The sequence below is a fragment of the Mesoplodon mirus genome (genome assembly GCF_964341445.2).
Source record: "Mesoplodon mirus genome assembly, chromosome: 10".
NCBI classification, from domain to species: Eukaryota; Metazoa; Chordata; class Mammalia; order Artiodactyla; family Ziphiidae; genus Mesoplodon; species Mesoplodon mirus.
Window position 1 is genome coordinate 13,454,475 of NC_138986.1, and position 60,948 is coordinate 13,515,422.

Consider the following 60,948-nt stretch of genomic DNA (forward strand, 5'->3'; position numbering starts at 1 on the left):
TATACTTCCAGCCACTCCGGAGTCAAAGAAGCTGTTCATTGGACAGTACCTACATAGGCTTCTATTACTTTAAAGGAGGCCCAGCTCCTTCTAGCTAAGGCTGTCTCCACCTGTCCTTTATATTACAGTCCAGACTTCTCAGGAGCCGTAATCACTTCCATTTTTAAAAATAAAGATTTCCTCTCTTGACTCTATATCCGTTTGCAGCTGTTCTCTCCCATTCCTCTCCTCTTCACAACCAAACTTTTTTTTAAACAAATTTATTTATTTTATTTATTTTATTTATTTGTTTATTTTTGGCTGCATTGGGTCTTCGTTGCTGCGCATGGGCTTTCGCTAGTTGTGGCAAGCAGGGGCTACTTACTCTTCGTTGTGGTGCACGGGCTTCTCATTGTGATGGCTTCTTTGTTGCAGAGCACGGGCTCTAGGCTCGTAGGCTTCAGTAGTTGTGGCACATGGGCTCAGTAGCTGGGGCTCGTGGGCTCTAGAGCGCAGGCTCAGTAGTTGTGGCCCACGGGCTTAGTTGCTCTGCGGCATGTGGGATCTTCCTGGACCAGGGCTCAAACCCATGTCCCCTGAATTGGCAGGTGGATTCTTAACCACTGCACCACCAGGGAAGCCCACCCAAACTATAGTTGATTTACAATTTGCAGCAACATGGATGGACTTAGAGCATATTATGTTTAATGAAATAAGTCAGAGAGAGACAAAGACTGTATAATATCACTTATATGTGGAATCTGAAAAATAATACAAATGAATGTATATGCAAAACAGAAACAGACTCACAGGCATAAAAAACAAACTTGTGGTTACCAAAGGGGAAAGGCAAGGCAAGAGGGACAAATTAGGGGTATGGGATTAACACAACTGAACTTTTGAAAGAGTTGTTTAAACTGGCTGGCTGGCTTCCTTTCCTCACCTCTCGTTTGTACCTCACCCATCAGTCCAACATCCTATGACTGTATTACAACAGTCTGTCCTCTGGTTGTCATTGACCCCCACCACCACACCATGTAGCTAAATCCAATAAATTTTCTTGATTTCAGATACAGAATTCACTCTACGATAAAAGGGAAAACAAATTTGTTAAGGGCTTTTAAGTAGCTCACAGATTTCTAAGGGGGCCAGTGAGACAGGTTCTATGGGTAAATATCCAGGGGGAAGGCCCAGCTGCAGCAGCGGTAGAGAAAACACCATTGCTACATTGTTACAGTGTTGATAGAGCTTCAGGCTGGATGATAGAAGCTCTGCAACTCCCATCCTTGAATAGCCAGCCTTCCTACCACCTTGCATGACAGAAGACCAGTTCTCTCCAGTGTGGCCATCTCCTCCCTATGCTACATAAGTAGACTAGTCACTTATCCAAGTTCCAATGGTTTATCCATCACTACATTCCCACAACTCAAGACCGCACATCATAGCTGAAAGTTATGCATGAATACTGTCAATGTTCGTATTTCATGATAATAAGGTTTACAATGGTATTTTCAATATGTGTGTGTATGTGTGTGTTTAAAAAATAAACAACTGGAAAACTATATTACAGTTTTTAATATGGTAAATCTAATATTGTCTTCTCAAGACGAGCATGCCATTTTATAGTTTCCAGCATCAACAAATTCAAGTGATTTTAGCTTATAATTCAGATTTTTCTTTGTTAAAATGTAGCCCTTTGGATTAAATATTAATTCATGTTGTAGCAGTACTTACATTTCAATTCCAAGCTCTAGCCATGAACTAATATTTACTGGTTCTGTTTCTTGCTTGTTTCTCTTTCTTTCTTCCATCAATATTGTCCAAGAATTAATGAATCGTTTCCTTTAAATATTAGTACTAATGACCTTATTTCCATAGAAACAGACTCACCACTTTGCCAGCTTTTCCTTTTGCAAGCCTGCCTGTAGGAAGTGATCCATTAGTTAAAAAATTAAAAGAGATTAGAAAATGTTTGCCTCCGATAAAGCTGGCCATGGCATAGACCTTAATCTGCTTTGGCATTTTCCCAAAAGAGATTTTTTTTAAAAAAATCTGTGCTGACAGCTATAATAACTATTTTTTCATCTATTCCCTAAAAACGAATGAAGAAAACTAACTTTCTTAGTGTCATGAGGTATTCTTTGTAAATGAGACAGAATTCAGATAAACATCCAATTAGAGACACAGTCTTATCTTGGAGGAGATGGAGGCTGGAATTTTGAGGGAGAGTTCCACAGAGGAGGTAACTTTTCAGATGAAGAATTTCAGAAATCAGCAAGGGTCTTTTTAGGTCTTTGCTGGGTACCAGGCCACAGATGCTTAAGGTGACACTCCACAAAGTCAAACAAAGGAGAGAAGAATTGTAAGCTAAACAGTTCCCAGGGCTTACATCTAGGCAGGAAGCCCCTCAAGCTTTAACTAGACAGAGTAGATGGATAGTCCACATTAATCACCTGGAGCATTCAGTGTGGACCCCAGTTGGGTCAGGCCTTAGTAGTAGGGCTGAACTGCCCCTGAAGTGATAGACCTATACTAGCAAAGCTTTAAAAAGGGGCCTTGAAAGGATCATGGTGATCTGCAAGTAGCTTAATAGCCTGCAAGAATAAAGTCCAACTCCCATTAAAGGAAGAAAACAAAATGTAAGCATCCAACAATATAAAATTACCATGTTCAGTGTCCTGTAAAAACTTACTAGACATAGAAAGACACAATAAAATATGTGAGAGACCAGGAGAAATATCAGCCTATAGAAGTAGAATTTTAAAAAGGCATAGATGATGAAACTAGTAGAAAAAAATGTTAATATAACTATTATAGCTATGTTCAGGGATTAAAGGAAAATGTGAACATAATGAGGAGAAATGGAAGATAAAAAAAATAACAAAATGGAACTCTTATAGATGAAAATACAATGCCTTCAATACAATAAAATCACTGGCTGGGCTGAACAGGAGAGTAGATAGTGCAAAAAAAAAATCAGTGAAATTGAAGATATAGTAATAGAAGCTATCCAGGTTGAAACAGAAAGAGGAAAAAAATAACTAAAATAAAAAGGAACAGAGCCTCAGTGCCAAGCTGTGTATATATACATAACTGGTGTTCCAGAGTTTGGAAGGAGACAGTGCACAAAAAATATTTGAAGAAATAATAGCTAAAAGTTTTCCAAATTTGATGAATTTCTGTAAACTCATAGAAAAAAATTCAGTGAACCTCAAACAAGATAAACCACACCAATAGACATTATAATAATACAAATCTAGTAATAAATAGAAATCCTAGCAGCAGCCAGAATACACACACATACAGACACACTATGTACAGAGAAACAAAGATAAATCTGACCACAAACTTTTTTCAAGCCCTATTCAAAGCAGAAGATAACAGAATAACATCTTAAAATACTGAAACAGTCAACCTAGAGTTTTGACACACTCCAACTATCTTCCAAGATTGACATCTAAATTAAAATTCTATCTGATAATCGATAACTGAGAAAATTTGTGCCAAACAGAAGTGTACCACATGAAGTGTTAAAATTATTCAGCCAGAATAAAGAAGTGAAGTTGGCCAGAAATGGTGAACGTGTGGGTAAATATGAAATACTTTTTCATTTCCTTTAAATATTTATTGAGTGGTTAAAGCAAAAATAATAACAATGTATTATGGAGTTTATAACATATGTAAAAATAAAATGTATAACAATAATAACACAAAGAACTGAGGCATGTAAAAGGGAAGTATACTCAAGGGAGAAAAAGGAGAAAGAAGAAATGAGACAGTTAGAAAACAGAGCAATATGATAGATTTAAAACTAACCATATCAAAAATCACTTTAAATATTAACGGTCTAAACATTCCACTTAGAAACAAGATATCCTCAGGCTGCATGAAAAAGCAAGACCCAATTATATATATTGCCACAAAAAACCCTTGCTTTAAATATAAAGGTACAAGTAGATAAAGAGTAAAAGGATAAAGATATATTGTTAAATAAGTAATTATAAGAAATCTGGAGGACCTATATTAATCAGAGACCTAGACTTTGAAATAAAGAATATGATCGGGAATAAGAAGGGACATTTCATCAAGAAGAAATAACAAGGATGAATGTGTGTGTACACAATAATGAAACTTCAAAATGCCCAAAACAGAAACTAGTAGAATTGATAGGAGAAAGAGAAAAGTTGGCAATAATAATTAGAGATTTCAACATTCTTCTGTAAGCAGTTGTAGAACAAATAGAAAATCAGAGAGGATATAGAACTCGAATAACACTATCAACCAATTGAAATTTACAAGCACTGCATCCAAGTACAGCACAATACACATTCTTTTCATGTACACATGAAATATTTACAATGATAGACCACTTGCTGAGCCATAAGTAGTTATTAAGTTAAAAAATTAAAGTTAAAATTTAAAATATACACAAAATGTTTTTGGTACAAAATGGAATTAAATTAGAAATTAACAAAAGAGAGATGTCTGAAAAATATGCAAATAATCAGTAATTAACATACTTCTAAACAAACCATGGGTCAAAAAAAAACACACACACACAAGAGAATCAGAAAATGTTTTGAGCTAAATGAAAATGAAAACATATTTAATAATGCAGGGTATAGGTGAAATTTAACAGCTTTCAATACTTCTGTTAGAAAGAAAGATCTCAATTCTAAATTACCTAAAATTCCAGAATATTAAGCTTAAAAAGGAGATAACTTTTAATCCAAAATTAATAGAGGGAAGGAAATAATGAAGGTAAGAACAGAAATACTGAATACAGAAAACAGACGAATAGAAAATTGATGAAACCAAAAGCTGGTTACTTTTAATAACAATAACATTGATAAACCTCTAATGAGTCCAATCAAGAAAAAGAGAGAAGACAGGAATTAACACTGTCAGGAATGAAAAAAAAAAGGGGGGGACATCACAATAGATACTGTAGATATTAAAAGAATAAGGGAATTCTATCAATAACTTTATGCCAGTGATGGACAGTTTAGGTAAAATGCACTAATTCCTTGAAAGACATAAGAACAAGAAACAGAACATCTAAATGTTACTATAATTATTAAAGCATTAAATTCAAAATTTTAAAAACTCCCTCAAAATAAGGCCCACATAGCTGGTCAATATTCTCTCAAATATTTAAAGAAGAAATAATGCTAATCCTCATAAAGTCGTTCAGAAAATAGGAAGAAACACCTTCAACTCATTTTATGAGAGCATCACTACTCTTATATGAAAACTAAATAGATACATTAAAAGAAAACTACAGATCAGTAGCTCTCATAGATATAGATGCAAAAATTATTTAAAATACTTTAACAATTCAAGTCCAGCAATATATAAAAATGGATAATACATCCTGGCAAAATGGCTTTTGTTGCAGGAATACAAGTTTGGTTTGACATTTTAGAGTCAATTGATGGAATTTACCATATTTAATTACATTAAAAAACCCATATGATCACGAGTATATGTAAAAAAATTAGCAAAATTCAATACCCATTTGTGATAAAGACTTAGCAAAGTAGGAATAGAAGGGAATTTTCTCAATCTGACAAAGAGGATCTATGAAAAATCAATAGCTGACACCAAAATTAATGGTGAAACCTGAGTGCTTTCCCCTTAAAGTCAGGAACAAACCAAGACTGTCCATTATTACCACTTCTTTTCAATATTGTGTTAGATATTCTAGCCAGTGCAATAAGGCAAGTAAAAGAAGTACATATTGGAAAGGAAGAGGAAAAACTCTTTATGTGTAGAAGACAATTTTTGTAGAATATCCTAAAGAATTTGCACACACACATGCACAAACTACTACAACTAAGATGTGAATTCAGCAAGTCAAAATACAAAGTTAATATGCAAAACACTACTGTTTTTCTATACGCTAGCAATAAACAACTAGAAATTGAAATTAAACTTTGCCATTAATAACTGTTTAAAGCCTGAAATAGTTATAGATAAATCTTTAAAAATATACAAGGCCTAAGCCTTGAAAACCTACAATCCAGCACTGAGAGAAATTTAAGCAGACATAAATATATAAAGAGATAACATGTTCATGGATCATTAGGGTCAATATTTTTAGAATGCTAACTTCTCCCAAGTTAATTTAATTCAATCTCAATCAAAATCTTAAAAGGCTTTTGGTAGAAATTGAGACAGTGATTCTTTAAAAAGTATATAGAAATGCAAAGCATCTAGACTAGCCAAACCAATTTAGAAATAGAAATACAAAGCATAATCTAACCTGAACTCATGATCACATTTGGTTCCATTTCTCTAGTTCCTTTTCATTTAGAACAATCTTCCTACTTTTCCCCCATAGCAGTGATTTTACAAGGAGCCCAGGGAGTTGCCCTTTAGAATTTCCTGTATTTTGGATTTGCCTTATTGCTTCTTCTTAGTGTTGTTTAACTTGTTCCTCTGTCTCCTTTATTTCTGTAACTTGAACTGTACTTCATATTGAATTAGTTACAAGTCACACGATGCCAGGTGGTCTCCCATTAGTGATAATTGCTTAAAGTGTCTGAAACATCACTCCACTATGAAAGCACATCTTCTCCCTTGAAACAGTAAAGATTTTGTGATATTTTGGCCCCATACAAAGATTTTTTCCCCGTCTTTTTCATGACTCAGTAATTGACTGAGTCAATTACTTAGAGAAACATGATTTTTTAATTCTGTCATTCCTAGTACATTTGTTAGCTGTCATTCTTCTGTTAAAAAAAGGAGCCTTATGGCCAACTTTTTGGTATTACTGTGGACATGAATTTTTATTGTGTGTGAATATCAAATGCATGCATTATTTTTTAGATGCTTAAATTATTCTAACTTTGGCCAATGGGAGCCTTTTCAAACTGGCTCCTATTTCTTTTTACATGAACTCATTGGTCTTTATGCATTTCCTAACTGTCTGGCAAAAGATATCCCTGGCTCATCTTAGGCTTTTCCTATATCAGTCCTGGAATCACCATTTCTCCATGGAATTCTGGTTCCTCTTTAGAGTGAATAATATTTAGAACCCAGGATCCAGATGCTATGTATGTTTCTTGCTACTAGGATGTCATTGTTTTTGAGGCTTTTCAGTGGAAAGAGCAAGGGAATATATATTTTTTTAATCATAAGATCATGTGAATAATTCTAATTCAGTTATGATAGTAAAATTTTTCTTAACTTTTATTTTATATTTCTGTTTTCTCTTTGAAAATTTTGGTTCTTAATAATACTATTATTTTACATGAACTTATGTTTTAAATATATTTGTGTTATTACATGTGTGTATAATAATTTCATAGTGGCAATAGCAGAATCACTACTAACACAAAACCTACTGAGTGAAATTTATTTCTTTGCTTTTGTCCCACCAAGGATGTATAGCCAGAGTATGGTGTTTTAAAAAATTACTTTGGTGAATTCTTCTGTATATGGTTATATTATTAATTTAATACACTATTAAGTTTATTTGTTTATATTTGTGTTCAATTTTAGGATTTAAATTTTTTTAGGTTTTTAACATGAAAAACATAGCTCAAAAGTGAAAACTATGTAAAAAGTTATACTCTGAGAAATGAGAAATCTGACTTCTAATTGTCTCTATTCCCTTTACTTTATTTCTACCCACCCACTAATATAACCACCATCATCATCTGTTTAGTCCTCTTGTGTCTTTTTTTGATAAAAGTAAACAAGTATGTAGGTAAAAATGTATGTGTCTATGTGTATGTGAAACACAGAAATGCACATATTTCTTTTTTTTTTACACACACATTACTTTTTCTTTCCTCATTTAACACGTATGTTAAATAGGCCAGAAATTGTCCCATATTAGTTTGTAGAGATATTTCTTATTTTTTAGAGTGCATAGTTCTTCACTTTATAGATGTGCTTCCCAAGGAGGTTTCTTAGGCTCTCCTAACCATTCAGACTCATGAGACCCTCAGTCTACTTGGAAGGTTAAAGGACAGGAATCCCAACTCAGCAGAAATCCACACCACAGTCCCTGCTGGTGACAACAAGGCAGTGCAGAGCTCTTCTTCCTGAGTGACACACCCCAGGCATAAGGAAATGAGATTCACAGCAGACAGGGTGAGAGTAGGGATGGGGAAGTCCTCCTGTGGGGAGGATCTTGTCTCTCACAGGAGCCAGTATCTCTTGTAACATTTCCACAGGCATAGTTTTCAGGGTCCCCACGAGGCATAAGCCTAGTTGTAAAAGTCACCATCCTCAGTGAAGATATTCATAATTTATTTACAATAGCCCCCAATCCAGATGCAGTGTACCAGTCAGGGGTCATTTTTATCAGAGACAATAATGTTGGGATATAGTTGATGTTCTACGTTTACGCAGTTGCTAGGAGTACAGTGCTGGACAGTGAGGCAAAAATTAAATCCTCTTGTAGAAGGGAACAGGGCTTGGCTAACACTTTACCACAGACTGTATCACAGTTTATTCAGCCAGACCCCTTCTCTGTGGACATTTTGGTTGTTTCCAGTCTCGTATAACTATAAATTACATTGTATTGTCTAACCACGTGCAGGTGCTTTTTCATGTTTATACAGATGAATCTTCACAGCAGATTCTTGGAAGTGGGATTGTCAAATTCCCCACCATAAAGGTTGAGCAATTTTCTTTTCCCTTCAGTAATATATGGAAAGTAGCTCTTTCTCCACAGCTTTTCTGATAGGATGTGTTGTCAAGCTTTTGATTTATAAATCCGATATTTGAAAAATGGTGCATTAATATAATATAATTTGTATTTATTTGGTTATGTATAAGGTTAAATTTTGCTTTCTTAAGTTAAAGTGCAATTATAAATTTCTTTTCAGTGAAACATCTGTATACATCTTTTATCCATCTTTTATTAGGTTTTTGGTCATTTTCTTTTTCTTTTTTTCTGGACATGGTAGAATTCATCTTTATTATAATTGTTGTATATATATTATAGAATATTACTTTAGAACAATGTGGGCACAACAAAAGTGTATCAAATTAATAATATTTCATATGCTGAGTCCATTTTATATTTTGGTTTTAATCTAAATGTTTCTAGAATGAGTCAATGCTACTTTAAAAAAAATAAACTGCCTGTAAAGAATACAAATTATACTCATTATCATGATTTGTTTTAAAAACAGGTCATTACAGGGGCTTCCCTGGTGGCGCAGTGGTTGAGAGTCCGCCTGCCGATGCAGGGGACGCGGGTTCGTGCCCCTGTCCGGGAGGATCCCACATGCCGCGGAGCGGCTGGGCCCGTGAGCCATGGCCGCTGGGCCTGCGCGTCCAGAGCCTGTGCTCCGCAACGGGAGAGGCCACAACAGTGAGAGGCCCGCGTAATGCAAAAAAAAAAAAAACAAAAACAAAAAAACAAAAAAACAGGTCATTACACCTTAAGTAAGTTTCATCTGAAGGAAATCAACTACAATTGAAAAAACAAAAGAAAGTGTTGAGAAAACAATCTAAGTGTGATATTAGTAGTTATATTTTACTTCTGAATATAGATAAATGTCAAATGAATTATCTTTTTAAAGTATAAACTTTTATGGGATTATTTCAATTTAAAAAAACCAGCTTCAGCTGTTAGCACAAAGTCTAATAGCATTTATTGACATGCACTGAGTTGGAAAAATAAGATATTATAGTGAAATGAAAAGTGCACACATTTGATTCAATTTCAAGACAGTTGTATATTGCCCGAGCTGACCTTTGTTTTGTAGAAAGAAATAATCAGATTAACAATGAAGCCACTCCCCAATCTCAGAAAGTGAAGCAGAAAATGAAATTTAAGAAAAAGAAACTGTCTTACTTTGCAATTATCTACTTCAGCTTTAATTTTGCCTTGCAACACACAGTTTAATTTTCAAGATATACAATGCAATCTCACTTATTAATACTTGTGTTGCTATTTCTTTTGGTAGCAACTTGACATATGGGCCTACTAGCACAGTGCAGCAACAAGGATATGGGACTCAAATCCAACATATTTTTTTGCCCAGAATAATTAGTTCAGTGTTTGCCCCTGAGCCAGCAATGCATTTTACGGTGATTACTTTCCTAGGAGTCCAACAAATTTTTGTGGTAAGAATGGATCAGACAAAAGTTATATTAACTTATCTCTAATAAAGGCTTTAAATATTTGGAGAAAATGTTAATCGTTGTGTCACACATCCAAGATGATGATAAATTATTCACAATAAGTTGATTGCAGTAGGTGCCACAAAATCAAGATAATTTTCTTCCAATAAAAGCTCATCTAACAAGATTTACTTATCTTCTCAACTTTTTCTATAAAAGCATTTGATGGCCATATATTCAGACTGTGAAAAGATGCTGATTTTATGGAAAATCACAGATAATTCATTTTCGTATATTTAGCACTTACCACAGTGACTGGCCCACACTACATACTCAGTAGAAGTGCTAAACTGGCTGGAAATGTGAGTTAATTCTGTGTAACAAGAACTAAACAAAATTATGCTCTTAGGACATTATGCTGGAGTCAATGTTAAATAAAATAAGATGGGGTGGGGTGGGAATATTCTCATATATTGCATGTGTGAGTAAATATTTATACATATTTCCTCATGGCAGTTTCACAAGATTTTTAAAAAGACTTTAAAATGTGCATACACTTTGATCTAACATTCTGTTTTCTAGAAATTAATCCCAAGAAAAGTATTTAGGGTGCACACAAAGATTTACATTTTTTTTGAAGCTTAAATGTGAAGTATTGATATTTTTTAACACCTTTATTGGAGTATAATTGCTTTACAATGGTGTGTTAGTTTCTGCTTTACAACAAAGTGAATCAGCTATACATATACATATATCTCCTCCCTCTTGCGTCTCCCTCTCACCCTCCCTATCCCACCCCTCTAGGTGGTCACAAAGCACGGAGCTGATCTCCCTGTGCTATGTGGCTGCTTCCCACTAGCTATCTATTTTATATTTGGTAGTGTATATAAGTACATGCCACTCTCTCACTTTGTCCCAGCTTACCCTTCCCCCTCCTCATGTTCTCAAGTCCATTCTCTATGTCTGCATCTTTATTCCTGTCTTGCCCTAGGTTCTTCAGAATCATTTTTTTTTTTTTAGATTCCATATATATGTGTTAGCATATGGTATTTGTTTTTCTCTTTCTGACTTACTTCACTCTGTATGACAGACTCTAGGTTCATCCATCTCACTACAAATAACTCAATTTCGTTTCTTTTTATGGCTGAGTAATATTCCATTGTATATATATGCCACATCTTCTTTATCCATTCATCTGTTGATGGACACTTAGGTTGCTTCCATGTCCTGGCTATTGTAAATAGTGCTGAAATGAACATTGTTGTACATGACTCTTTTTGAATTATGTTTTTCTCAGGGTATATGCCCAGTAGTGGGATTGCTGGGTCATATGGTAGTTGTATTTTTAGCATTTTAAGGAACCTCCATACTGTTCTCCATAGTGGCTGTATCAATTTACATTCCCACCAACAGTGCAAGAGGGTTCCCTTTTCTGCACACCCTCTCCAGCATTTATTGTTTGTAGATTTGTTGAGGAAGGCCATTCTGACTGGTGTGATGTGATACGTCATTGTATTTTGATTTGCATTTCTCTAATGATTAGCAATGTTGAGCATCCTTTCATGTGTTTGTTGGCAATCTGTATATCTTCTTTGGAGAAATGTCTATTTAGGTCTTCTGCCCATTTTTGGATTGGGTTGTTTGTTTTCTGATATTGAGCTGCATGAGCTGCTTGTAAAATTTGGAGATTAATACTTTGTCATTTGCTTCATTTGCCAATATTTTCTCCCATCCTGAGGGTTGTCTTTTTGTCTTGTTTATGGTTTCCTTTGCTGTGCAAAAGATTTTAAGTTTCATTAAGTCCCATTTGTTTATTTTTGTTTTTATTTCCATTTCTCTAGGAAGTGGGTCAAAAAGGATATTCCTATTATTTATGTCATAGAGTGTTCTGCCTGTGTTTTCCTCTAAGAGTTTTACAGAGTATGGCCTTGCATTTAGGTACGTAATCCATTTTGAGTTTATTTTTGTGTATGATGTTAGGGAGTGTTCTAATTTCATTCTTTTACATGTAGCTGTCCAGTTTTCCCAGCACCACTTACTGAAGAGGCTGTCTTTTCTCCATTGTATATTCTTGCCATCTTTATCAAAAATAAGGTGACCATAGGTGTGTAGGTTTATCTCTGGGCTTTCTATCCTGTTCCATTTATCTATATTTCTGTTTTTGTGCCAGTACCATACTATCTTGATTACTGTAGCTTTGTAGTATAGTCTGAAGTCAGGGAGCCTGATTCCTCCAGCTCCGTTTCTCTTTCTCAAGATCGCTCTGGCTATCCAGGGTCTCTTGTGTTTCCATACAAACTGTGAAATTTTTTTGTTCTAATTCTGTCAAAAATGCCATTGGTACTTTGATAGGGATTGCATTGAATCTGTAGATTGCTTTGGGTAGTATAGTCATTTTCACAATATTGATTCTTCCAATCCAAGAACATGGTATATCTCTCCATCTGTTTGTATCAACTTTAATTTTTTTCATCAGTGTCTTATAGTTTTCTGCATACAGGTCTTTTGTCTCCTGAGGGAGGTTAATTCCTAGGTATTTTATTCTTTTTGTTGCAATGGCGAATGGGAGTGTTTCCTCAATTTATCTTTCAGATTTTTCATCATTAGTATGTAGGAATGCAAGAGATTTCTGTGCATTAATTTTGTATCCTGCTACTTTACCAAATTCATTCATTAGCTCTAGTAGTTTTCTGGCAGCATCTTTAGGATTCTCCATGTAGTATCATGTCATCTGCAAACAGTGACAGCTTTACTTCTTCTTTTCTGATTTGGATTCCTTTTATTTCTTTTTCTTCTCTGATTGCTGTGGCTAAAACTTCCAAAACTATGTTGAATAATAGTGGTGAGAGTGGACAACCTTGTCTTGTTCCTGATCTTAGAGGAAATGGTTTCAGTTTTTCACCACTGTGAACGATGTTGGCTGTTGGCTTGTCATATATGACCTTTATTATGTTGAGGTAAGTTCCCTCTATGTCTACTTTCTGGAGAGTTTTTATCATAAATGGGTGTTGAATTTTGTCAAAAGCTTTTTCTGCATCTATTGAGATGATCATATGTTTTTTTCTCCTTCAATTTGTTAATATGGTGTATCACATTGATTGATTTGTGTATATTGAAGAATCCTTTCATTCCTGGAGTAAACTCCACTTGATAATGTTGTATGATCCTTTTAATGTGCCGTTGGATTCTGTTTGCTAGTATTTTGTTCAGGATTTTTGCATCTATGTTCATCAGTGATATTGGCCTGTAGTTTTCTTTCTTTGTGACATCTTTGTCTGGTTTTGGTATCAGAGTGATTGTGTCCTTGTAGAGTGAGTTTGGGAGTGTTCCTCCCTCTGCTGTACTTTGGAAGATTTTGAGAAGAATATGTGTTAGCTCTTCTGTAAATGTTTGATAGAATTCCCCTGTGAAGCCATCTGGTCCTGGGCTTTTGTTTGTTGGAAGAGTTTTAATCAGAGTCTCAATTTTAGTGCTTGTGACTGGTCTGTTTATATTTTCTCTTTCTTCCTGGTTCAGTCTCAGAATTTTGTGCTTTTCTAAGAATTTGTCCATTTCTTCCAGGTTGTCCATTTTATTGGCATAGAGTTGCTTGTAGTAATCTCTCATGATCCTTTGTATTTCTGCAGTGTCAGTTGTTACTTCTCCTTTTTCATTTCTGATTCTATTGATTTGAGTCTTCTCCCTTTCTTTCTTGATGAGTCTAGCTAATGGTTTATCAATTTTGTTTACTTCTCCAAGAAGCAGCTTTTAGTTTTATTGATCTTTGCTATTTTTTCCTTTGTTTCTTTTTCATTTACTTCTGATCTGATCTTTATGATTTCTTTCCTTCTGCTAACTTTGGCGTTTTTTTTTTGTTTGTTCTTCTTTCTCTAATTGCTTTAGGTGTAAGGTTAGGTTGTTTATCTGAGCTGTTGCTTGTTTCTTGAGGTAGGATTGTATTGCTATAAACTTCCCTCTTAGAACTGCTTTTGCTGCATGCCATAGGTTTTGGGCCATTGTGTTTTCATTGTCAATTGTTTCTAGGTATTTTTTTATTTCCTCTTTGATTTCTTCAGTGAGCTCTTGGTCATTTAGTAGTGTATTGTTTAGCCTCCATGTGTTTGTATTTTTTACAGATTTTTTCTTCTAATTGATATTTAGTCTCATAGCATTGTGGTTGGAAAAGATACTTGATATGATTTCAATTTTCTTAAATTTACCAAGGCTTGATTTGTAACCCAAGGTATGATCTATCCTGGAGAATGTTCCATGAGCACTTGAGAAGAAAGTGTATTCTGTTGTTTTTGGATGGAATGTCCTATAAATATCAATTCAGTCCATCTTGTTTAATGTATCATTTAAAGCTTGTGTTTCCTTATTAATTTCATTTTGGATGATCTGTCCATTGGTGAAAGTGGGGTGTTAAAGTCCCCTACTATGATTCTGTTACTGTCGATTTCCCCTTTTATGGCTGTTAGCATTTGCCTTATGTATTGAGGTGCTCCTATGTTGGGTACAGTTGTTATATCTTCTTCTTGGATTGATCCCTTGATCATTATGTAATGTGCTTCTTTGTCTCTTGTAATAGTCTTTATTTTTAAAGTCTAATTTGTCTGAAATGAGAATTGGTACTCCAGCTTTCTTTTGATTTCCATTTGCATGGAATATCTTTTTCCATCCCGTCACTTTCAGTCTGTATGTGTCCCTAGGTCTGAAGTGGGTCTCTTGTAGACAGCATATATATGGATCTTGTTTTTGTATCCATTAATCCACTCTGTGTCTTTGGTTGGAGCATTTAATCCATTCACATTTAAGGTAATTATCAATATATATATTCTTATTACCATTTTCATAATTGTTTTGAGTTTGTTATTGTAGGTCTTTTCCTTCTCTTGTGTTTCCTGCCTAGAGAAGTTCCTTTAGCATTTGCTGTAAAGCTGGTTTGGTGTTGCTGTATTCTCTTAGCTTTTTCTGGTCTGTAAAGGTTTTAATTTCTCCATTGAATCTGAATGAGATCTCTGCTGGGTAGAGTAAACTTGGTTGTAGGTTCTTCCGTTTCATCACTTTAAATATGTCCTGCCACTCCCTCATTTTCTTCTTTTTAAAAGAGCTTTTTATTTATCTGGAAACTAATCCTTTAAGCTATAAATTAAAATATTTTCTCCCACTTTGTCATTTGTCCGTTGATTATGCTTATGATGGTGGTCTTTTTTTGTTTGTTTGTTTTGTTTTTTGGCTTTTCAAAGTCTTTTATTTTTTCTAAAGTTTGATCATGGTTTGTAAGACTTTCCCTTCTCCCATGTTATAAAGGAATTCACCTATGTTTTCTTGTAATATTTGTATATTTTCAATTTTTTCATTTATGTCTGGAATATATTTAGAGTAGATTCTGATATGTAGTTTGAAGATTTAATTCATTTTATCTCTTTCCAGATGGTGATTCATTTCTTCTAATACTATTTAAAAGAATCCTTTTCACTTTTATTCTATATTAAATTTCAATTTTTTTCTCTGTAAATGGGATGAATGTTGACTTGCTTTACCTGTGAATGCCAAATAAGAATGAACTTTTACAAAATAACAAGTCAAATTATTTTCAGTTTATTTAAAGCTAAGTTACCTAATTTGATTTATGTTAACCTTTGTAAATACAGCACAGTATAAAATGTGTGAATTTATTTATATTGTTACTTACTCATCGTTTTGTAAATTCATCTAGTTGAAATAATCAGCCCAATTTTGCTGTCTGTTCTGATCAGCATCCAGGGAGGGCTGCCTATGGTTTCATGCTGAATTGCACTAACAGGGGAGCAGATGATGATCTCTGCCTCATGAAGCTTTTTTCTTAATAGTGTATTTCAAAAGTAAATCTCAAATAATAGATTTTAGTTCCTTTCCCAACCTGAGGTTTCCATACGAAAGGCAATCAATCAGTCAATGAACAATCTATCTTTGATACAAACCATGGATGGCTGTATGTACAAAAATCCTTTTAAAAATACTACCAATGCTATTAATGATGAGACTAAAGATTGCTGACGACATCCAATTAACTAAGACTAAGGGAAATTTTCTAATAAACTGCATCCTGTTTATAACATCTATATACCTGGCAACTAGGAAGGCAGCCTTTTTCCTGACAATTACAGAATTAAGGAGACTTTTTTTTTCATTCTATTCCACAGTCATTTCAATATTGTTACTAGAGAACTTCAAATATTTCTGACATCCATTCTGCTTTAACAGGGAGTTTTATTGTGGGGAAGCCGTTGAAAATGAACAGTGTTCTTAACATATTTTATGTTACTAGTTGTAAAAAAAGGCACAGACCCAAACACAATGAAAGGGATGTATTATTAGGAGAAATGCTACTCATGTTGAATTAATTTTGTCTATGTGTTAAAACTCAGAAAAACTGACTTGGGAGCAACAGAACACTGCTGACTTTTGGCTGTGCTGGCTGTGTGTGAATGAACAGCCAGGAGTAAATTGTTACGCAATAAGCCACAGAAAACACTATCAGTTTTGGAAATGTAAGGAATTGTGTAAATTTTTCTTATACATAGAGGCAGCTCTTTTCTTTAGGATAGCAGAGTTCATTTCCTCCTCAAAAGTATTTTTAATGCTGAAAAAAATGTCTTCTTTGTATATTTCAAGAATGACATGAAACACTTATCTTAATAGTCACAAAATACATCTGAATTCTAGCACACCTCTTAAGGTATATCCAAGTTTCATTCCCATCTTATATTAGGTCAGGATATCATACTTAGCAACAATAAGTAAAGATAAGAACTCCTTTCAGTACATTCTGTCATCAGTCAGTCAGTACAAAGAATACACATGAAAATGGGCCAACAGAGCAATCCTCACGGCTGGATAGCCATCATTTGCCCAATATCATCTCCCAACAAAGCTAGTTTTGACATTTGGTACAGACAGTAAGTGATAGAACATCACTACCCAATGTGTGGCCACATGCGATGCATGTACTGATTTGCAAAACATTTCTTACTGGTTCACAACAAAGTAAGTAATGAAATGGAGAGGAAGCATCTAGAAAGGTTCACAGCAATTTGAAAGAGTAATTTTATGTCTATTAAATCTAATAGTAAAAACTAATTGGGGCTTGTACCTTGCTTTTTTTTTCAATTTATTATGTATTTTTATTATATTTGACCAAAGTATTGTTTCAAGGCTGATTGGAAATTTTAAAATGAAGAACAAACAAAAATCACCCTGGTCCTTTACCATCAAGTGTGAGAGTCACTCTTCTAAACCAGAGGATTAGTGAGCTGGGAAAGTGTCATAGATAAGTAGGAATTATGATGGCAATCTGGCTAGCTAATGATGCTTGACTACCTACTGTTGTGTCTATCATTGTGCTTAGTTTCTTTCTCTCTCTCTCTCCCCCTATATATATATCAATGTACATATGTGAATACATATTACATATGTATACATATACCATATAATGTATATACGTAGTATATAAGTATATATATATATACAGCACCATATATATATACACATATATGTATATATCTGTGTATATAGTATTTAATATCTTCACAATAACCCTGAACTTTGAAGTCAATATTTATCATCCCCGTTTGACCTGATTATGTCCTGGATATTACTGCCAATGTCCACTTCTCCCCCTAGAGTTATTCTTTGTTAAAAATTAAACCAACAGAATTTCTTTCATTACCAACATTCTTCCACGAATTTATGAGGATGGAGAATAATTATGGTTCCCCACCCCCTTACCCCCCCAAAAAAATAAAACCTGTTATTTCTTATCTCTTTTCTGTATTTTGGAGGGTACTTGGTGGGCAGATGGGAATAGCTGTGTCAGTGGCTCCCGGGGAGAGCCTCTATTCCTTCATCATTGTACTCAGCCTTTCTAATAGCTGCTGCCCACTCTTCCTGGAATAAGTAAAAATGTTTTGCTGTGTGAATGAAGAGAGCTGATTGAATTGATTCCATCACTGGTGCACTTCCTGGAGATTGGTGTGTTTATTTAAAAAAAAAAAAAGGCTGAACTGGCATGAACGTTATAACAGGCACCAGTTTGCTGAAATTACATTAAAGGCAAAGTGAAGGGAAGTAATTATTTTGATTAAATAGATATAATGTGCTGAAGGGAAAGATGACCATAACCTTCTTTGACAAATTTTCACCTTGAGTAGAGCATGAGCTTTTGAACAGTTTACTGGTTACCTGATTGTCTCTTTAAATGTTCTTTTAAAGATGTCTATGAGTATAAGACAAAATATACAGGATGTATATTTGGAAAGAATAGATAATATACTCCCTCATATGCTGAATATGTCTGAGGAGTTGACAAAGTAGAGCTGTAGTTCCATATAGACGTGTTATGAAATGCAACAGAGAATCAGAGATAACCCACACTGGCTTAGTCGTAGAAAAAGATTTGAATAACATACAGGGATAAGACATAAACACAAACATAAATGGGATATATTTTGTATGTTTTAGATCCTTTTGGGGATGCTTCCACATGGCATTATTCTCTTTATTTCCATTTAACGTGTTTATATTAACAGTGCTCTATGTTGAATTTCCATAGCAATTATCCCTGCTTGTGTAACTATCTTAAATAATTACATGAATAATTACTATTAGGAGAAACAGTCTCTGGCACACCCTTTTTCCAAATGTTGTGATTTTGTTTTCTCTACTGAATTCTTTTCCTTTTCACATTTTAAGTCTTTTTTTTTCTTTCCTTATGTTATCTTCTTTATGTGAATTGAAATAATGAGCATGTCTGCTCTCTGCAAACCAGTTTGATGAATCTCAAAATGAGTATGTTACAGAGAAGAAAGTGCTATCAGTACTTTCCTAAGTAAACACATTATGACTGCATATTAATCACTGGTATATTCTAGAATGGCACAATGACAGTAATAGACCATGCTAAGGAGTCTCATTGTCACCAGGCAATGTTTATGACAAAATTTCTCTTACTGTAATGTAGTTTTGGTCCCATTTCTGAAACATTTACCTTAAGCTAATGCTACTGTTCTAAACTAAAGCAAAGCCTGAATGAATGAGGTAAAAATTGGATTTTTAAAAGTGCTACTTTATCTGTATTGTTCTTCTAGACTTTCTGAAATTACCAAGTAATTGAATAATCTTCCCCTTCATTTTAACTGTGCAACTCTGGCCTCTGTCAGAGCATCTATCTACTCACTCATGCTAGAAAAGCCTTCTTTCTCTGTTTCACTCATTTAACAAGCATTGACTGACCTCACTGGTTCTCAAGCTTATGTATGTGGTGAAATTCCTGGAAAATATGCTGCTTTTTACCACCTATCATTTTGATGATATTGGCATCAAAATAGCTAAATTTTACATTTATGTATGGAATTAAATACTGGCTTATATTAGGTTCCAAAATACACAAACATGAGTAGGTACCAACATTTTAAGAAGAAAAAAAAGGGGGATAAACTTTATGAGAGAAATCTCTCCTCATTAAATTAACACTTTCCCTCGGAGCAAAATAGAGGGTTGTTTCTATGACCTGCTCCAGCTCACAAAATATCAGTTCTTAGTGGAATCTTAATTGAAACACGTAAGTATTATTTCATGTGTATCAAAAGTACCAAAGTAAATGGCCCAGACTCTGCCCTCAAAGAGCTCATAGTCTTGTAGGAAAAACTCACAAATGGCAAAGCTATAAAATGATATGGAATTACAGGTCAGAGAAGGTCAAGCAGTGCTGAGCACCTTCCCACAGGCTGGAAGGGTCTGCAAAGATTGCCGTGAGGAAGCATCTCCACCAGCTGCTGGGGATACCAAAACAGGTGAGACTCTTCATGATGTCAGAGTCCAGTTCTAATATAAACAGGTTTGTACACAATCACAGCTCAAAGTGGAAGGCACACAGTACTGTGTGACACTGAGCGGGAACACCTATTTCTTCCCAAGTGGGAAGAAAGGAGAGAGACAGAGGACGGCAAGTGAATGAGCCTGATGGGGGGGGGGCAGTTCAACAACCTTCTGTGATCTTTCCTTCCACCGGGTGCTTCCCTAGAATATACGATGTCTTTCCAACTCTCATGAATATACCTCCTCTACACACTGATCACGATGCCTCAAGTTCACAACTTAGCGTGGCCTGAACCGGCTTTAATGTGTATATCCATCACTTGTAAGTCTGTATTGTTTTGTATTGTTAAAATGAAAAATCAGACCCTCCCAGGGAATGTGATGCTTCTGGTCCACAGCCCACACTTTGAATGGCAAGGGCCCAAGTTTTAACTCTTCATATGAGAACCTTGGCAATTGCCAAGTAAATCTATCATCTTTGCAATTATACTTAAAAATGCATCATACAATTTTGAAGAAAATCATCAGCTATTTTTTTGTAAATAAATATGAAGACAGGTCTAGAGGTAATAAAAATAGGAACAATGATTGTGATTGTGATTACAGATTACTGAGTGCTGTTCCCCTGGCACACTGCTAAAGTTAGTAGTTATAATAGCAATATATATGTTTTCTATCCTTACAACTACTGAGTGAAGTAAGTATCACTCTCCATTTTACAAACTGAGGCAGACGTTAAGTAACTTAATGCCTTGTAGCAGTACAAGGCAGCCCTTTGTAACTCCAGTCCAGATCTCTCTTACTGCAAAGCCAATACACTCTAAAAAGCATGGTCAAAAGAAGAAAATAGGAAGTTGATAGAAGTGCAGAATCACAAGAGTAGAAATTGTGATGTTCTGTGGAATGAAAATGGCTGAATCTTCTGGGGACAAAAATTAGCAGCTGAGTTGCACAAGGTGCCCTTTTCAAACAGCCCTGTCAAATAATGCTTTTCAGCATGTCTGATAGATACTCATGGGCCAAAACAGGAAGAGGACTGACATGGCTCTGATTCTTTACTTTAATGATAGAGGAAAGCACAGGAGGAATGATTTTTTAGTCTTTTTATATATTTATATGTTATGATACATATTTATGTGTTTATAAATATGTATGAAAATATCATGAACATGGAGAATTGATGACTCAACATAATGTGGCATTTTTAGCAAGCTTCATGTATAACCAAGGAAAAGGAATTGCATGGATGTATTCACTGATGGAACCAGATTCTAAGCACCAAAAGAGCAGACCAAGTCCTATTTTTAATAATTATTTTCTCTTAATGCATGAAGAGTTTACTTCTTGAATTTTTCATAGTTTAATGTAATCATAAAATGGTGATTTTTTTAAAAAGCACACTAAAAACTATCCCTCTCCCCTGCAAAGAAAAAGGAAAACTGGTTTGGATGCCACTCTTTTTAGATGAACAAGTCATGAGACAGGAAGTGACACTGAAAGCTTGCTCCATTACATAGATATATGCTGGCTTAGATGAAGCAGGGTAGTTATCAGAAATTTTAAATTGAGGAGTGGGTTGTTTTCCTTCTCAGGGAAAATACATCACAACTAAGAATAAATATCAGTACGTGGCGAATTGTTTCCTTGTCCATCCCAGTGCTAAAAAGGGCCTCACAAATTTGGCTTATTTATTAGCAAATACCTTTTGGGGGCTAAACACTGAATCAGCAACTATATGACAAAACTGACTGCTTTCACTAAACATGACAAAATGGCTACAATTATAATGAAGTGTGATTGTGGGGTGGGAGTTGATTGTGGATACTGTGAGTCACTTGAGACTCAGTTCATTTACATGTGATAAAACTTAGAATGTTAGTGGTGAAATGAAAATCCGAACCATTAGTCTTCTTTCTTCACTAAATAAGCCTTTGTGTAGATCCCTGAGCTAGGAAGAATCTAACCGATGGACACAAAAACTGTACAACCCACCCTATAAGAAGTGAAATGAGCTCTCAGAAGGAAGAAAGTGTGGAAATCTTCAACATCTGTAGCCTGAAAACATTGTACCACACCAACTTTTGGGCGACATCATGAACAATGCTCTCCAGCATTACTTTGAGAGAACTGTCACTATTAAGTACTTACTGTATGTACAAGGATTTTTTCCAAGTATTTTACATGTTCAATCCACTTAACCCTTATAGTAGTAATGGTGTACTGATGTGTCCTATTATAATCAATAATTATCTGCAGATAAGGACACTGGGACACAAAGAGATTAAATAACTAACCAAAGGGCATTCAGTTGATAGAGGCAAGATCTGGACACAGCCCTGCTCCAGAAGTTGTTTAATTGCCGTATTGTAGTGCAGCTTGGCGGTGGGGATGGAGGATATTGTCATTGGTGTATTTCTAAGTTTGAGTTCTAGAAATATTGTTACACCAAGAGTGAGATGAAAAATCACTAATATTTAGTGCAGAGTCAGTTCTTTTCCAATTCAGCCTAATTTTCCAAAATTGGTAATCTCACAGCAGCAGCATCTTGACCATTAAGAAAGATGTAGGAATATCCTTTTTCTTCTAAAGTTAGGATATGTAAAATAATTAGTCATGCTTATGCATGAATATATCAAAATACCAAGCAAACTTTCTGTGGGTTTCTAAGATAAAGTATGAATGTTTCATCTAAGATAAAATGTAAATGTTCACATTACAGTGGGCCATTCAGGCTTCAATTCTCTAGACTTCCTGAATATGAGTTTACTCCCATCCTCTGTGAAAGATGATTTGGGAAAGGACATGGAGCACTGTTGAAACTTAATAATGCGTCTTAGAGCTATAAGAATTTGTATTCAAATCTTCCATATTTCTGCCTTAGGCAACTTCCAAAACTTCCCAAATTTCTGTCTTGGGAAAATAGATATTTTTAATAATCAGAGAAATCATTCATACTCACCATCATCAATACTCAAAATTTATTGTGCATCTAATATTTTGTATTGAGGTATAGTTGATGCACAATATCATGAGCGTCTATTGTCAGAAAACATTGCTAAATTCCAGGAAAACCAATATATGAGAAATATATTTTTCTCTCCTTCCCCATTAGAGTTTTACAATCCACTTGTGAAACAATACATAAACAAAAAAGATGAAGAAGTACCAGGAAATACTCAAGGATTGACAATATGATTGACAAGAGTACAAATTGAAAAAAAAAAACAGGGGTTCCTCATCTCCCTCCCAACTGTATTTTGAAGAGAGTTCTCAGCTTGGTCAGCCCATTTTAAGAACAGTAACTTCAGAACTAAGAACAGTTTTCTCGTCTAACCATCCATGTAAATTTAAGACCCCTGTAGATCAACCTCTTTCAGAATGTCCAGCCTTGGTTTGAATGCTCAAGAAAGCTTGACTTGATACTAATCTCACAGGTAAATTAAGATCTTACCTGAGAATCGGACAGACTTTCTATTTGTGAAAGCAAAACTCTCTCAGTTGCTTCTGTTTATCAATCCATCTTCTAATATTTGGGATCTTACAAAGCAGATTGACACTGTCTTCTACTTGGTATCACTTCAAATGCTAGATAATTATGATTCTGATTATATGAATCTCCTTTAAACACTTTTGTTCTAAGAGTAGTATTCTTATGAGATTTTCTTTTCAGTTTTGGTTTTTTTAACTCTCCTTCTAGTTTTCTAAGCAAATTTCATTTTCCTTCTTAAATTATGGGGGCCAAAATTGAACATAATAATTTAACCAGCCCAGAGAAGACCTATCACCAGTTTGTTTTAGAAAACATGTTTTTATTAATGCATTCTAAATTTCCATTAACTATTTTGTTTACATCATACTGTTGATTAATACTGAATTTATTGTCCAGTAAATCACCTAGATATGCTCCTATTAAGCCATGTTTCTCCCATCCTAGTCTTCTGCAGTTTTTTAAAATCTAAGTTCATATCCTTATATTTATCCTTTTAAATTTCATCTTGTTTTATTTGGTTCATTGCTCAAACTGTAAAGATTTTTTTCAAGTTGAGATATAATTGACGTATAACATTGTAAATTTAAGGTGTACAATGTGTTGATCGGATACATTTATATATTGCAATATGACTACCTCCGTAGTGTTAGCTGACACCTCTGCCCCATCACATAATTATCATTTCTTTTTTTGTGGTGAGAACATTTATGATCAAGTCTCTTAGCAACTTCAAGATATACAATACAGTAGTGTTAACTATAATCACAATGCCATGCATTAGCTCTCCAGAGCTTATTCATCCTCTTCAAGTTTGTATCCTTTGACCAACGTCCCCCCAATTCACCCACCCCCCATTTTCTGGTAACTATGATTCTACTCTGTTTTTATGAATTCAGCTTTTTTTGGATTCTACATATAAGTGATATCATACAGTATTTGTCTTTCTCTGTCTGCCTTATCACATTTAACATAATGCCCTCAAGGTTCATCCATGTTGTCTAAAATGGCAAGACGTCCTTCTTTCTCATGGCTAAATAATATTCCAGTGTGTGTGTGTGTGTGTGTATGTGAGACACCTTCTTTATCCATACATCCATTGATGGACACCTAAGTTGTTTCCATATCCTGGCTTTTGTGAATAATGCTGCAATAAACATGGGAGTGCAAATATCTTTTTCTTTTTTTTTTTAACATCTTTATTGGAGTATAACTGCTTTGCAATGTGGTGTTAGTTTCTGCTGTATAACAAAGTGAATCAGCTATACATATACATATATCCTCATATCTCTTCCCTCATGTGTCTCCCTCCCACCCTCCCTATCCCACCCCTCTAAGTGGTCACAAAGCAACGAAGTGAGAGAGTGGCATTGACATATGTACACTATTAAATATCTTTTTGATATCTTGTTTTCATTTCCTTTGGACATATACTTAGAGGTGAGATTGCTGGATCATATGGTAGTTATATTTTTAATTTTCTGAAGAACCTCCATACTGTTTTCTATAGTGGCTGAACCAATTTACATTCCTACCAATACTGCACAGTCGTTCCCTTTTCTCCACATTTTTGGACAACACATTATCTCCTGTCTTTTTTTGATGACAGCCATTCTAACAAGTGTGAGGTGATATCTCATAATGGTTTAGATTTACATTTCCCTGATGATCAGTGATGTTGAGCATCTTTCCATCTGTTTGGTGGACATATATGTGTCTTCTTTGGAAAAATGTCTCTCCAGTTCCTCTGCTCATTTTTTAATCAGATTGTTTGTCTTTTTGTTATTCAGTGGTATGAGTTCTTTGTGTATTTTGGAAGTTAACCTCTTATCCAATATGTGGTTTGCAAATATTTCCCCCATTCTGTAGATTGACTTTTCATTTTGTCTATTTTTTTCTTTTGATGTGCAGAAGCTTTTTAGTTTGATGTAGTTCTGTATGTTGATTCTTGCTTTTGTTGCATAAAGATGGTTTTGATCATTGCATCCGATCCTGAAAAAATGGAAGAAGCAGCATGGGGTAAAATTGTACACAACTAGAAGTGAGATCAGAATTTTCTCTTCATTTCTTGGAAGATACAATTAATTCACAACAGAAGGAAAGCCCTCTCTGATCACTGTCTCATATAAAGCTATATTGTATGTGTGTGTGCATGTGTGTGTGTGTGTAGAAAAAAATATATATAAGTACAAAAGACAAAAATACTCCTGCATCCAATACCCCAAATTAACAAATATTAGTATTTTGTTTTGCCTCAGATTTTTAAAAAAATTATCAGATGAAGTTAAAATCCTGTCTCCTCCAATCACATTCCCATCATAATTCCCCAGTATCAACCAAAGTCATGGATTTTGTTCATGAGTTTTTATCACTTTGCTGTATATATTACCCAGAAAAAAAATACGATTTATATTTTGTATACTTATGAAAATTTTGTTAATGATACAGGCTGTATCTAATATTTTTCAGCTATATTTTCCATTCAACATTGTTTTACAGTCTTCCCAAATTGTTTCATATAGATTTAAATTATTCATTTTAAGTGCTGTTTTATGTATCACCATACAGTGACATCACCATTTTGTATTCATTCCTGAAAAGATGAAAATATAGATTGTTTCTAATTTAAGGTAATAAAAATACTGTAATTAGTGTCTTCATATGCATATGAAGACACTAATTACAGTATTTTTATTACCTTATACAGTTTCAAAGTATAAACATGAAAGTGGAATTTGTTAAGTTATGTATATCATTAACTACATTGTTACATAGTCAATGTTACTCTTCAAAATGATTGTATGAGAGCTTTTCATTACCCAAGTTCTCTCCCCAAATTGGTATTGTGTGACTTTTTACCTGTCGGAAATGTGGATATGAAATAAATTTTTTATTTGAATTTCTCTAGTCACTAGTTTTGACCATCTATTCATCTAATCTGGGGTATTTGTATTTTCCTCTTCTGTAAACTGCCTGCACATTTCCTTTGCCTATTTTTCTATTAGGTTATTTGTATTTTTAAATTGTGATGTGTTACATATATGCTATAGATATTAGTCCTCTGTATTTTCCAGTCTGGTTCTCATTATTTTTACTTTATGTTCTTTTATTTGTTCAAAGGTTTTTGATAAATTATCTGTATCAAAAATCATCTTTTCCCTTTTGGCTTGGTTTTGTAAGAAATCCTTTTCCTGCTCTGAAGCTATTAGTGCTTTCTTCTATATATTTTTTCCCCAATAATTAGATTACATTTATTTAAAAAAACATTTTAAAATTGAAGTATATTTGATTTACAATGGTGTGTTAGATTCTGGTGTACATAATGATTCAGTTATACAGTGATTCAGTTATACATATACATTCAGTTATACAGTGATTCAGTTATACATGTACATATATTCTTTTTCATACTCTTTTTCATTATAGGTTATTACAAGATATTGAATATAGTTCCCTGTGCTATACAGTAGGACCTAGTTGTTTATCTATTTTATATATAGTTTGTATCTGCTAATTCCAAACCCCTAATTTATCACCCACTTTTTCCCCTTTGGTAACCATAAGTTTGTCTTCTATGTCTGTGAGTCTCTTTCTGTTTTGTAAACAAGTCCATTTGTATCATATTTTAAATACCACATATAAGTGATATCATATGATTTTTGTCTTTGTCTGACTTACTTCACTTAGTATGATAATCTCTAGGTTCATCCATGTTGCTGAAAATGGCATTGTTACATTCTTTTTTACGGCTGAGTAGTATTCTGTTGTACATATATACCACATCTTTATCCATTCATCTGTTGATGGACATTTAGGTTGATTCCATGTCTTAGCTATTGTAAATAGTGCTGCCATGAATATTGGGGTGCATGTATCTTTTCAAGTTAGAGTTTTGTCCAGATATATGCCTAGGAGTGGGACTGCTGGATCATATGGTAACTCTATTTTTAGTTTTTTAAGGAACCTCCATACTGTTCTCCATAGTGGCTGTACCAATTATCTTCCTACCAGCAGTATAGAAGGGCTCCCTTCTCTCCACACCCTCTCCAGCGTATATTGTTTGTGGACTTTTTAATGATGGTCATTCTGATTGGTGTGAGGTGATACCTCACTGTAGCTTTGATTTGCATTTTTCTGATAATTAGTGATATTGAACATCATTTCATGTGCCTATTGGCCATTTGTATGTCTTCTTTGGAGAACTGCTTATTTAGGTCTTCTGCCCATTTTTCGATTGGGTTGTTTGTTTTTTTGTTGTTTAGTTGTATGAGTTGTTTGTATATTTTGGAAGTTAAGCTCTTGTTGGTCACATCGTTTGCAAATATTTTCTCCCATTCTGTAGGTTGTCTTTTCGTTTTGGTTATGGTTTCCTTTGCTGTGCAAAAGTTTATAAGTTTGATTAGGTCCCATTTGTTCATTTTTGTGTTTATTTCTATTGCCTTGGGAGACTGACCTAAGAAAACATTGTTATGATTTATGTCAGAGAATGTTTTGACTATGTTCTCTTCCAGGAGCTTTATGGTGTCCTGTCTTCTATCTAAGTCTTTAAGCCATTTAGTTTTATTTCTGTGTATAGTGTGAGAGTGTTCTAACTTCATTGATTTACATGCAGCTGTCCAGCTTTCCCACCATCACTTGGTGAAGAGACTGTCTTGTCTCCATTATATATTCTTGCCTTCTTTGTTGAAGATTAATTGACCTTAGGTGTGTGGCTTTATTTCTGGGCTCTCTATTCTGCTCCATTGATCCATATGTCTGTTTGTGTGCCAGTGCCATACTGTTTGGATTACTGTAGCTTTGTAGTATTGTCTGAAGTCTGGGAGGGTTATGCCTCCAGCTTTGTTCTTTTTCCTCAGGACTGCTTTGGCAATTCTAGGTCTTTTGTGATTCCATATATATTTTAGGATTATTTGTTTTAGTTCTGTGAAAAATGTCGTGGGCAATTTGATAGGGATCACATTAAATCTATAGATTGCTTTGGGTAGTATGACCAGTTTAAGAATATTAATTCTTCCAATCCAAGATCATGGGATAGTTTTCCATTTCTTTAAATCATCTTCAGTTTCCTTTATCAATGTTTTATAGTTCTCAGCAGATAAGTCTTTCACCTACTTGGTCAGATTTATTCCTAAGTATTTTATTTTATTTTATTTTTGCTCTGATTTTAAAAGGGATTGTTTTTTACTTTCTCTTTCTGATATTTCACTGTTAGTGTAAAGAAATGCAACAGATTTCTGTGTGTTAATCTTGTATCCTGATACCTTGCTGAATTCATTTATTAGTTCTAGTATTTTTTGTGTGGAGTCTTTAGGGTTTTCTATACATAGTATCATGTCATCTGCATATAATGATAATTTTACCTCTTCCCTTCCAGTCTGGATAACTTTTAGTTATTTTTCTTGTCTGACTGCTGCACTATTCTGCTGTCAGTGCTTGTTACTCCTCTGTGGGTAATTCAGCTTATATCTTTATTTTGGAGTTCTGTGATTCTATTTTTATGCATATATGTGTTGATTTACTTTTATTTTATAAATCCTGCTGAGCATGTGGTATGCTCTTTCAATGTAAGGCTTTTGTTTGTTTTTTCCTTCCAATTCTGGGAAGTTTCCAGCCAGATTCCTTGAAAATACTTCCCGTTAATATTCTCTGTTAATACTCTACTGATGATGAAAATCTTGTTGGACACATAGGGGAGTCTTTCAATGTTACTACTATGCTTGTCTCAATTCCCTTTTTAATGTTTCATCTTTTTATCTCTTTTTGCTTGATTCTGGATACAGTCCTTGACACTTATTCTCCTGGGGGTAGCTTTGGGAAATTATTATTCCATCTGAATCTTTTTAATGGCTATGTGTTTTGTTTCTATATTTTCCATTTTTCATTCTGTCTATTCTTGTTTCATTTTTGCCTATATTTGTTCTTATAATTTCTTGTTCTCTTATATGAACAGTTTTTTCCTTTATCACATTGTTTATATTAAACATGTTTATTACACTAATTTTGGATGATTCTGTTATTTGCATTTGCTCAGGAGTATATTCATTTCATGATTGTTGAGTTGGCTTTCTGTTTTTAGTGTTAATTGCATTTTTTGATTTCAGGCAACAAACTAAGAGGTGTATTTCTCACTCTCACTCTTTATAATGCTTCTCAGTTGTCTCCACTAGGCCCCCAAGACCTTCAGTCCCAAAGTAGCTCTTTCATTGGCATCTCAGGATTTCCTCCCATCCAGGAATGGCTTTGGAGACATCCTTGGCCCAGTCACAGAACCTGTGGGCTGTTTGGCTTAGGTCAGGTTTCATTGGCTCTCTATGCATCCTCTCTCTCCTGAAGCTAGGTACCATAGATGGTACAGATAGTTTTTTTAGCATCTTTTTATGAGTGGCAGAAACCCAGCCGCTGATTTTATTCAGGTAAAACTCCGGTCTGAACTCTGGTCTCCCACTACTCATGGTGGAGCATTTTGTACCCCACTAGAGTTTGGAACCTTTGAAACTTTCTGTTCCCATACCTGAATTACAAAATGACTGTGACTTTACCCCCATTTATCTACCATTGTGGTTTTCTCATCTGTTCCTGGTCTAAAGAGATGTTTATCTTATTTTTAAGAATACAGTATTTTTTAAAGTATCTATCATTGTATTCAGAACTGAAAATGTATTTTTTAAAGCATGAGCTCACAATGCCAAAAAAGCCCAAAGTACTTTATGTTTTTAACAAGTATTGTTCTCAGTCACACATATGACAATATATATGTGTGATTTACATACACTGCGTATTTGTGAAAATATTATTCGGTAGAATTCATTTCTTTTTCTAAAAGTTCATGCTAAATTTTATATTAGTCTACTAAATAAAACCTTATTTTCTTATCATCAACTAACTCCTAGATCAGTGTTGGTCTTTTAAATCTGTAGCAACTCACTTGGCTGCATTTGTAAAGTCACAGGTAGGGCAGCCTGCACCTCAGTATTTTTCTTATCTGCCATGATATATAAATTCCACCAAAATGATTCTCCTGGATTTGATAAATTTTTAGTCTTTCCACGGTTATCTACTAAATGAAAATAAATTTTGAGCAGTGCAGGACAGGGAGGTGATGCCTTTGCTACAGGGACACCTAACACAGAGTAAGGCATTTTGCCCATATTATCAAGAGAAGGCCCCTGGACGGTGAGCCAGAGTACCAAAAAGGAGACTGTATGTTTTAAAAGGAGATGAGAGAGGACCAAAAGCAAACTGTTCTTCACCATGTTATAGAGTTAGAAACCTTGCAGCAATGATTTGTAAAGCTCAAATAACTGTATTGTAAATAATAGCAGAGAAACGAGTTATTCATACCCCCATAACCATTTAAAGGTGTTCATAAAGGCAAGCAGGTGTAATCATCCTTGAGTACAGAAGGAAGTTAAAAATAAATTTTCAAACCTTATCATATTTACCTTACCAACTGATTCTGATTACGTGGCAACACTTACCAAGATTGTATGTAGCAGATAATGGTAGAAGTTTGTTCCCAAAGTTTTTAGAATATTCGCCTTAAAAAATTTCTGGGGAATTTTCAACTTGACTACTAAAGTTTATTCATTTTTACCTTTTCTCAAACTATCTTTTCCTGACCCCTCAATTAAATTATGCTTCCTTCAGCATAGGCGACTTACCCTTATCATAATTTTTTCAGACCTTATGTTTTCTCTCTTCTTCCAGCCAGTTGGGCACTGCAGTAGCTGAAATGCGAAAAAGGCAGCAGTCACAGAATGAAGAAACACCTGCTGTGTCTCAAGCACCTGGAAACCAGAGGCCCAACAATACGTGTTGCTTTTGTTGGTGCTGTTGTTGCAGCTGCTCCTGGTATGTCTTCTTATCTGTGTGATACCACACCTGAGCTGGGTCATAACTGGCGTGAACATGCACGTCAGCTCTTGGGACCATAGAAACTTCTCAATCTATCTTTTTTTCTTCCTTTACAAGTAGGAATTGCTGGAAATGATCATTGGTTTAATGCACACATTTCCATAAGCAAAATATAGTATTTCCTCAAAATCTACAATGAAATTGGTAGTAAGGTAAAGAAAGAAAAATTGTTTTATATCATGGTTTCCTCCACCCGTGCTTCTTAAAGGTATGGATAAAAATAAGATTATGGCTATATATTTACTGAACAGTAAACAACATTCTCCCATGTTACAGAAGATGCAAGAACACTAAGATAATATCTAGTAGTATTGGGTGTAGTATTCAGGGTAGTGTTTTAGTTCTCTGCTATTCCATGTGGTGTTGATTGTTCTGTCACAGAGTTGGGTGGCAACTTCAACCATAGACTCCTGAAAAGGACAGAAAAAGAAGTGCCACAGACTCATGTCCACAGATCTAAAAGGCCAGGGGCTATGATGGGTATGAAGGTCAAGTCAGTTCATTAAAAATTCTGAACTTAGAGCCAGAGAACCTGCTTTCCATTGCGGTTTTGTCACTGACAGGCTCTGGAACATCAGACAAAGTTGTAATCTCTGTTTTTTGGTTTTCTCACCGGCAAAGTCATGAAGAGTCAGACAAGTTGGTTTTCAAGGTCTTGTCTCATACTAAATGTCCACGGTTCAGGCACCTTAGAAAACCTGCTTTAGTTCCAAATTCCCAAAGTCTTCAAATAAGAAAATCAGTGAGACCCAGGGTCCTGAGATTTACAAAGATGAGATTCCTCGGGAGGGGAGCGGGGGGATGTTAGACTTAATGGAATTTCCATAGAACCACACGTTTCAGGGTACTGTAAGATCCAATTCACAGGTGGATCTTTTGGGTTAGCAGTGGTCTCCTGGATCTCCATGACCTGTTTCAAAACCCTAAAGAAAGGGCCAGATGCTTGAGTCATCTTCTCACACATGATCCCTACAGTTCCTCAATGTCCATATTATGATGGTTGGTGTTATGATATAGTGGCATAATGTTCTATCACAGTGGCCAAAAGAGAAGATGAAATATGTAATGCTCCAGTGGCAGCCTTGGTGTTGAACAAGCTCTGAGCTCTCTAGGAAACTTCATTTCCAGAAAAACCATCCGATATTGTAGCAATCTGGAACGTTTAAAGTAGTTTTTATAAATATCAAAATTGCTTCCCAGTTGATGATTCTTTTTTGGGGAAAGTCATGTACGATTCCTTTTTCTTTCATTCTTGAGCCTCAAATTCAGCATTTCAGATGGAGGCAACAGAGTCCTAGAGGAGAGAACTATTTCAATGCAACTGTGTAATATTTTTCTCTCTCATTCCTCAAGAGATCAGCTAGCTCTGGTTTTAATCTGTGAAATACAGGGTAGTGACTTAATATGGTGGTTCTGAAGTCAGACGGCCTGGGTTCAAACTCTTCATCTTTCACTATTTGTTTGACCTTCAGCAAGTTGCTTAGTGTCTGCAGATTCCTCATCTATCAAATGACAGTAATAAGAATCCCTACCTCATAAGATTGCTTTAAACATTAAATGAAGTAAAACACATACAAGCTGAGAACAGTGCCTGACCCATAGTATGCATTTAATAAGAGTTAGTTACTGGGCTATGGAACACTTCATATTGGGAAAATAAAATCTCTTTAAAGAAGATCTGGCTTCAAATCATGTATATTTTTTTAAAAAGATCAGCTTGTAGATACAATACAAAAAATTATCTTGGAAAGGAAAACTATTTTATTTTAAAGTTCATATGAAACATCGCAAATATATTGTTACATCGTGTTGAGGATTATATTTCTATTTCTCACTTGCTCTACACCATGTTCCAGTAATTAGTATATAATTTTGTTTGCCTGCAAAAACTTATTTCTGAATTGCTTCAGGATTAAAACACCAAGCACTGAAGTTTTTTTGTGCAATATCTGCTGTCAAACAGATGTGTAGGGAGATTTGCTTTTATCTGTCCTACAGATATTTAGCAAGACTTGCTTTTATTAATTCTTAAAGTGCATTAAATAAAAAAATAGTCAACGTGAGCTTGTGAGCATCAGATTGTCACAGAACACAAACTATGGACGGAGAACAAAACAGCTTTTGGAAGCTGCATTAACTCTCCACACTTCTAGGGCGACAGGTATTTGGACCCTAAACACGTGGTGCCTTGGATGCATGTTCTATTAGTTCTAGACGAGAGAGTATTGTTAAGAACTATGTTTGCTAATAATGAGTCATGGACACTCAAGTCCAGGCCATAAAATGCAGTCTGTAAACGTATGCCTTCTTTACATGATAAATAATAGGTAAGGTAATTTCTAATGTAAGCAACTATTTTAAAAAACAAGAATGAAAGTTAAATTACGTTTTAATTGTAACTCTGTTATCTCAGTATAAATGGAGATGTCCTTTACACATGCATTTTTAGAGTATCATAATTTTTGCATTTTGAGTTTAGGGAAAAAATATTGTAAAGTCTTACTAGAGTGGAAAAAAAAAAGAAAGAAAGCAACGTTCTTCAAATTTTCCAGGCTAGGGAAAAGGAGTATAACAAAAAGAAACACTAGAAAAATGTAATTTAGGGACAAAAAGTTAGAAATAAAAGTATGAAGTAACTGTCATTCGTAAATAGGAATAGTTGCCATGTAGCTATTTTACCTCCTTTTAAGGAAATAGAGGGCTAAGGAAATAAATTTCTATATCTAGTAATAAATATAAATACCTCACTCAAGCCTCACATTATGGGTTTTTAAAACAACTTAGTATTTTCCCAAATTTGCATTTCTCATTCATATTTCATCATCAGCTCCTCTCTCGTGTTTGAATTTATTCCTGCCTTTATAAAATTACCACTATGCTCTATTTTGGGTGGTGATACAGAGCATAAATACATAACTGCTGAATAGTTCCACAGTGTCCTTCAAAAATCTCAAAAGTTAGGATTACTTCACGATGTCCTCTGTCCCTGTCAAGGAACCACTTCCTTCCCCAAATCCATTTATCTCCCTTTTCTCCCCAGAGCCCTCCATTTCAAAAAGAGAAAGCAAAGGAATGAGGTTTAGACCATAACCTGTTACACAAATAAGTCATGGATGCCCGAGTCTTGGCCATCAAGCAGACAGTCTGTAAACTTGCAAGCCCTTCTACACATGGGACAAAGCTGTTCCCAACCAGGAGAGCTTTGTCAAGATCACGTGTCTAGAGATTCAGAATTGTCAAAACAATGTTCCCCTTATATCAGGATTCAAAGAGAATGACCTGCCTTTTCAGGTCGTTAACCCTCTTCCCTTTTCTTTATGAGAAAGAAACCATTTAAAGATGTGGGATCCTTGCAAAACTGCCGACAGTGTGAATCCATGAGGTAGTTTCACACTGTGAAAGTGTGTGGGAAACCAGAAATTGCGTTGTGCTCACAAAACAAGGTGCCACAAAAAAGAGGTAGAAAGGGAGAGCTTCCAAAGTGCATTGCGAGCTTAAACCTAATTTCCAAATTGTCCCATGAACCCTCCTCTCCTAACACCAGAGGTTAAACTAAAATAACCCAGAGTATTTTTTTCAAGGAAATCTCTAGGTGCTAATCCACTTCTGCTTTAATTCCTCATTGCTCCCGGGGGTGTCCTAGCAAGCAAAACAGATTGCTATGTTTACTTATAAAAAATGACAACTCAACAGACTTCAGATACCATGACTCCAAAACATTCCATTGGCTTCTCATGTTGCTGCATGGTGGTGAGGGGATCACTTGGGTGGGGCAGCCTCAGGCTCCCCACCTGCAGTTTCCGAGGGAATGGTTCTCTCTTTTGCTACTTTACTTACTAGATTAGTGTATAAGCTTTTGTTTGGAAAAAAAAATGTCCTCACTTAATGTTCAGAAAACTCTGTGTCTCATTTTACACATAAGGCAACTGAAGACTTGCCTACTGTCACTAAGCTCATTAACGACAGAAGTGGGACTAAAATGCAAGTCTCTTAACATCCCAGTCCATTGTTTTGTCCATTTTAAGAGAACACTTCCAAACTTTTCATTTCCAGGATGGATATGAACTGTTTCCAAAGCTTTTTACTTTGCAAACTCTTCAAGAATTATATTAAGTAACACTCTTCAAATGAAATTCACAATCCCATGCACTACTATGTATTGCCTACAAGATTTCGTCCACTGCATCGGATGGTCTCCATTCTTCTCGGGAGAAATTGGCCAGAACATTAGTACATTAAATAGTCCTGTGAAAGCTAAAATTATCTCCCTTTTGACACGTTAGTTTCCAGACCACGGAAGAGATCTGACTAAGTAAACTTTAAGCACTTCACAAACATACTTTTGGTTGCCCCTCCTTCCATTTTTAACAAGTACCACAGCCTCTATAATTCAAAACAGTGCGAAAATAATGTCCTATTTTATCCTCACACTGTCACACTTTAGCTCTTTGCTAGTGGAAACACTAAAACGCATGCTTTAAAAGCCAAAGGATACTTTTTGAAAGGAAAAACAAAATCCGCGTCTGCCCCATGGTAAAGAAACCACCCCCTGGAAATAAATCTGCTCACACATGCAAGTTGAATCATTTCATCTAAGGCACCAGTGAAGAAGCAGTCTTTTCTCTAGCTGTCACCCTCAGAGACCTAATTCATCTCACATGGGAGCACAACTTATCTGCATAGGATTTCCAAACCAGACCATCAAAAATATCACTTACAAAGAATTCTAGTTTTGAAAACTCTATCTCACCATGTCATAGGTAAAAATTTTCAGTAGTTTCTATAACTTACACAAACTTTTAAATGCACACAATCAGAAGACATGTACCAAAAATGAACCCAGGTTTCCCAGGCCATAGACACAAAACCAAAAAGTGGACGTTGGCACAATGGACCATCTCTGTGTCATGCACTTGTTTATTCACTCCTTTACAGCTGATTGAATGTTAATTATTTCCTGGTACTGTTGATGTCATTGGCTTTCACCAGATTCTCCCTGCCTCTACATTGACAGGCAACAAATGCTCAGTAAGCAACTGAACATGGACATGAACATTTTGTTTACTCCCCAGGTCACCCTCCAGAAAAGTTTAAGATTCAAGCTGCCTCTGCCAATAGAATGCCTTGACCCTTTTCCAAGGAAGGCACACCATTCTTCTTTTTTTAAATTTTATTGGAGTAGAGTTGATTTACAACGTTGTGTTAGTTTAAGGTGTACAGTATAGTGATCCAGTTATACATATACATATACTCATTCTTTTTCAGATTCTGTTCCCATTTAGGTTATTACAGAATACTGAGTAGAGTTCTCTGTGCTCTACAGAATACTGAGTAGAGTTCTCTGTGCTCTACAGAATACTGAGTAGAGTTCTCTGTGCTCTACAGTAAGTCCTTGTTGGTTATCTGTTTTATATATTGTAGTGTTTGTATGTTCATCCCAAGCTCCTAATTTATCCCTCCCCACTATGTTCCCCCTTTGGTAACACTAAGTTTATTTTCAAAATCTGTATGTTTCTGTTTTGTAAATAAGTTCATTTATATCATTTATTTTAAAATTAGTTTCCACAAATGAGTACTATCATATAATACTTGTCTTTCTCTGACTTACTTCACTTAGTATGATAATCTCTAGGTCCATTCATGCTGCTGCAAATGGCATTATTTCATTCTTTTTTATGGCTGAGTAATATTCCATTGTAGATATGAACCACATCTTCTTTATCCCTTCCTTTTTGACTCTGTGTACTGTAAATGTACATTTTCTTCTGAGTGTCACATTGCAGTGCTTAGACATCAATGGAAAAATGGATGTGAAGAAAACAAAATACTACATGAAAATATTATACCCAATTTTATTTAAGAGAGTAGAAAGAACCAAAACAGAATGGAGAAAGAAGATTAAATTAATTCCAGCTAGAAGAAAGCAAGAGCCAGCCCCTGCCTGGCCCTGTGGTGGGTGGAGAGGAGCTGCCTCGGAGAGACGGAGTGCCAGGTGGGGCGGGGAGAGGACGTGGGCCTTACCAGGTCGAGATGTAGGAGAGTTCTGACGTGGAAAGGGCGTTCCAAAGAAAACAAAGATGGGTCCTCAGGAGAGGATGGTGAGAGGAGCCTCACTCTGTGAAGAAGCCCAGAATTCTAAAGAAACAGGAGGAAACAGACTGTAGGTGAAGAGACTGGGTAGCACGTCCGAGGACAGCACTTGGCACCGAGACTTGAGTGCCATCCACGGGCCCACGTACCCCAGTTGGCTTCAAGTCATTTCAGGGTCAGATCCAGGGAGGATCTCTCAGGCTCGGCTGACTCACTGTATGTCGTGGTGGGGTGGGTGAGGGCCATGTGGGTCTCAAAGGGCAGGATGTGGTGGAGCTTCTCAGTGACCTTGGCAATGGGCCGATGCTGGTCTTCCCCATGGCCACGCCTCCCTCTGCCCTGGACAAGGCTGCACACTTGGGGGGCCGGTCTGACACCCAACTCACTGTGCTGGTTTTCATACTAGTGACTCTCCTTCTGTTTGACATGCGTTTTTGTTTTCTAGGTGAAGGTCTTCAGTAAAATTATGTTATATGGATTTTATAGTGGAATTCACAGCCATTCATATCAGTCAGTTGGCACTGAGCCTTTTCCTAAATGTATACTAAAGTTTTAAAATAACTAAAGGTATATTTTGGCTTATAAAATAATATTTGGCACATAGTAGGTGTTTAATTAATAATAAGGTGTTGAATGGTTGATGGAATTTGGATTTTCCAATTGAGACCACTTTATAAAATATGGAAATTTGTTTCACAAATTCTGTTTTTCAAAGATGACAGGTATATTCTCCTATCATTAGCATAATGATGTGGCAGCTAATGCATGTTAGGGAACCACCAGATTTCTTCTTATGCACCACGTTCTTCATTCCCGTGTGTGTGTGTGTGTGTGTGTGTGTGTGTGTTAGTAGCAGTACTAGTACTAGTAGTACTAGCAGCTAGTCATAGAGAAAGGCCAGGATTCCAGGAGGGAGTGCTAAAATCTGGTTAGTACTACTGGGATATAAAGTCAAGAAGGACAAAATAGACTAAGAGACAATGACAAGTAATAAAATGCCTTTTATGGCATACTAAGAAGTTAAGACTTTACACCTTTTTTGGTGATGGGAAGTGACTGAACATGATTAAGTAAGAAGGGGACAAAGTCCATTTTCTGTTTGAAGTGTATCCCTGTGGAGACAATGGAAAGTGTGTGGAAGGACAGGACAGAAACAGGAAGCCTGTTAGAAGGCTTCTGTGATAGTCTTTGTGAAAGAATCAAGGGGCTCAAAATGAAAGGTGATTAAAAGGAATGGAGAGATTCCAGTTTCAAGGAAAATGAAGTACTGTCAAGAATTTGCAGTAGACGTAAAGGAGAAGGGAAGGATAACGCCATTGCTTTGCTTGAGGGGCCGGGTTGATGGTAAGCCCATCAGATGAGAGAACTCTGGAACAGGAGGTGCTTTAGGCCAGGATAGGATGGTGGGTTGGGCTCGCTCTGTGTGTGGTGCCCAAGGATTAGCTGTGCAAATGATGTTGAAGCTTGCAGGGCATGCCTTGATTAGATATAACAATCAGGGAGTCATCAGCATACAATATACAGGAGATAAAAAGGATGGCCCAGCATGAAGAGCAGTGAGCTACAGGCTGAAACCTCAAATATAAATCCTTAAACCCACTACTGGACACATATCCAGGGAAAACTATAATTCAAAAAGACACATGCACCCCAATGTTCATCGCAGCTCTATTTACAATAGCCAGGACATGGAAGCAACCTAAATGTCCGTCAACAGAGGAATGGCTAAAGAAGATGTCGTACATATATACAATGGAATATTAGTCAGCCATAAAAAGGAATGAAATTGGGTCATTTGTAGAGATGTGGATGGACCTAGAGACTGTCATACAGAGTGAAGTAAGTCAGAAAGAGAAAAATAAATATTGTATATTAACGCATATATGTGGAATCTTAAAAAATGGTATAGATGATCTTATTTGCAAAGCAGAAATCGAGACACAGACATAGAGAACAAACGTACAGATGGATACCAAGGGGGGAGCGGGGAGTGGGATGAACTGGGAGATGGGGATTGACATATATACACTATTGATACTAAGTATAAAATAGATAACTAATGAGAACCTACCGTACAGCACAGGGAACTCAGTGCTCTGTGGGAGCCTAAATGGGAAGGAAATCCAAAAAAAGAGGGGATATATGTATACATACAGCTGATTCATTTTGCTGTACAGTAGAAACTAACACAATGTTGTAAAGCAATTATACTCCAATAAAAATAAAAATTTTTTAAAAGCCTTTAAAGAGAAAGCAGTGCAGCTCTGCAAACACGGGATGCAGAGACTAGACAGTCTGGGAGATAACATACAAAACACACCACTGGGCTGGCACAGAAGCCCAGACAGTAAAGAGTTTCACACAGAAGGGAATGATGGATGTTGCAAACACACCAAGGAAATCTGATGCAATAAGAATCATAAAACTTCTTGTCATCTGGCCTACTAGGAAGTTATCAGTGAACTCTGTGAGAATCAAGCATCTCGTTAAGGTGCATGAGGAAGAAGAATTCGGAGAGAAAAGCTGCTGAGTGCAGCCCTTTTCAAAGGCACTGAGACACCCTGGTCTTTGGGGGTGAAGATTCAAGTTGAGGGAAGCCAGTGTTCCCTTTCTGATTTAGTCAAAGCAAAATATTCAATTTCTAAAACAATGTGAAATCCAGCCCTTCTAAATCCTGGCCAAATATATTAGCTATCTGGACAAAGTTTAAGAACTGCCCACCCATCTCAGCCTCTGCAAATCAATAATAATACAAAAACTGAGGTTATGACATTTTGCTACCCCTAACTTATCTAAAAAAGGTCATAGTTGTGCTACATCTGATTAAAATTAACAATTTTCATCTCTCTCATTGGAACTTTTTTTTTAACATCTTTATTGGAGTATAATTGCTTTACAATGGTGTGTTAGTTTCTGCTGTATAACAAAGTGAATCAGTTATACATACACATATGTTCCCATATCTCTTCCCTCTTGTGTCTCCCTCCCTCCCACCCTCCCTATCCCACCCCTCTAGGTGGTCACAAAGCACCGAGCTGATCTCCCTGTGCTATAAGGCTGCTTCCCACTAGCTATCTATTTTGCGTTTGGTAGTGGAGCTCTTTATTAGTCCTTTTAAGCCTAACTTATTTAGGTCTAGGCCTGGTAGACCTAATTAAAATCTGCCTGATGTTTTAGGACATCACTCAAGAATCACTAATTACTTGTCAGATAAGACAATAAAATCCACTTCTAGCAAATATGAAGTTGATTGTATAATAATTCTGCTTCATTGGGTTTTATAAATATTATAATTTTTGATGCTATAAAATTCATATCTTTGTTTCAGATATCAATATACTATATATTAATGTACATTTCATGCCTGGGAGCATGTGCTCCTAAGTAGAAAGCAAATTTCTGCCATTGCTACTTTTCTGTATACAGAAACATAGATTATTTAAAAGCACAAAACCCTTTTAATTGACCAATTTCATAAGTAATAGTTGAATAATAACTTCATATGTTTCATTGTAAATAGATGTGGTCTTGCCATATTTAAAGATTACGCACAAATTCTAATAACATGCCTTCCTCATATAAAGCCTACTTTCAAGAGGCAGCACTGGGGAGGGAAGAAAACCACACTGGAATTAGACCTGGATGCATCTCAGTTTCATAACAGATAACTGTGAAACGTTTGGCAAGCTGCTCAAGCTCTCTGAGCTTTAGTTTCTTCATCTGTAAGATGGGATTCAACAACAGTTACTTTAGGGTGCAGTTTCTTTCAGGAACCCCTGAATAATCCTTTATTGATAGATATTATTTGCAAGTCTCAGGCTGAAAGGAAATTACCAGACTTTGGCCACTGTATGCTTAGCATGTTCTATTTCCATGTTGTCAGTTAATGTAACAGGACCTGTTTTCTGCATTCGGTATCCCTGGCCCCTTTTCCCCAACTCTCACATGAACCAGCACAGGTATAACTCGGCATTCCCGGAGCATGGACCACACACTCATTGATACACAGAGTGATGTGAGTTCATCATATCCCGGGGTTAAGTCTCGCCACAGATCAGGACTCTTGCCTTCAACCATAGCTGTTCTCAAGGATGCTCCCACCTCAGCCCAAACATACTCACACACACAGTAACTGGAAAATCCCCAGGGAAGAATGAATGGGTGGATGGGTAAGTGACCCTGCCAGCAAGCAGATGTTTTTCTGAGTCAACTGCTAGGGTTTTAACCTTTTCATTGTCCTTTTTATAATAGAGACACAAGTTAACTAAAGCTAGAAGCTTGAGCTCCAACTTAACTGATGCATTTAAAGATCTGGATGATTACATGCCATTTTAATAACAGTGTCTACTAACTAAATAAAAGTCCATTTGGCTTTTTCGCATCCAAGATATTTGCTTTTCCACAAAAGCATCCACTAACTTAATTATGACTTACAGGGAAAATTACAGTGGGTTGAAGGAAGAGCTCAAAATAGGATTTCAGTCAACCTGAGAACTGAAGTAGAGGATTCTACTGATTGGTGTATGTCATAGAAAGTACATCTAAATATTCAAGCCTATAATTCTCTTAATGTTAAGGGGGAGAAAAAAGAAACTCTATATATGCCAAATAGGAGGCTTTGGTTATTTAACTGAACATCAGCTGACATAGTAGATCCAGATTTTAACCAGGTAATAACTTGTTAAATGCAGTTGGCATTTTAAACCAAATGAATGTCCATGAACTTAAAATACATGGCTTAGAGTTTGAAATAAAAATTTAATACCAATAGAAAAAGGGAGTTTTTGAAACCCATCTTTTCCAACAGAAGCATGTATAGAGGGAAAGTGGTAGCGCAGAGGGCGAGTATGAGAAGACGAAGTGATTTTGTTTTCAGTTTCCATGCAGCAAAAGAAGCAATTAACGTTTACATACAACCCAAACTGGGATTGAAATTGTTTGGAGAATCCACTTTCACAGTGGCTCTTTGAAAACATTTTAAATAACAAAAAAAATTTCCTGCCTGTTGGTCGCTAAAAACCTTTTCTAATTAATTTGTTCTAAGAATGTATCACCCAAGATCTATATTACTCCAGCAAGAGACATAATTAGAGTTCAAACAGCTAATTATTGGAAAGGATGACTACGATGTTAATAGGATTATACCTGACCCTTTTTTAAGACTGAAGTATTCCTGAATTAAATGATTAGGGCGGGAAGTATCCAGAACAAAAAGGAAAACTGGGCGTAGTAATTATTCACACCTGTCAAGATTAAATTTATCCCTTTTGAGTATATTTCACTCACAGAAAATTTGATGACTCTCTTCAAAGTCCTTAGAAAGATGTAATTATCAAAACCCCATACATATAAGAATAGATTTTTTTTTCCAAATAAGGGTAAACTTAGAAACTTTTTCAGTTTTATTGAGTTGATTAAAATATTATATTTATAAAGGCAACACAGCCCTCTAGTGGACAGATTTTTAATAGCGGGTTAATTTTACTTCTGATAGGCTTTAAATCTATGAAATAAAAGCTTAAATGAAATGAAACACTTGTTTTATGATATATGATACATGATTATGAAAAATAGGAGGAGTACTTCTAGGGGCAATGTTTTTGGAGACAAGTGTTGTATAACATTTCCAGACACACATTCCTAACCACCATTCCCATCCTTACACACCCCATTCAAAACCAAGTTGTTCTACCAAAATGTAGAAATGAAAGAGATGAGGTTCAAGACATAGGTTTGATTATAACTGAGTTTTTATATGTCTGAAATTGTAGGTCGTATATGGCTACTGTCCCCGCTTCTGCTGCCTTTTTTCTTCCTTTTTATAGTCCTTTCTAAGCAATGCATCAGTGCACCTCTCCTTTCTCTTCTCTCCAAAGTTGTCTTTGCCAGTGGGAGCGAGTTGTATGTCCCAGGGATGCTCTTTGCAGTAACAGCATCTGTTCTGGAGTCATGAGTGGCACCACCTCTTCTTCCCCTTGTCAGGTTTTGTTGTCAAACCTTCTGTAACAGCTCCTTTTCCCCTGGCAATCTCAAGTTCCAGGCAATCAAGAAGTTACTCCTTGCCAATATCTGCTGTATATTCAGTCCTCTGGGCAATACCTCCTGCAGACTGGCAGCTGTGGGGTGATGTTGTTAGAAGGGGCTGTGCCCTCAAGACATGGGTTTGTGATAAGAGGTTTACCCTTTCCAGACATTTAAGAGCAATCCATTTCTCTAAATACCTGAAAGGGTAAAATACCACAATTAATTCTTCTATATCAAGAGAAGAAGCATTGCACAGCGAAAATGAGCATGGAATAAGAAGTCGGAAGGTGTGAGTTCCATTGGTAGGCCTGATATGTTTTAGTTGTGGGTATTGAGTAAGTCAACCTCGGTGACTGCTTTTTCTTAAATCAGATGGGAATGATTAATAACAAAGCCCCTGCTTACCTTACAGGACTGTTGTGAGGAAGAAATGGTAAGGTGTTGTATGCGGAAGTGTTTTATAATAACAGCATGGTGTAAGTTTTTATTCCCTCTAGTTGAAATAAAAAACTCTTTCATAAACTTGGAATTGTCATTTTAATATGCCACCAATTTGCCCTTCCACTGAATTAAGCATGTGTAATAATTTTCCTTTTTGTCACAAGTGTTTAGTCTTTGCTTTCAACCTTGTGTAGTAGGTCACTACCTTCGTCCCCATTATGAATGGGGAAAATAAAGCTTGGAAAACCAAAATCATCATACAGGAGATATCTTTGAGATTTGGAGTCCACTTCATTGTTTTCTTGGCCCATGACATAACCACACCTCACTGACTATTCTAATTTATTGCTTCCGTCCTGAAACATCTGATTTGTCCATTCTGCTCTGCATTGATAGCATGCATTTTTACAGCGCTACACATGATTTTACCCCCTCTGCTTGGAATTCTCCTTGTCTAGGTCTCCATCTGGCAAACACATTTATTTCAACTCTCACTGCAATGCTCTGTGATGCCTATTTAACTGTCAGAACTCCTCAGTTTCAGAGCCTCTGTCTTGTTCATCTTGACTTTCCAACCCAGACACCGTTGCATAAATCAGGTGTCTCATACATATTTGTAAATCGTTGTTGATGCCTAAATACAGCTGTAGTATTATTTTACCATGGTATTTTGACTGAGAAGAATGACACATTTAAAGAATAACTTACCAATTTTTTGAGAACCTGAAGGAAGTTGATTCCATTTTTGCACTGGGAAATGTGAGGTAGAATTGTTAAATATAAAGGAAAAGCTGATAGTACAATGTGAGAATATTAAAATAATGAATTGCCTTTACCAATGACAGTGGTTCTTTCTTGAGCCTTGATGTCATACTGCATTAAATTTAAGCATCTTATTAATTCCTCAGCTGAGTGTTTGTGTAAAGATATGTGGTTTTGTGATCAGCCTCTACCCCAAAGTTACCATAGCTACTGCAAAGTTTTCATCTTATTTGCAACCATTTCAAGGATTCTCCCTAAGAACCAATTGTTTACTGAAAGTAGACTGTCTTCCAAAGGAAGACATCCAAAGGAAGACACATTCCTAACCTGCAGTCCCCACACAGAGCCATGATGATGAACCAGTAGGTAAGCTCATTAAAGGGCAGTAGGTAATGTTTTCCATACCCCACTGCCCAAACTCCCCTGTAAACAAACAAAAAATCCACCCACACACAAAGAGGGCATATTTCCTTATTTTCTGAAGTATACCAAATGTATTTCTCTCTTCTCAACGTCACTATTCGAGACAATGTCTAATAAGATTTTATATGCTTATTTTAATATTCTTAGCATAGGCTATTGGCATTTTCTCCCATAAAATATTTCAGCTTTGATCAAGACTCCCACAGTGAGCATTGTATATGCATTCTGTTCTCTTCATGGCTTTACTTGTTTAAAAAGTGGAATTGTTAGTTCAAAATATTACAAGCATTGTAAAAGTGAAAAGGAACACGTCTCTACGTGACCCCTTATATTAAGCTTGATGTTTTCCTTTTAGAGCTTTTCTCTAGCATATATATATATATATATATATATATATATATGTTGATCCAGAGCAAATATGTCCTGTATTTTATTACCTTAAATGAACCCACTGTATTACTTAGAGCAGGACCAAGTAAAATTGGGGACAGACATTAGTCATGCCTAAGACATAGATGGCAAACAGTCTAGTACCAAGTCTCCTATCATTTTCTCCATTTCTCTTCATCTTAAAATGGCATTATTTTGGGCCTCCCTGGTGGCGCAGTGGTTGAGAGTCCGCCTGCCGATGCAGGGGATACGGGTTCGTGCCCCGGTCTGGGAGGATCCCATATGCCGCGGAGCGGCTGGGCCCGTGAGCCATGGCCGCTGGGCCTGCGCATCCGGAGCCTGTGCTCCGCAACGGGGGAGGCCACAACAGTGAGAGGCCCGCATACCGCAAAAAGAAAAAAAAAATGGCATTATTTTAATGGTTCTTGATAATGGAAACTTTGAAACCAATTTTTAAAGAACAGTCCTAAAGGACAGTTGATTCAAAAGGACACATCGATTGCTAAAGGTCAGTTTCTTTCTACAGGGCAATGTTGTGTCCAATATTAGATCAAGAAATGGAGGAGACGGTGGACAGTTAGGCACTTACTGAATGTCTGTTATAAGTAGTTTTAGTACAAATGTGTGTCCATATTTTACCATCTGTAGAAATCAAAGATATAAACACAACCCAATATTTCATAATGTTCACTCGAATATGGTGGCATTTGGGATGTTTGTAAATATCACAGACACAGATGCAAGAGCCAGAATTCGTCTTCAGAAACTTGTGAATCATGTACGTAGATTCCAGATTTGTTGCTCCACAGCAAAGGCACAATGGAGAACACATTTTTTCAAAGATGTTGTGTTTTAAAGTTTTTCAAATAAGGATACCTGCATTGGTGTGGCACGCTCCGTAGGATACTGTGTGGAAATGTAACTGAAACAAATTCTCAAGGAGTTTATTATTTAATCAGCAAAGCAAGCTCATTTTCCAGTCTTTTTATAACCCCTCAGCATGTGTGCACACACACATATGAGCTCGGTGGAGCTTGGCAGAATGAGTACGAATTTCCTATTTAAATGTGATCTTTCTAGGATTTACCCCCCAAGTTGCATATTTTATACATCTGGCATCATTAGTTTCTCCCAGGAAAATTCACAGAATATTGTCAATGGTGTCTTCCTATCTCCTCCTACCCACTTTCCCATAATTACCGGAAATACATCAAATTCCAGAGAGGCACTCTTACTCAAAGACACTTTGAGAAGTGAATGATGCTCCCCTCCAACACATTCCTAACCTGCAGACACAGTCACAGCTCGGCAGGCAGAGACTCAACCAGTTGTGCTGCTCTCTGAATCCCCTCTCGCTGCTTCCTCGAGGCTCCCCACACTGAAGGCTGAGAGGGGTCTGGAATTGCTGACTACCATGCAGAGCAATCCTCAGTCTTCTGGACATTTGAGTAACAATCAAACTATAGTTTCTGCTTCCCAGAATTCCTTGGGCCATACCACCTTTGTGAGAGGTTCCTCCTTTTCTACACCAATAAATCTGCCATGTTCCCTAGAAACTGGGAGAGGAGAACTTCATTTACTCCCCTCTGACATTTTGTTTTTTTCATCGACGTGTCCTGTTTCTGACTGAAGAATCCTTTCCGCTTCCTATTGAGTTCTCTTTTCTCCAGGTGGTCCAATTTCGCAACTAAATTTTCCATCTAGTCCCACTTTCAGTTGTAGATTGACCCCTTTGCCTTCCCGTCTTTGCTACATCCTCTCCATCCTCACCCTTGCACATGAGAATGAATGAATGAATGAGACATCTCTCCTCTTCCCTTACCGGATGTTCCATATCAATAATAGCTAACTGTTGGAAGCTTTCGCGCACTAAGCCACAACCATGTTTGGTGCCGCTTTTCTGCACTCACATAAGCACTCTATTGCCTCAGTGCCTATCAGAGAGCATGGTTCATAATAACAACTACAGGGTGGCTCAAGAGAATTGGGTTCAAATTCCAATCATACCGCATATTTAGTGCCTGCCTTTGGGCCAACCTACCAGACAGCTCTGTGCCTCACTTTGCTCATCTGTAAAATGGGGATAGTAAAATTAAAGTAAATTAAAGTAAAAGAACAGCGCCTGGCACAAAATAGGTACTAGGAAATAATAGTTTCCATTTCCCTTTGTTGAATAAATAATGAATGAACAACTGGAAGAGACATCATCTAACTTCTTTTGCTCTCTGACAGGCTCTCATGAAGCTTCTCGGCTTCTAGACAGAGAGATCAATTTGCTAATTCAGTAGCCTGGCTTTTCCAAGGCCACTGAGTTATCCTCCCCACCCTGCTTCTTAATATCTGCCCTCAACCTCCTCATCACATTGTCTGCACCTAGAACCCTGAGTGTTTCACCCCACGACGCTGCTCAGCTACAGTTTACCTGAATCAGACAATTCTTATTCTTGTTCTGGGTTACTAAAGCCCATAGGATTATCCTAGCTCCTGTAATCCTGTAGAATTCCCAAATTTATGTCCCAGAGACACAGAGACGCCTCCCACTCAATGCTCTAATATCCAAACCCCAAACCCTCAGAGTGACTGGCTTTTCCCTCTTGAGATGTCGGAGGTTTACTTAAAGGGATGAAAGGGCAAAGAAAAAATCAATATAAATCCTGTCGCTCGAACTTGAGTGGATGGAGGAATGATGACAGAAAACCTGGTCTGCAGAGAAGGGTGATGTGAACTTAGCGAATTCTGTTGTAGACGCTGATACACTTTATCTTTTTAGCAATCAATGGAAAACAAACTATGAATAGAACTAACCAAAAATCAAAATGGCATTACACTAAAGAGTAATGTAATGATATATATCAAATATTAAAGCATATAATCATGTAAGTTATCTCAGAGATTTTAAGTAATTTGAATTATGCAAGGATGAAGTCAGAATGTATAACAGTATCCATTTTTTGAGGTTATGATTTACTTTCTTTTATTAAATAATGACTCTCTTTTCTTTAGTTGACATGGGCTTACCCAACATTTAAAAATGGTATTGCTCTTTCTATACACTAAATACTCTCACATAGTTGAAAATAAAATTCTTCCATGAAATATTTTCCTGGAGTTTTTTTCTTTTCTTTAAATAATTGGTTTTCCCTCGACAAAATAAAGTGTTATACTACATTACAGCCTCACTGTTAGGAATGAAGAAAGAGGGGAAAATGCAGGAAGACCCACACATACCACAAAAATGGAGAGTATCCAGGTCCTAGAGGAATGGTGAGTGTGATTCACGTTGTAACTGTGTCTTGCATGTACGTACTGTGTACACCTACCCAATGCTTAAACATAATCTCTTGCTTCCCGGTAACTCCTCAAAATGGTTTTGTGAAATGAATACATACTTAGTCTGGGAGATCTTATTTTGTGATTGCGACTGCTTTTTATCCCTTTTTTTTAATTAGCTCTGCTAAACTATCAGCTAAACCATTGCTTGAGTTTATCCTTCCCTTTCAAAAAACAATGATTGATACATGAATTAACCTCCCCCCCCCAAATTGCCCTAGTTCTCTACTTCCCTTTTCTAAGAATATTTTTAAGTTGTTCTCTTTATAGAAGAGTCTAAAACACACACAAAAAAGATATGGAACCACCTAAGTCAGTGAGAAAAGGCAACCAGCTGCTCCTCAGTCCCATTTCCATTGGAAGGGACTCTAATTAAGTATTTTCTCCAAACTGAAAAGTTGAAATGCAGTATCCACAGAACAGAATTAAAATACAAGCAGATTATTTGTATAATGATAGGTGCTTTCTTTTTCTACTTCTTATGAGAAGGTTTTAATTTTGATGCTTCATAGTAATTTTTCTCTTTTACACTTTTTTTAAACAAATGAGGAAGTTCAGACATCTTGGAATAATAGCAAATCTATATAAAATATTTGGTCAAAAAGGTAAGAAAAAATAAAATGTAAGTATTTTTTGACCAAGCGTATTTTAGGTTGGAAAGTTATTAAACAGATGAATGAATGGCAAAGCAAAATCAGGACCAATTTAACCATAAGAATCTCCAAGCTTCTCTCCTTTACTTCTTTGATGTATAAGCAAAGGAAGTAACAACTGGTGGTTTCTGCAGGAAAGTAGTCGCTGAAAACCTGAATATAGATATCTAAAAAGTCCCTGATGTCATTATAATTGTCCTGGGCTTTTTAATTGTGATAACTCCATTCATAGGTAATAATTCACTCATAAGAGTTACCAGAATAATTATTAAAGTTTAGGAAAATATGTGACAAGTGAACACAATGTATTCTTATTTTTGAGTCAGTGAAAAATAAAAAGACAGTGACCAGAGATGAAAAGAGAAACTGTATCTTATGGCTTGGAAATTAAAATCTACATCAGATGCAAACAAAAAAGTTCAGTTTGCCCTTCAAAGTAATGCATAGGCTTGCAGCAGATTGTTTGGGTTCAAAAATGCCCATAGATTCATTAGGAATCTATGATGACTACGTGCATAGTGTGTGTAGCCCCTTGCTATTTGAACGCTTGACTCCCTAACACATAGCTTGTACCTACACGAATTTTTGTCAAGACCCAGAAATATCTAGCCCAGTCCTGGCAGATGTTTGCCAGGTCAGGCTGGACTGAGTCTCAAAGACCACTAGATGGCAGCAGTTGAATGGCATTTCTATCTGCAGCTCAGCATCCCGGCACCAAAGTTGCTTTTGATAACGGCCCCATTCTCTCTCTGCAGCCAAAACCCCACTTCAGATGAAGTCTTGTCCTGGTCTCAAAATTTTGACAAGATGATGAAGGCCCCGGCAGGAAGAAACCTCTTCAGAGAGTTCCTGCGAACAGAATACAGTGAAGAGAACCTACTTTTCTGGCTTGCCTGTGAAGACTTAAAGAAAGAGCAGAATAAGAAAGTAATTGAAGAAAAGGCCAGAATGATATACGAAGATTACATTTCTATACTCTCACCAAAAGAGGTAAAAATCTGGAAAATATTGATGTGAGCTTCTTAGACCAAGGATGAACCTAAAAGGACTTCTGTCCAAATTGAGTAATGAATGCATGGGGTGTGGACAAGCTAGAAGGCTTGTCTGGGTGGATAATCTATATTCCATTCTGAGAATCTACCTGAACACGTGTTTCAAGGTTAGGTCTCCCCAGTATGCTTTGATCATTTATCTCTAGCTGAATCATATGATAGTCTACTTGCCTTTCAGAACTACCATTAGGAAGCCTGGTAATACAATTTGCCGTGACTTAAAAGTGGAAAAGAAGAACTTACCTTGGGGCAGTGTTTCTCAAAGTGTGATCCCCAGATCACCTGTATAGGAATCACCTGGAGCATTTGTTTGAAAAGCAAGTTCTCGAGGCTGACCCAGGACTTCTGAATCTGAATTTTGGGAAATAGAGCCCAGGAATCCATACCTTTAACAAGCTTTCCACATACATACTAGTTTGAAAACCTCTGGTTTAGGGGAAAAAAACGAAAACAAAAGAAACCCTGCCATGTTGATGCTTATGATAGAATTTTTACAGAACTGAAGTATGACCCTTTAGGACCCATTAATATTCTTGGGGGAGAGATGTGTAAGGGCAATCATTTTACTTGTTCTGGTTTTCCTGTTATTATAAGTGCAAGCTATTTTTCCCATTGCCAGAATGCACCTGATAAACAAGGAACCTTTCAAGCAATCGGACTGACACCGTTCCATTAGCTTTCTAAAAATCAGTTTGCTCCTGAGAAACGGTCCCGCCACCAGAGTTAACAAGCATTTGGTGAGGGAGGGGCTAAGAGTGCCCCTGGCCTCTGAAGTCCCGAGTGACTGAGTTCCAGCAGGGCTTTTCAGAATTTGAACTTAGAATTTCCTAGAATGCCTTCTCTTCTGCACGCCACCCTCTTGCTGTCTTTTCTGTCTCTCTTAATCCAGTGTGATTTTACCTGTGCATTTAAGTGTTCTGACCTGGTGCTGTCTGCCTCCGGACTTATCCTCCACACCCCTCTCCTGCACGCGGACTTTTATTACATACCCTAGAGACAGGCATCTGTCTCCTCCAGCATTTGGTGCGGCCCTTACCTTTAAATCTGTAAGATGAGTTTGCATCTGGTCTATCAGCTCTGTGCTTGGGATGCTATATAAGCTATTTCACTTCTAGTCAGATATACCTAAGTAATTTTTTAAAGATATATCCATTCGTGCCATTGGTATTCCAGAGTACTCCAATAGCATTGTCTCTGCAAAATGAGAAAACTTGAATTGGATACACAAAAGATTGTCTTATTTTTTTATTTCCTGCGTTAACATAGAAAAAGTATTCATAGAAACAAGGTGGGGAGGAATTTTTCTAGAGCCTCAATACATTTATTACTGATGCCACTTTGTATTTCTAACGCCATTAAAATTCTACATCCTAAAAATACATTCTTCAAGTTTCTGGTCTCTCTAGAACCTCAGCATCTAACCAGTTCTACTTGAATTTTATTAGTATATTAATTTCACCTTCATTTTTATTTAATATTGCAATACATGGCAAATATATCAAATAATCCAAATGTGCCCCAAGATGTGCTTCTCTTGTCCATAAGTACACATAATTACAGAGTCTTTGGGAAGATTATCTATCCCATTTCTCTCCCCCAAATATGTAACATGTATCATTTGAAAATGATTATTGTTTAAATTATCTAGTCCATTCCTTTGCACTATATATCCTCTTAAAATGATGACTGTCCCATTTTAAAATGTTAGTAGAAAAAGTGCTCTCTATATTAAGTACATACAATTCCTTTATCTTACAGTCTCCATTTTCTAATTTTAAGTTTTTATGGGAAACACTTCCCCATTGTTCTCACAGCTCTTGATTTTCAGATGTCACTCATTGATGGAGCTTTGTAAAATACTTAATTTTCACAAAATTACTTCTCTGGGCCACAGTTTAGAGATATCATAGTTATTGATTACTGAAATATAAATTATTGGATTTTCATTATTTTGCAAAAGTAATGGAGTTTTGTTTTAACCAAACTTCTTTACTTTGAACATGAGTTTCACCAAAAAGTCATTAAAATATTATTTCCTGAATAAGAACATGACCTTTCCTAAATTAAACAGACTAATATTTAGTGTAATAGCCATATTTATTCTCTCCTTTAATATTCTCTAAATACCAGAGACAGAGGTAAAATTCAAATTTTTATCTTTTGGCTACTTGTTTGCTGATATATAAATAATTCTCAACATAGAATCTAAGTGGTTGGACTGTATGAAGTACCTTTGTTTAGCTAACTGATTGCTCTCCTGTCAACATAGTAATTACACTTATTATTGAGCAGCAAAATTGAATAAACCCAAAGTAGGCAATTATAAAAAATAATTGTTAAAAAGTTATATTTTAAGTCTACGTATAGATATATTTACTTTTGAACCAAGTCAGATGACTTGACTCACTTATATACTCCTAAAATGGCACTCACTTTCTAGCTATCCCAGGGCCCTTTCCAAAATATTATATCTCACTGACCTTCTATGCAAAAACGTGTCTATTTCTAATCAACAACACACTGCTAACCATTTAATGATATGGTGTTATCGCCCTTCAATTTTTGTTTTCCACCACTGGAGAGAACACATGTCCCATCCAGAGAGCCCTGACTATATAGTAGTAAGAGCACTGAACTAACACTCAGGTGGACAGATTCTAGTCCATGCTTAGCTCCAACTTAATTGTGTGGCCTGGGATAAATTAGTTCACTTTTTCTGGGCCTCGGTATTCAGTTGATTTGTTTATAAAAATCAAAATTCAAAGGGGCACAGAGGATAGTAAACCAAATCCAGAATGGCAGCTGTAAGGCCCTTGTGGTACTACTGCATTCTCCCCACCAGATGTCATGGCCAGTTAGTCATGGTCTTCCTCACTGCTGTACCCAGATTCAACCTCAGAGTCTGTCTTAACACGGTCCTCAGAGCAACCACTGCAAGGCAACCGGAGTTGGGAATCTACTTCCCACTTTGGAGCCAGACAATCTGTTTCTACTTAGATTATTTTTAAAGAATATGAACATTTGAATCATTTGTAAAATGGTAGTAACTAAAGAACTGAAAATTGTCAGGACTTTATTCTTAACCAGAACCTCAGTTTTCTTCACTAGACTTTCATTTTACTTTAATTACATTGGGTCACCATGTTCCCCTTTGTTAAATGTTGAGGAGGTCTACATTCTTAAAATTATATATACATTGGGGCTTCCCTTGTGGCGCAGTGGTTGAGAGTCTGCCTGCCGATTCAGGGGACATGGGTTCATGCCCCGGTCCGGGAAGATTCCACATGCTGTGGAGCGGCTGGGCCCGTGAGCCATGGCCGCTGAGCCTGTGCGACCGGAGCCTGTGCTCCACAATGGGAGAGGCCGCAACAGTGAGAGGCCTGCATACTGCAAAAAAAAAAAAAAAAAAAATTATATATACATAGCATATTTCCTTCATGAAGCCAAAGTGCTAAACGTTACATTTCATTGTTTTAAGATCATGTTATATGCATTTTTAATAATTTGGACGTTATGTTATAAAATAGATGTTTAGGGAGACGCAAGAGGGAAGGGATGTGGGAACAGATGTATATGTATGACTGATTCACTTTGTTATATAGCAGAAACTAATAAAAAAAATTAAAAATAAAAAATAAAAATAAATAAATAAAATAAAACAAAATACAGTATTTTTCTGATTATAAATTAACATATGTTCATTATAAAAATGCAGTTAATACAAAAAATAAAAAGAACAATGTTAATTAAAAAAATAAAAATAAAAATAAATAAAATAGATGTTTACAACCAGGAGGCAATATAACTTCCACTCTTGGCATAGCATGCATTTCAAGAGGGGAAATCACCAAATCTTAAATTTAAAAAAAAAATCTAAAAACAAACAAAAATAACATTTCTTTCAAAAGTGAATTTTCTTTTTTGTCCTCAAAGGGAAAACAAATGGACGTAATAAAGAGGAATTTAAGACTAATAGTAGGCTTGCTATGCATCACAGATGTCAGTGGCAACTTATATGAAGTACTGAAAAGACAAACCCAGCAAAATAAAGAACTTTAATAAAAAGTCTGCTTAAAAGTTATGACCAACTTAAACAGCATTGAGCTGTTGAATAAAGAAATATCTATAAATGCTGAAACAACTGTAAGACTTATTGGAATTGAAGAAAACTATGTGTGTTCAGATATCTAGTGACAGCATTGTCCTTAACCAGGGCTGTAATCCAGCCCTGCAACTTAACCAACCATCTGTTTAACACTAAGAAACTCACTTCAGTGCTCTGCAGCCTTAGATACCTTGTTCTGTAGAATGCGGGCATGGAAAAAGCTAAAAAACCCATGAAATCTATGCCTTTCAGGCTCTGCTGAATGACAATTTTTATAGTAGTAGGAACCGTTTGCTTCTTCTGATTTCACCCTAAACTTCCAGTTGCTATCCGGGAGAAAAAAGCAAAAAGCCTATTTAAACCCCAGAATTATCTAAACATAATGCATATGTGAAAGACATGTGGGTCCTATGTGTGCACATAGACAGATGTTTCTTCATGCAAAATCATGTGAATTTAGTACTTTCAATAATTTAAATCAGTTTTTCTAAACAGGACTCATGATTGTACTTTCCTAGATTCATTTCTTTGTGCAGGCATACTATCATTCAAAAAATATTTATTGAGTACTTCCTATGAGCCAGGTACTGGGCTAGATGTTAGGGATATGATGGTGAACATTGGCCTATACCTTATGGAGCTTTCATTTTAGGAAGACAAACAAATCATGTCAAAAACAAGTAACTAAAAATCGTGATAAACTTTATGATGGGGGTGGAGGTCAAATGATGTAGTTAGAATAGGGTTAGTCAGGTAAGGTCACTCTGAGAAGGTAAAATTCAAGTTGATACAAAGTCTAAAGACATTGGGTTTGAGGTGTCACTATACATATGCTCAATTATTATTATCATTACTATTAATACTTTACACTGGGCTTAAACTTTGTTGTTGACAAAATGGTCTTATGTATATTATTACAGTATAAGTCTCACAAGAATCCTTTAGCCTCTAGGACACATGGCACCATTTTATAGGAAAGGAAATTGATTTTCAAAGACGTAAAACAAGGATATTAGAATTATATCTAGTAGAGAGAGAACACAACCCTGAGATCTTCCGACTCCAAATGTGATGCTCTTCCAACTACAATATGCTGATGAGTTATTCCATTGTATTCTATTCATGATACTACTATGGATTTCTATGAACCCAAACTTGAACTTGAGACACGATAAGAACTAGTAACCTTAACCACATGTCTGAACTCTCCTTCAGAAACAAGATAAACTTTCCCATCATGTGTACGCCATCAGAAATATGGTTACTCCACTTTATCCTACCAGTGATGCTTGGTCCAAGAAATACATTCCAGTAATCAATCTTATTTGTAATTTATAATTATTTTCAGTAGAAATAACCAACACAAAATAATATGACTAAAAACACACGTGGTAAAAGTGTATTAAAACAGATAGGAAAACCAGATAGCCTTCAGATCTGTAAAATTTTACATGAGAAGACTTAATTTAGTTAAAATTATAAAGAACATTTCCAATAGCAGAAACTATAATTGGTAAAACTGAACGTGGACTTATAAAGGAAAAAGAAAAAAATTAAGCAGAATTTTACTTAGAAAATAATCCTAAATAAAGCAGCTTCAGTAAAATTAAAAATGGGAAAATGGGAGAAAAAATGGGAGAAAAATTAAATCATTATGTGTAAAAAAAATTGTTCAAGGAATTAATTGACTTAGGAGGGTCTTTATAAGAGTAAAAGACTTTTAGTGGTTAATTCATCATCTTCAGTACAATTCCACCGAAAAAAATGTCCAAAGAGTCAAAATTTCCATTGCATCTTGATGACTAGAAGAGGAAGACAGGCTCAAAACTTGGTGTGCTCCCTTTTGGCAATACTGACCTATTTTACATGAATTGGCTCCATTGCTAGGAAATCTATCAAGTATCATATATAATTCAATTTGACCCAGGTTTTCCCAACCACACTAGATAGAGTTCTGTTTTCATCCTCCCCACTTTACCCCCCCCATACTCTTGTTGAACCTTTAGCTTTCACTTCATTTCCCCCCCCCCCCAATTAGTTTGTGGAGTTGCTGGTGCATATTTTTATGTTTGCAAGCCACGTGCTTTTCTTCTTCCCTGTCTCCTACTCCCTGTGGGAATGGATGCTTCCAGGTTCATTGAGTCCTGTCACAAAGTCACTTATGCCGTTTTAAAGCTTCAGTTACCACCTCTCAACACTGCCAATATTTCCAGCACTGCTAAAACTGCCAGTTAAATGCTACCAAGTCTATCAGTGCCGTCTTGTGCCCTGTCCCACAGTAGTAGATCATTTTTTAACTGTTATTGCTCCACTGTGTCCCTCCCTTCACCCCACCTAAATGGGAGTCTGTGAGGACTGAGTAAGAAAAGAATTTCCATTGCCCAAGGATAGCTCTTGTCTTGTGCTACTCAACTTTCTCTTCCCTTAGGATGAGTTCTTTACAGGAAACTCCTCAGTCCTATGCATTGGCCTTACAAGCCATCCAATCATGGGTGAATCCTAGGGTGACAATGGCTCAGGCCCATGCTGGGATCCACCCACACTAACTTGTATTACAGATGTTCCACAGTCGAAGCACAAAGATGCTACAAGATGAAACTATAGATTGTTATGCTCATGGGGTTTATCCTTGTTGTTTGACCTCTCTACACTTCTTTTGACTGACAGACAACCTTTTCAAACAAACAACCAGATATTTAGGAAAATATTTTATTTTTCAAATGGAAATAGCAAATGTGTTTTTGTTACAGATTACTAAATGTTGAATGGTACTACTTTCTGTACTGCATTTCACTACTGGTTTTTTTTTTTGTTTTTTTTGTTTTTTTTGTTTTTTTTTTGCGGTATGTGGGCCTCTCACTGTTGTGGCTTCTCCCGTTGTGGAGCACAGGCTCCGGACGCACAGGCTCAGCGGCCATGGCTCACGGGCCTAGCCGCTCCGCGGCATGTGGGATCCTCCCAGACCGGGGCATGAACCCATGTGCCCTGCATCGGCAGGCGGACTCTCAACCACTGCGCCACCAGGGAAGCCCTTCACTACTGTTTTTAATTTGCCAAAAAAAATTTTTTAATTATACAGTGAAGACTCAATACATTTAATAATTCAAATTATTTTATTTCTCTGTCTTCAGATAACTAATATTATTCTAACTACTGATAAACTGTTATCAGTTTATCACATGTTAAATATGTTAAATATATGTGTTAGGCAACATATATGTTAAATCGCATATATTTCATTATGCTATTATTTAAGAAATAAATGACCTCTTTCTTTATCACTAATCTAATGTTTCTCTCTCCAATAAAACAAAAAGTTCCTAAGTTTGAAAGTAACAGCACCATTTACAAAAATAATAGAATGTGTTTGTTAAGATTCACTTGACCATAACACCACATTTCAGAATAAGATCTATCAGTTTAAACTCCAAGGTCAATATTTTCCCTATGAGTAGAAAAACAAATGATATTTTTAAATAAAAAGCTTAGATAAAAATTCCGTACTTTTTATTACTTGGTACTTGATGATGACCTCTTATGACAGTTAAACAGAGAATAAAATGTAAACGATCCATTTCCAGAATATCTTTTCTTTTTTTCTTTAGAATTTAGAGAGAAGAATATATAGTTCAGCCAAGAAACGTTTAATTTTTTCTATATATATAAGTTAGTCTAGCTAAACCACAGAAATTTAGTCTGGATCACCATTTCCCGACACATGCTCCCCTAGCAGCCATCCCTGGTGTATCAAGGAACCCAACACCACATGGGCTGTTGAGCTCAGGCATCTGGGGACACCAAATGGAATATGAGTGGCTTCCGTCATTGGGACTGTTTCAGATCCCGGGCTTAGTCCAAACAGTGAGTGGGGAAAGAAGCCAAAACCAAAAAGGTTTTTGCAAAATGCTTGTGACAAAACGTTTAGCTATAAATATGAAATGTTTGTATAGACTTGAGTACATCATGAGGCAAATAACTGTGGATCACAATGCCCGAGTCTTTGTTCAACAGTGAGAACTATGGACACCAGTCAAGGCTCAGAGGTGGTTTGCCTCTTAGAGGGTTTTGCTAACATGTCATTTCAGAGCAGATCTTAGTTCTCTTCCTGGAGTGTGCATTTATTGGTATTTAATTTCCCCCCTTTCCCATTTCAACATGCTCTACCAGTTCCAACCAGATTAGCATTTAGGGAGGGAAAAACCAAAACAAAACAAAAAAACAAAATTGAATCACTTGCAGAATTTAATTTCTTTACACTTTTCAAGCAACACTGTATGATTAATGGGTACTCTGAATTCCTACTTACATTTCTCCTTTCAAAGATTGAATTTCAAGTAAATATTCTGCTTAATCTTTAGTACAGAGACCTTTGGATGTATTCCTAGGTAAGGACTACAGAGTGTCCTATGCCATGCCAGGTAGATAGAAGACCTGAAGAGTGTGTGCTGTCGTTCTGCTCTACTCAGCCCTTCCACATTCCTGGTTCCTCCTTCTGACATGGGAGGACATGTTGGGATATGAAATTATCGGGAATCAGCACTTGATATACATGTTAAGTTTTGACAGAGAACTACTCTCTGCCAGATTTTTACCTTGTTCCATCAAGAGAGTTACCCCAGCAGTCTCATAATAGGAGGACATCAATTTGTATTCTGGCCAGGGAATTCTCTAGCACTGCAACAATGAATAGAAATTGTCAAAAAACTCCTGAGTGAATGCATGGAAAAGATACATCCAAGTAAGCCAAAATTCTGGTTTAAATGTTGTTTTTTGTTTGTTTAATTCAACCTTTGAAGGAGAAGAGTATGCAGGGTTACTATGTAACCTTTGAAAACATAACCTCAAGATTTTAGGTTTACTATTTGAGGTTCCTCTGAAATGTCATGAACCTATAGTTACTTAGTTGAGATCTTTTGAAAAAATATTATTTAATGTATCTGCTCTTATTTCTTTTTAGGTCAGTCTCGATTCTCGAGTTAGAGAGGTGATCAATAGAAACCTGTTGGATCCTAATCCTCATATGTATGAAGATGCCCAGCTTCAGATATATACCTTAATGCACAGAGATTCTTTCCCAAGGTTTTTGAACTCTCAGATTTATAAGTCATTTGTTGAAAGTACTGCCAGCTCTACTTCTGAATCTTAATTTTTATTTTTAAAAAATCAGTTTGGAGGGCTGGAGTGAGAAATAAAAGTAGTTAAATAACACCTGAAACTGAGTTCCTGGAGAACTACAGTTTAGCATTCCTCAGGCTACTGTGAAAATACAACCATATGGTCTTTGTCTCCATTTTTTATCAAGGTTATCCATGGTTAAGTTTGGAGAAAATACCACCTGAAACAATGAATTGCCAAATTAAGTTTGTTTTGTTCAACACGCATTCTACTTGCAAGCAAACTGTATTTGTAGTCCTATGAACAGTCTCCTAGTGTATCCAGAGACTGCATGTGCAAAGTAAAACTGCTTCATTTGCCATGTAGTTGTTGTTAATATTTAAGCCAATGGCATAACTTATATCTGTATTTAAGGACTTTCGTGCAATATGGTCTTATAGAAATAATTGCCAAAAAGTTGGCTGTGGTTTGCATTTTTAAATATAATCTAAGACAGAAAAAGCCAATTTTTAAATTGTAACTATGGTATTCAACATGCTATATACTGTGCTCAGTACACTAATTTTGAAGCCAATATTTCTGTACATGAAAAAAGAGCTATTTATCTCTGTTTGTTGGAAAATCCTAATGGGGAATTCCTCTGGTTGTTCATTGCCAAAACTGTGGCATTTTCATTACGGAAGAGTTTTCTTCATATATATATATATATATATATATATATATATATATATATATATATATATGAAGAAAAGAGAAAAAAAAGCACAAAACAATTTGAAGATATTCTATCTCAAAGACAAATCAAAGAGTGATATTGTTTTTAACTGTAATAGAGGAAAATGAATCTATGTATCAGATGTCCAATACTGTAATTAATTTATTAAAGACTGGCTCTCCAGTTCTAAAATGGTTGTGTAAAGTATGTACGTTAGCAAAAAAAAAAAATAATAATAATAAGCTTGATAACTTAGTTTTGGAATATAAAGAAAGGATTTAATAAAGGAATGCCTATATGTAGCATCATAAAACTTTTGATGAATAGCATCTGTGCTGTGGCATATTTTCCTTGAAAGTGAAATCCAAGAAAAGCTAAGTTTTTAAGCAAGAAAAGTTTTATAGGGGTTCTCTAGAAGATAATTCTCTACTTCAGACCTTAACTGTTTTCACATAGTATCTTAAAAATGACTTATTTAAAAAATGTTAAAACCAAACCATTCTGATCCATAATTGAAAGGCAGTACAGTGCTCAAATCTTTT

At 36.0% G+C, this 60,948-nt stretch overlaps 1 protein-coding gene across 1 annotated transcript; it reads left to right on the forward strand.

Annotated features, from left to right (window-relative positions):
• Positions 1 to 31,100: 31,100 nt before the first annotated feature.
• RGS17 (regulator of G protein signaling 17) lies at positions 31,101 to 59,722 on the forward strand (the record flags this gene model as incomplete). Its single annotated transcript, XM_082634382.1, has 4 exons — positions 31,101 to 31,243; positions 48,611 to 48,700; positions 50,175 to 50,409; positions 59,534 to 59,722. Exons 1-4 carry the CDS (start codon positions 31,125 to 31,127, stop codon positions 59,720 to 59,722), a joined length of 633 nt encoding a protein of 210 aa, XP_082490508.1. The 5' UTR covers positions 31,101 to 31,124.
• Positions 59,723 to 60,948: the final 1,226 nt, after the last annotated feature.